The sequence below is a fragment of the Canis lupus genome, chromosome 13, assembly GCF_011100685.1.
Source record: "Canis lupus familiaris isolate Mischka breed German Shepherd chromosome 13, alternate assembly UU_Cfam_GSD_1.0, whole genome shotgun sequence".
Taxonomy (NCBI): domain Eukaryota; kingdom Metazoa; phylum Chordata; class Mammalia; order Carnivora; family Canidae; genus Canis; species Canis lupus.
The window spans coordinates 48042434-48114522 of record NC_049234.1 but is presented as its reverse complement, the minus strand read 5'-3'; the positions used below and the strand labels follow the sequence as shown (position 1 = coordinate 48114522).

Genomic DNA, 72089 nt, shown 5'->3' with positions numbered 1-72089 from the left:
AAGTCCCCACTCTATTGGGGCTCTGGCCCTTTGACACTCCTCTAGGGCCCCCTATTGGCAGGACATAACCAGTGAGCCAACAGTCAAAAGGGCTATAGCCCCCACATCACTGAGCAGAACATAGAAGGGCAGCTTCTGAGCACAGTTGACTTCGTTGGCTGCTCAGCTACTAAATACACTGTTTCTCACTGTATTTGAAATTCCATATAAAATAATAACTTTTTGCCTTGGCTATAGATGCTACCAATTTCCATTACCTTTTACTGTTGGGCACAGAGGTACTCAGAAATACCGTAGAGAATCCCTGGGATTTCAGAAACACTTCTTGTGTAATGGAAATCCGACATCCCTTAGTAATCAGGATCAGCCCATGCAGCAACCCCTCCTCCACCTGCTAGTTCAGCAGGGCTAGGAGCCCCAAGGCCAACTGGCAGTCTCAACTTCCAAACCAGTGGAGCAGTGTGTGTGTCACCTGGTGGAAGGTGGAGAAACCTCCATAACGGAACAGGTCATGGAATCAGTAGAGGCCAAAGTCACAGGACCAGAGAGCAAACGTTCCGTGAGTAGATACTAGTTGTAAGAGTGAGAGATGCCACTCCCACGTTTCCACCTTTGATTCCTGGACTCTGGTCACAATTTTTTTTTTTCCCTGTAAACTCAGTTCCTTAGTCAGAAGCAATGCTATGTGGAATTCTATGCATGTGAATAAGGCATTATGCAAATTTGATGGTGGAAAGCTTTGTTAAGCATGGGTTTTGTAATCGCCAATACTCATCTTGGCAGAGAAAAATCCGCTGGATGACAGTGTCCTAAAAATCGAGATTTGCCCTCTGTCTTAGCCTTCCCCCTTTCCCGGATTCTCTTCTTTGTTTCAAGGTGGAGTTTTCTGTGTATCTGAGGACAGATGTTGTACGGGCTAAGGGACTTAACTAGCAGTGAGTTAGGTTTTCACTATGCCTACATTTCAACTTGTGTGTCTGGAGGAAAATGACAAAGGACAATGGGGAGGAGAGGTCACATACACACATTTGGAGGCAAATGTTTGCCTGAAGTCAGCTTGACCTCAACCCCAGTATTTATTTTCCTAAGCAGTGTGATTTCATGAAGAATGGTTATTCCACACCTACACACGTTCAATTGTCATTTCCATTTATGTTTGCTCTGAGGAGGAAGTACGCAATGTAACTACATTGATTTTACTCAAAAGGGCCAAGAACATAAGCGATTTTCCCTCTATTTGCTTAACATTGTTATGGCAGCTTTGTTTATGTTTGATGTTAGTTTTCAAGATGGTGGTCACTTCTGATATTGGTTATCACCATCACTATCATCCAGCAGTAACCCTGTCTAGTGTTTTTACAAGCATTTAAAGAGCTATAAGCTCACTCCACCAGTGAGCATTTCAAGCTGAAATGACAAGGACCAAATTCCCAAGAGAAGGTAGACCTAGAAGACATAATCCCCAAGCATCAATCCAATTCCAGATGGTCGCTTTGTTTCCTACAGAACCAAAACTCATCTCCTCTCCCTCCACTTTGGTTGATTGACTTTACATTTCAATAGCTTGTTTTGTGGTCAAATCTCATCACCCTTCTTAACTAGGGAAAGAAGAAAGTTGAACTATTCTTTAAATACATGTCATCATGAATTTTTTTCCACAAAAATGTAATGGGGAACTACTTGATAGCAAGAATCGGGTTAGGCACTGAATGTACCCCTGTCATGGGTGTTCTCTCAGGCCAGGCCAGCATTAGTGGCCCAATTAGTGGCAGTAACTGGAACGGAAGGGCAAATCCCTGGTTCCTCTGCTCATGGGAATCCCAGTCTCATCCTAACCCCTCTTTCTGATCTGCAGTGTTCTGTGGGGTGTGTCAACATGCTTGCCGACAGTAGTCTTCCTCTCCTTGTCCTCTCTAGGGTTACATACCTTGCATGGCTGAGCATTTACCCTCTGTGACCTCACTCCTAGGGACTATATAAGCTATACACTGGTAAGCACCAAATGTTGAAACCAGAAAACCTGGGTCTGTTGTCAGATTCAAAGGGTGAAGGCAATGCCAGAAACAGGAAACCACACAAATGAGGTCAGGAGCCTGGTGAAATGAAGAGAAGTCCAAGACCTTGTCTTGCATTGGGCCTGGAGGCAGGGCTACTACCCAGAATTCTTCAAGTCATGCACTGCCAGCCCCCACATGCTCTCCTGACATAAACCACAATGTGATAGGTACACCCCCAAGCTGTGTATTGCTCAACCTGCACAACTGAGCTATGCACTCAGGTCTGTTTCTGTTTGTTTGGTTTATTTTTGTCTTGGGCAGTGGTGCCACCGTGGTACATGGAGGGCATTACTTACGGGCCAGGTTGGAGCTTCTTCCTCACCTCTCCGTTGTCTGCTCCATCAGAGTACTCACAGCTTCCCCTGTCAATGGTCTTATTCCCTCTTGGAACCACCTCTGTGCTTAACCTTTGATCTTCTACAGAATCTAGTGGTAACTACATTATACTTATTTCAGACTTATTAAAAAGGTCCATCTTCCTGGAGGAAGGCAGTCTGACTATCTCTCCCATGCTGGAGCACTCCATAGTCCTCAACACCTTTTGCAGCTCATAGCCCATTTCACCCCGGCCCTCAAAAATTGCCTTTCCTTGGTGAGCACTGTTCTCATCTGCTACACATCTAAAATATCAGATTAACATCTGCTTCTAGGGACTTCAGAATTTCCCCCTCCATATCAGCACTCAGCTTCTAGTTATGTGTCTCTCTCATGGGGATATTTGACTCCTCGTGCGAGCAGAGTCCCTTAACCCTTTATTTGGGTCCTATAGTAGTCGTTAGGCCTGCTCACAATTATGTCATCCTTCCAGGCACATGGTAGGATTCCACTTACCCATTCTCTTTGAAGTTCCATGTGGCATAGACCAGTTTGGTCAATGAAATGTGTGCTGATATGAGATTTCCAGGCAGAGAGTTTAGGGCATGATGTATCATGCCCCTTTCCCCTGATGGGATGGACCAAGAAAGCACATATCATAGTGGAACCACCATTATCTACATCCCTGAATGACTACAATGAGTACATCCTGCCAGAAAACCCTTGTTAGAAATGTAACATCAGCAAGAAATAAACGTGGGTTGTGTTAAGAAACTGAAATTTTGAGGTTGTTTGTTGTCCCAGCCTGAACTTACCTATCCTGGCTGATGCGAGGTCTTCAAATGTCTGGAATTGCAATGAGTACACACACTCAGGCCTTCATGCTCTCCCCTCTGCTAAACCGAGACGCCAGTCCAGAAAGCAGCTGGATTTAAGGTGACGGTGATTATCATTTCCTAAAATCAGTGCTGAGATTCACCATCGTGACTTCTACCGTCTTGAACAAGACCAACAGGCACATCTTGGATTCCATGATTGCCTCAGTGATGTGACTGTGGTGAGGGAGAAAAGAAAGCAAAGTGGAACACCGGATGGCAGAGCTGGCTGTTTGAGCAGCAGCTAACCCCCTTACCAAAGGGCTTCAGCAGTTTATCTGAGCCAGAGCACTAGGAAACTGGCTCGCTCTCTGCAATGACAAGAGCAAACATCATTCCTGAGTGCAGGAACGTTTCAACAGAGCCAAAGCTGGAGAGAGTGATTGTGCTCAGGGACCCTTGGTGTGTCACTGGTTGCCATTGCTCCCAGCCTTCCCTTTCTGCTGATCGCCGGATGGGGCATATGGTGATCCCAGCCCAGTGGTGGGATTTTGAGATTTATGACTGTAACTCATGGAATGTGTTTGATTAAAATTATAAAGTTGGCAAATTTGATTTCCATTCTTAGCCTCTGAATATAACCCTCCCTCCCCCATACTGAGGCTCCTTCTGGTAAAGTTGGCTATCAAACAGCTTCTCTTGAACTGTTGTCAGCTGATAAATACTTCAACAAACAGCATTTTGAATCTCTCCACTGTGTGTCTCATGTGAGAGGCTCTGGGGGTGGAGAGAGGGTAAAGAAATGTCACTGACTTACAGCCTAGTGCTGGGTTGGTGAATTACAGCTCATGGGCCAAATCCAGCCACTGCAACTTTCGTAAATAGTTTCCTGGGACGCAGCCATGCCTGTTTGCTTATGCACTGTTTGGGGCTGCTTTGGGGCTATACTTGCAGAGGTGAATAGTTGCAACAGAGCCTGTAGGGTCCACATGGTCTAAAGTATCCACTACCTGGCCCTTTGCAGAAAGTTTGCCAACCTCTGTCTAGCAGGTGATTAGCCCTTCTAGGGGAGTTTGCATTTTGTTGGCACTCCCTAAAGGCTGACTCTGAGACTCAAGGGGATGATGTTAATAGAGGAAGTTCAGGCAATAGAGAGCTATTTTGAAGGAGGAAGTCATGTCTAGCTGCTGTCAAAGCGTACCCTATAGGCAGCTGTCTTCTCTGTCAGTCCAGGATAGGGAACTGCCTTTTCCAAACAAGCACTGAGAAGGAGAGACAGTTCTCACAGCTGGGCTGGTCCCCATGGAGAAGATCTAAAGTGCACCTTTCATGTAGTTCCAGAAGCACCCTTGGTGTCAGGGTAACCAGCCCGGCTCTGTGCACAGACAGGAGCTGACTTTGGCTTCTTTACTCTTCTGGGTTTTCTGATGACAAGAGAGTGAATTTTTTGCAAGTCCCTGAGAGAGGCTTCACTACTCCCTATCTCTCCACAGGCGCCATTAAAGGAGTTTCAACAAGGAGCTTCGAAAGATTCCATCGATTTCTCAGCTAAGGGAAAATGGGAAAAACTGAGTCAGACTCAGGGCAGGAAGCCTCTTTGTCATGCTATATCCATTCCCCATGTGAGAGGATGACTGTCTGCCACTGAAATACCCAACCTGTTTCATTGGTGTAGAAGAATCCTCCCTATGGTACCAGCGCCCTTACTCTGTGAGCAGAACCAGAGTCTTGCAAGAAACTTGGGAACTTGGCCATACTCCTCAAATGGAGCCTGGGTTGGAACTTCTACCCACTGAATGGGGTGGGGGTGGGGTGTCACTCAGCAGAAGTTGCACTTCATGAGGAGCCAGCCAGCTCAGCACCAGGCATGCCTCCTCCCAAGGCCGCAAATGACACATGGGGCCAGAGTTGGGTTGAGAAGGAAACTTTCTCAGTCTGTGATGCTGACCTCAATGGAAAGAAGCTCTTACAGGGCCTCAGAGACCTTCTTCCTCATCTGGCATTTTCATGTCAACTTAGACCTCTCAGCGACATGGGGGCAGACTGTTTGGGGAGCAAGGCAGTGTCCCAATAGAAAGCTTCTGGAGATGTAGCAATTGTCTAGGATGTAGCCTAGAAAGCTTCCGGAGATGCAAAAATTGTCTAGGATGTGGCCACATTGCCTTCAGAGGCACGAAGCAGAGAGAGAGAGAGAGAGAGAGAGAGAGAGGAATCTATAAAAGGAATCAAATCCTGGAGTTTGGACAAAGACTCATCTAGGTTTAAATCTCAACTCTGCTACTTGCTACCTGTATGACTTTGGTTATATTTATTCATTCATCCAACAAAAAAATTAATTGGAAGCTATGCACCAGGTATCCTGCTAAATGCCAGGGATACACAGTGGCCCAACTTAGAGGAGACAACCTTTCTCACTCTCATAGAACTTACACATTCTAATGGAGGAAGACAGACAATAAGCCATGTAAGTAAATAAATAAAGAAAAAAAACATAAACTTCCAGAGACTGACAAGAGGCGCAAAAAACATAGAGTAATGTGAAAGAGTGACTCACAGCAGTGGCTCTTTAAAAATGAGCAGTTAGGGCGCCTTCTTGGAGGAAGTGGCATTTGAACTGAGACCTAAGAAAGGAGACAGCCAGGTGACCTTCTGGAGGAAGGGGATTCTAGAAAGAAGGAAGTATTGGTGCAAAGGTCTTCTCACATGAGTCTCTGAGTTTCGGTTTCTTTGTCTATAAATGGGAAATAATTTACCCAATGGGATTGTTGTAAAGGTTCAGTGCTACACACTGTATCTGAAGTACTTAGCTCAAAGCCTAGCACCAGGGGGGTAAGTGGTCTTTTCACATTACTAAGTACAGCAAAGCACAAAGGTGCAATTAATTCTGACCGGTGTGGGGTGAGTGCTGAGTCTTGAAGGGCTAACACTCGCCTCCCGCCTTGCAGAATGGGAAAGGTCTTGGTAAGTAGGTTAGATCTTTCAGCTGGTGGCTCCTTTCTTCCCTGGAGCTTCCCTTTCAGTTCCTGGCCACACTTTATTATAGTAACAGGAGTATGTTCCTTTCCTCCAATCTGACATAAAAGCAAGGATTTCTTTCTCCCCCCACCATTCTACTTCAGTGCTTAAATGAGATAATGCATGCCAAGCACTTAGAGTAGTCTTTCGTACTCAAATGAATGAATGAATGAATGAATGTTGGGAAGGACTTTGAGGTAGGAAGTACAGCATGAAGTTAGGCCTGTTTGGAAACTGGTAGTAGACCAGAAAGAATGAATCTGGAATGAAAAAAAAAAAAAAAAAAAGTGAACCTCCTAGTAAGAGAGTGTTCTTCCTTCCTGACTGCCTTTGAACTAGGACATCAGCTTTTCTCCTGCCATCAGATTCCAAGCAAAACATCAGCTCTTCCTGAGTCTCAAGCCCGCTAGCCTACCGCCGGAATGACACCATCATCTCTCCTGGGGCTCAGGCCTTCAGATCAGACCAGGACACTCCATCGGCTGTTCTGGGGCTCCACCTTGCTGGCTCACCTTGCTGATCTTGGGACTTGCCAGCCTGCATAATCATGGGAGCCAATTCCTTCTAAGAAATCTATATAGCCTATCGGTTCTGTTTCCCTGGAGAACCCTGGCTAACAGGAAAGCCATCCTAAGGGATCCATTTTAATTTAATCACCCATTTTAAAGACCCCATCTTCAAATACAGCCCCATTCTGAGGTATTAAAGATTAGAGCATCAACATCTTATGGGGGAAGAGGGACACGATCCAACCAGTAACAGTGAGCAAATAATCCTTTCTTTGTTCAAGCCATTGTTAACTGCAACCGAGAACATGTTTAACTGCTCACACCAGGGGTGGACCCACAGACCACATTTGATGACCCACGAGGTATCTTGTCGTATGGCTGTGGAAGCACGGTGAGTTGTTTAACTGTTAGACGTGGGCTTGGGAGAAAGCAAGTCTCCAAAGGGTGTCAGTTTGATGACTGACTTTTGGGGGCATCTGCCAACCATGCTTCGATTTGGCCATTGCCAGCTAACCCCAAAATAACACCACGCACCCTTGATGTGAAAGTCATTCCAAATACACAGTCACCATCTGAGCTTTGGGGTGAGGGAGGGGAGGCTCGGCAGAGGTAGCTCTCTCAGCCAGACTTATTGAAATATCCCGATGTATGCCTTCCAGCCAATGTCAGCTGCTAATCTGTATGAATTAATGCAGTAATAATTGGGCCGTATTCAGCAAGCACTAATTTCTTTCACTACATCAAATCAAGCCTCACGATTGTTTCGAAATAAACATGCCATCCCCAGAATGCTGAATCCCCGCACCGGCAGCTGGGTTCTGAGCGGATCTGGAAAGGCCCAGGGAGGAGGTTGGGTTGCCCAATGGTAGGACTCATTCCTGGGCGTGTAAGACCTGACTGAGCCCAACCACATTTTAAGGGATGAGAGGAAGTCAAGATTTGATTCTGGCCAGTGTCCAAGGAGAGTTCACTCAGGAGCACCCTTCAGGGTCTCTGTCTTCTTTTGAAGCCTCCAGCTCGACAGCACGCAGAGACCGCCTGGCTCCTATTACCTCCCTGCTGCTCCGTATGCCTTGCTAAGGGGGGGCCTCCCAGTGTCACAGGAGTGAGAGACCCCAAGAGAGACTGCTTCAAAGATTCTCAGGTCCGACTGCAGATGAACCTCAGAGGAAGTGTCTGACAGGCTCTTACAATGAGAAAACAGGAAAACCAAAGAGAGAGGGAGAGAGAGAGAGCCTTCAAGTCAGTGAACAGATGCTTTCCTTTGCTCTGCGTGCAGGAGGGAAAGAAGGAGAAAGAACAAGGTCTAGAAAGATGATAAGGAAGCAGGGCAAGCACTGGCGGGTTATGTTGGACAGAGGATGTGCTGCTTCTCCACCTGAGATATTTAATGATCGGTTGGTGGGAACCTTAGATGTTCTGCTCCGGTCGCTGGGCTGCGCTTGAAGTGAGGTCATGAAGGTCAACACTGCAGTCTCTCCTCCCTCCTCTCTCTCCCACACACTCTCGTGTAGGATGGTACCTCCTCCGTACCGGGCCCTGTGCTGGACCCTGGGGATGAAGCAAAGTTCCTGTCTTCCCTCCCTCCTTCCTTCCCCTCTCCCTCCTTCCTGGCCCCCCTTCCTCCCTCCTTTTCTCTCCCCCACCCCTCCTCCATGTTTGCTGCCCAGCACCCCCCGCTCCTGATGAGCCGCTTATCTATCCACAAGCTTAGAATGTCAGAGCCTATAAAGCTTCTTTAGATTTCTCTCCTCTTCCCGTCTGTCCTTATCCTGTCAGTCAGGATGAAAGAAATTAAGTTGTGTAAGTCTGTACATTTCTCTGTGATCCAGCTTCCAGGCCTTAGAGCTGCCTGCAAGCTGCTGCATCACCTGGGTCTGGATTCAGAAGCGACAAGCTATGGGGGTTCTGGGAACTAGGTGCCCCGGTGTTCCCAAAGCCCCAGCCTTCTAGGTCATAACTGAAAAGCAGAGAGGAAGCTGTGAATCAAAGCTCCAAGGATATTGCTTAGAGCAGTGGTGGTAGTGAACGGAGCCCAATACATGATGAGACTCTGGAGTCACCTTCCAGTTAGCTTCTGGAGCAGCACTGCTGCCTGTGGTGTGCAGGTCACGCACTACACCACGTGCCTGGCTAAGAGGGCAGCCCACCAAGGCGCCTAGCTGTGCGCTTTTGTGCAGAGCTGCGTCTGCCCCATGCCAAGGGGTCCCTTGTTATGTACTTGCCATGCTGATGGCTCTGGGGCTGCTCTGGCTTCGAGGGGCCTTCTTCTTGAAGTTCTCGTAGAGACATGGGCGTACGCCAGCGCAGGTCAGGCATACCAATGCAAGATAACAAATGGACTGGCTTTTTAAAGAAGGTATTTAAAAAAAAACAAAACAAAAAACATTACTCTTTAAAGAGTGTTTTAACTGTCTGAGTTAAAACACCCAGGCACCCAAGAGTGTTTTAGAATTATTGTAAATTTAATGCTATCTCTTATACCTTTCACATGTACAAAGTACATAAAGGTAACTCTATGTATGTATTTATATACATATACTTATTATATAATATAAATAAGTATAAGTACAATAACTCCCATGTATGTGAGCTTTCTAGGTACCTGGTACCATACTGGGTGCCTATGTATTTTGTTCGCCATTCGTCCTTCCCTGCCTACCTTTGCTGCAGTTCACCGTGGGTGGAATGCTCTTCCTGTGCCACTGACCTTGGCCTTGGCCATGTGATATTCTGGGCAGTAGAACTGAGCGGAAGTCACACTGTGCCCGTCATGGTGAGGCTCTGCCAGCCGTCTCGAGGTCCCCCCCTCCACCACGAGAGGACATGCCCCTGGGTAATTTTTGCTCTTTGACCCAAAACCAAGACATGTAGAGCACACCTGAATCTGAACCCAGAGCTTGGAGTCCAGCCAAGTTCAAATTCAGCTGAGTACAGCCAAGAGACAGAGAACAAACCCACGAACATGAAGTAGATGTACGTTGTTTCAAGTCATGAAGAATCGGGGGTTGTTTGTTACGTGGCATTATCGGTGATGGTGGATGCCTACAGGGCCTGGAATTTTTCTTTTCTTTTTTTTTAAACAAACTTGTAATCATTCTTTAAGGTACATGTTTCTATTTTACAAAAAAGAAAACTGAGGCCCTGAGAGATTGAATAAGTTATATAAGTTAATAACTATTAGTAATATATCAGCCAGTACTAATATCCAGCTCCGTTCCATTCCAAGTTCCTCATATGGGATCCAGAATATTGATGCTATGTTGCCTCTAGAGATCCTTAACCCGCAAGTGTGACACGATTATAGTCAATAAGTTTGTGTTCTATTTAGGAAGGCAGTAGAACCAATGGATTTTAGTTTTACAAGATTGTATTCAGAGTCTCTCTGTTCAACTGTCAATTCCGCACAACATTCTTTTAAACAGAATTCATCCTTCCCTTCTCCTCTATCTACTCCAAACTTCCTATTATTTAAATCTTTAAAAGCATTAAGGTTTTCAGTGTGATTCCTTTTTCTCCAGGCCTAGATGACTTGAGGAGGCTGAGGGAGAGTTTAACTTGGCATCATGTTTGTTGTCAGTATGGTAAGCCAGAACCAGATGTAGATCACTGAACTGAAGGATGACTTCTGTCTCCTGATAGCACTTTAGACAGAAAAAAAAAAAAAAAAAAAAAAAAAACCAAAACCAAAAAAACAAAGCCCTTTGATGTGTTTTTTAAGTGAAAAAAGCAAGATGTAGAACAATGTGTATTGTGCATTATTATTTGTGTAGTTGAGAAGCATATGCATGTATGAATGTTTATAGTCTACATAGGGTTTCTTCAGAAGAATACTCCAGAGGCTGGTAATAATGGTTCAACCTCTGATAAGAGAACTTAGTGGTTGGTAGGGGGCAGGGATGCAGGTGAGAATTATTTTTCACTGGATATTCCCTTAAAGCTTTCTAAATCAGTGTGCATGTTCACATCACTATTCAAAATAATGAATATACTTTTTAAAATATTTTATTTATTTATTCATGAGAGACACAGAAAGAGAGAGGCAGAGACATAGGCAGATGAAGAAGCAGGTTCCATGCAGGGAGCCCGATGTGGGACTCGATCCCAGGACCCCAGGATCACGCCCTGCACCAAAGGCAGATGCTCAGCCACTGAGCCACCCAGGTATCCCTAAAATAATGAATGAATTTTTAAAAGAAGAAAGCACACCTTCTTTGGTCTACCCCCACTTTTCACCACAGTCAAGCTGTATCTCTTAGGTTTCAGATCCCTTGCCTTTTTGAAAAGACTTGGGAGGAGGCGCTGGCCCAAGAGGAGGAGGCCCTTTCTAGCATGTTCTCCCTGTATAGTTGAGGTGGTGCTCTATAAACATCTTCAGTCTCCGGAGACGACAAAGACAAAACGAAGAGGCATAAACTAGAGCCCATTGGTTTCCACAAGTGAAAGTGATCAGCTGTTTTCTTATAAACAAGACTGCCCCCCACCCCCCCCCCCCAAATGTCCTCTGATCTTGCTCTGAGTTACATTACGAACATTCCAGAAGTCAAAGTCCTTAGATTTCCACCCGAAAGCCAAGGATGTTTTTCTGTTAAATACTAATCATATCAGTAGAGTTTATTAATTGTTTCAATAAGCAGACATCTTTGTCCATTCACTAAAACAAAAAACAAACAAACAAACAAACAAACAAACAACAACAGCAACCAACAAGGTAAATAAATCAACTTTCAAATCATGTCCTTCTGCAAACACCAGCTGCACCGGAAAAAGGAAAGCAGGCTGCTAGCAGGCTCTCTCAGTGAGGGCTGGGCTGGGGCTGTCCACATGCATGCCCAGAGCCTGTTAATGTGTCCTACAGCCCACAGGAAAGAACCTCAGCGGAAAACAAGAAGGCAGAACAATTGTGTGAACTTACCTCCCCTTCTTACTCTCTAAACATCTGGCTCCTACATGTGTCAGTTCTTTGATTCGAGCCCGCTCTGGGGTTATTGATAGGGAAAATCTCCACCTGGGTAAGGAGTGGGATGTGGACCAAAGACCTCTTCATTAGAGAACAATTAGCACAGACTCAGTTTTTGTCATAAAATAGTGGAACAGGTTGGTTATAAGCCATATTTCTGAAATGGCCCAGCTATGTCTCTGCCAACTCTTTATGGAGTGACTAAAACAAAAGCTGGAAGCCAAGAGACAGTAAGGAGAGCCCTTATGATTAGGGCTATAGAAAAAACAAAACACACAAGACGCCATCTTGGTATTGGCTAGCCATGGGGAAAATCTCTGCTGTTTAACATAATGCATTTATAAACACAGATGTCAGGGATGAAACAAGTTTATTTTTATAGTTCCGCATCTTACGTTTCCCCAGTTGATTCCTTTTCTTATCTTCTACGTCAGAACAGCCAAACAGGATTCAAGTGATGCATGTGGATGGCTTGCTTCCCAGAATTGTGTCTCTAGTCATTAATGGGACAGACACTTAATTCCACCGATGGATATGGCAGTTTTGTGATCGTCATGACTGTCCCCATTGTCATGCTCCTCGTTTCATTTCACTGGGGGACTTTGAATAGCAACCTCCTGGGCTTATTTCGATGGCAGCTAAAAATCAGTTTGGTGGTAGTATTGCCCAGAGATGGGTCAGCTATTAGGTTTCTACGTCTGTCAAATGTTAACTATCTGACTAATTTATAAGTCCTTAGAGCCACTTAAATTGGTGAGGCTGCAAACTTAAATTGCAAACAGAGTGTGATGACTGTAGACAGCATGCAGGGATTGCAGGGGACTTCTTCACCTTTTCTTTTGCATCTCTCTCATTAGCACCTGCCCTCACGGTTGGGTGGGTGAGCATCCAAGATGAGGGGCCATGAGAGTGCCCCTGAGCCAGCGCCACCGAAAGGAAATCCAACGCAGCTCAGTGCCAAGTCATGTGTTCAGGTAGCAAGAAGATTGGGAGACACTGAATCAGCAGCCACATGCCTGAAAGAGATTTGAGAGTTTAGTTAACTGCAAACTTTTTTTTTTTTTTAAATTGAACATCATGCAGGACTTACAGTATATCAATAAGCACTGCTCTAAATATTTTACAAATACTCTTTTCATTATCACAGAACTTTATAAGGTAAGTATGATCATTATGCCAAGTATAAAATGGGAAACAAAGGCACGTAGAGAATACGTAACTTGTGTTTAGTTACATAACTAGACAGGGCCGGAGCCATAATTCAGATTCAGGCAGTTTGGCTCCAGACTCTGTGCTCTTAATGCTCTACCTTGGTGTAAATCAGTAGTAGCTGGTAGAAAACAAATTTGGGGGCAGCCCTGGTGGCGCAGCGGTTTAGCGCCACCTGCAGCCTGGGGTGTGATCCTGGAGACCCTGGATCCCACATCAGGCTCTCTGTATGATGCCTGCTTCTCCCTCTGCTTGTGTCTCTGCCTCTCTCGCGCTCTCTCTGAATAAATAAATTAAAAAAAAAAAAAAAAGAGAAAACAAATTTGGAGTAGGTTTTGTTTAATGTTGTCACTGATTTAAGTTCATTAAATGATTATTGTGAAGATTAAAAGAAAAATAGAGGTCCAAAAATCTATGTCAATTATTTCAAATAACAGTGAACAAAGTGAAATTTTAGAATCTTAAAAATAATTAATATTATCTTTATAAATTTGATATGATGATATGATCACATAATTTTGTGATCATTTTGGTGGAAACTATCAACTAGAAATATCAGGGTAATATAGCAAGTCAAATTAACCTTCTGGGTCTTCGGTCTCATTTGTCCAACGTGTAGAATGAGCTCAATAATTTCCTAATCCTTTCACATTTTAAAAACTCTAATATTCCCCAAATGACCTTTCAGGCTTGTCATGAATTCATTTGTTCAGTCATGGAGTTGGCATTTTTCTGAGGATTTACTTTTTCAAAGGCCTCCTACTGACATTGTGGAGAATGGTAGGATGAGAAGATGAGCCTAGGGAGCTATACCGCAAACCCATCAAAGTTCTCGGACAATGTATTGGTTTGTGTTCTTAGTTGCAGATACCACTCTGCCTGCTCTGTATAAGGAGAGATTTGGTAGAGGAATTTTAAACATTTGCAGAATCTTTGGAAGAGCTAGAGGAATAATTTCTCGACTCATGCTCTTGGAACAATGCCTAAAGTCACCCTCAAGAAGTGGTCTGACATGGATGATGCCTTGCCCTAACTCTAGAACCAGCTGGATGTCTCTTACTGTCTACACTAGCAAAATGGGGGTTCCAAGCTCCTCTTGTTTCCATAACTTATTTCCAAATCAAATCCTGTCATGGGTACATAGGATTGGAAGAAACTCAATAATGGGTGGTGATTTGTGGAAAGAGGTGTCATGTGGGAAAAATAAACTTTGGCGGGGAGTCTATTTGTGATAGGCAGGATCCATAGTTTGGGGAACTATCAAAATGTAGAAAGAGTGTCCAAGAGGTTTTTTGGTAGCCATAAATAACAAATGTCTGCTCCAGATATTTCTCTCCATTCAGTACTGGGAAGGCTCTTATTCAAGAATATTGTCGAGTTCTGTTTGCTTGAGATATTCACAACTGAAACTTTAATTCCTATGATGATGGTGATAATAATGGTGGTGATTGTTCATTAAGGATTTTTAAATATTTTAGCCTTTTTTATATATTATAGTGGACATATTATTTTATGTTTGGTGGAGTAGCCCTTTTTTTTTTAGCTGTCAAGGAACCTTGACCAAGGCTTAAGTAAATCAGCATATTATACTCCCTGGCCAAGTAATAAGTTCAAGGATTACTTATTAATTTGACAATCTTTAGATCAATGAGTGTCAGGCTTAGGACTTTCATTTGACTGTTAGACTGAAATATAGGAGAATGGGGTCTGTGCTTCTTGGCTGCCATCTTGACACCATGTGGAGCCTTGAACAAAGCCAAAAAAGGGGAATAGAGCTAGAATTGGAGAAAGATCAAGTTCTGGTGACAGCATTTGAGCCCCTGGATCAAGCTACTGCTATAGTTGGCATACCTCCCCGAATTTTCATGTAAGTCAACAAATTCCCCCTTTCTCCTTAAACCACAGTAAGTCATGTTTTCTGTGACTTCTTTCCAAAGTTGTCTTAATTTCTACACATACATTAATCCTTTAATTCTCAAAAATACCCCATCGGGTTAATAATATTATTATATTTTATAGATGAGGACACAAAGGCTCAAAAAGATTAGTAACTTGCCCAAAGTAACAAAACTTGTCTGTATGACTTCAAAGCACAAGTCCTTACTTAACCTCTTATATTATGGACGGCGTTGGAGAGTGTTGGGTGGGTAGTAGCACTGTGATTTAAAGTTTGAAAAGCAGACCTTATGGACTGGTAGTAAGCCATTCTGGATGGCAGGGAAAAACTTTACATTTCCCTTTTTTCCCTGCAATGGCTAGATGCACACTCTGCTCAGTCTGGCTCTCAGAATGCACTGCTTTGAATCCGCAGAGGAGGGAACTGAATGCCTCTAATCTGGGAGGTTAAGAGAGACAGATTAGAAATATCCACCTGTATGAAGGGGCATCATAAAAATGACAAGAACAGTGAGTTTATTTAAGCCTTGGTTAGAGAACAAGGCTACGTGTGTCTGTATTACCGGAGGATGAACAAAGGTTTAACATCAAACAGAACCTCTACTCTCAATGCTATGCAATGCTACAGACTCATTTTCTGCAAATATTAAAGAAAGAACAATATAATGATCTTCAACAAAAAAAATATAATGATCTTCATAGCCTACTGATATTTCCCTAACCGCAGAAGCTCTTTCATGTTTTCACTGCATATACCATTCCTTCTGCTAAAAAAGAACTCCCCACCCCTTGTTTGTCTAGCAAACTCTTACTCATCCTTTAAGATTTAGCTCAGATGCCACCCCCTCAGGGAAGCCCTCACTGAATGATTATCTTTGGCTCAATCCCTACTTCCTCCATCTCCCCACAGCATCTTATGTGCATCTGTATTAGCCCTTAACACACTTTGTTTCAACACTTTGTCCTACTTTTCTGAATATAAATCAAGGGGCATGTTTTATTTCTCCTGGTATTCCCTGCTCCTTGCACGATGCCTGCAACTCTGTGTGATCTTGCAAATCCTGCTAAGAAAGCCCTTCCTCAACCTCTTTGTCTCAAACTCTATTCCTGTTTGCCTTTCGGGATGCTGCTTAGAAATCACCTCCTTGGGAAGCCTTCCTTGACCCCACAAAGCTGGGTTACAATGTTTCTCCTCTGTAGTCCCTAGAGTAACCAGTGCATATGCCATGATTAAGAGAGTGGGTGTCAGTGTCTGATTGCCTGAACTTGAATCCCAGCTCTGCCATTTTGCATCAGGTTCTTAACCCCACTGTGCTTTGGTTTGCTCATCTGTGAAACAGGAATAAAAATAAAAAGTATTATTATCTCATAGACTTGTTGCAAGAGGGAGGGTGAAATCTGGGAGGAAACAAGGTCCCCAGTACATGGCTGCAGTAAAACCACAAATATTAATTGAAGAGTGACTGTGTGGAAGACTCTGTTCGGGGCACATCAGCAGGGAATGAAGATTCCTGTATTATGATTCCTGTATTATGACATTTACCTTCTAATGTAAGAGAGTAATCAGCATAGAGGTGGTATGACATCCAATAAATAATCTAAATGAGTAAACACGTGGTATGTTAGACAGTGATAACTAAGAGGGAGGAAAATTAAGTGAAAAGGGAGAAGGCCCTGGGGGAGCACATGTGCCTTGCCAGTTTGGGAGAGAAGGTCTTACTGAAGAGATAACAAGTGATTAAAGACTGAAGGAGGTGAGTGAGAGAGCCATACATACATATGGGAACATAGAAGAGAATAGCGAATGCAAAAGCCCTGAGATAAGAGCATTTTGGGTGTTGAGGGGACAGCAAAGACAACAGAGTAGCAAACATGGAGTGAGTGAGGGTACTACAATGGAAGAGTTCTCTATGGCTCTAAACAAACCCACCATGAAACTAAACAGCTTAAAAAAACAGTCATCTAAAAAAAAAAACAAAAAAAAACAGTAATCTTTTTGTTTATGTATCTTCAATTTGAGCAGGGCTTGGCGGGGATGGCTTATCGCTGTTCCATGTGACATCCACTGGGGCACCCCTTTCATGATGGATCACTCACCTGGCTGGCAAGTAGGTGCTGGCTGTCAGCTCAGAGCTCTGCAGGGACTATTGGTCGGGGCCTCCGTTCTTCTCCACGTAGGATGTTCCACAGCTGCTGGATTACTGCAGGCATGGTGGCTGGGTTCAAAGAGCAAATGTTCCAAGAGGCATAAAATGGAGGCTGCCATAATCTATTGGTCCAGCAGCCACAGAGGCCAGATTCAATGGCAGGAGAGAGAAGACCCTTGGCCTCTCTCCAGGAGGAATGTCAAAGACTGAGAGCCATGTTTCAAAACTGCCACAAGAGAAGAGAAAATGATGTTAGAGAGGGCAGTCTGATCATCCAGGGCCTTAGAGGCCATTGTCATGGATTTGGCTTACCCTCAAGAGGAATGCAGAGCCATTGGGTGATTTTGATAAGGTATGACCTAATTTGACTAGGGTTTGGCAGGGCCACTTTGCTAAAGTAGATTAAGAATAGACTGAAGGTAGACAAAGCAAACCAGTTAAGAATTTACAAGTATCCAGGCAAGAGATTATGGTAGCTCACGCAAGGTAGTAATAGCAACACAGAAGATAAAAAGTGGTCAGATCCAAATCTATTTTGAAGGAAGAGCCAACAGGATATCTTAATGATTTGGATATGCAATATAAGAGAAGGAGAGGGACTGAGGGTGACAAATGGGTTTTTGTCCAGAGTAACTGGAAGGATAGAGTTGCTATTATTTGATGTGAAAGCTGAGGAGAAGCAGATTTGGCAGCTAAGAGGAAGAACTTGCTTTTCGATATGTTAAGTCAGACATTCAAGTAAATATGTTGAGTGGGTAGATAGAGCTATAAGTCTGGAATTCAGGGAGAAACTGGGGGGGGGGGTGTGTATAAATCTGGGAGGTATCAAGCATAGGGACAATATTAAAATCATGAGACTGAATGAGATCACCAAGAAAGTGAATGTAGATGGAAAAGGGGAAGAAGTCCAGCATTGTGAGGTCTTGGTCAGAAGATGAGGAGGAACCAGCAAAGGACACTGAGAAAGAGCAGTAAATGAGTAGGAGAAAAACCAGGAGAATGTAGTATACTAGAAGGCAGATAAAGGTAGTGTTTCAAGGAGAAGGAAGTAGTCACCTTGGCCAATTTGCTGATAGGGCAACTATGATGAGGGCTGAGAACTGACAACCAGACTTGGTAGAGATCACTGGGGGATCTTAATAGGCAAAAACCTTGAGTGGGTTCAGGAGAATGGAGAGAGAGGTGGTTGGAGACAGTGAAGACAAATTTTTTAAGGAGTTTTGTGATCAAAGGAAAAAAGAAATGAGATGGCAGCTGGAGGGAGAAATGGGATCAAGAGAGGTTTTATATGGGGGAAAAATAACATATATATGTTAGTGGGTAAAGTTAATAGAGAGAGAGAAAAAAATAATCCAGGTAAGGGAAGGAAGAACTGCTGTAGCTCTATGAACTTGAGTTAACAAGAGAGTTGGGATCCAGTGCTCAACTTGAAGGGTTGGCCTTATCTGGGAACATGGACTGTTCATCCACAACCAGAGAGCAGAAAAATATATGTGCACAGATGCTAGCAGGTTGATAGGTGTGGTAGTAGTGGAAGTTCTCTTCTGGATGCTTCTATTTGTTCAGTGAAATAGAAGTAGGGTCATTAGATGAAAATGAGGACAAAGAAGGAGGTTTAAGGAAAGAGTGATCAGTGCAAGTGATCACCTGATGTTCAAGATCGTGAATTTAAAATGAGATCATTCAACATAACTGTGGTTTTCTCTGGCCATAGTCAATGGGTGCAGGCACAGAATAAGCAGAGAATTGGATTTAACCAGGGTTGGAGTTTTGTCAAGTTAGGAAAATGGAATAAGAGAGAGAGGTGAAGGATTGAGTATCTGTACAAGGAAGTGACTACAATAATTGATCATTCAATTCAAGTTGGGTTGGGAGGGAAGTGAGGACATGGCAGGGGTGAAGAACAGTAAAAATGTGCTAAGATCAATGTATTTGGGATCCCTGAGTGTTGAAGGATTTGGGGGGAAGTACTAGAGAGAAAGAGCTAGAAAGATAGGAGGCTATAGTAGGAGAGTGGAAGGCTTGAACTGAAAGAACAAAAAGTAAAGAAAATAGAATATTTCAATTATTGGAGTGATAAGGTCTAGGGTATGATCACTCTTGTAGTGACCAGATAAAGTAGGTGGAGGACCATGTCATGGGAGGAGGAGAAGAGGTCAAGAAACTAAGAAGCCAAGGTAGGGTATGGTCCATCTCCCTGAATGTTGAACCCACAAATTATTATGCCCAGAGTAGTGCTGGAAAGAGTGACTGAACCAGGCTTCAAAGTCTTCAGGGAATAAAGGATGTGACCTGGGGTTTGTTCATGGACATGACAAGGAGGGGTAGTAAGATGATCTAATGACATAAAATTTAAAACCAAGTAGGCATGGGAGTTTGTGATCAGGAAAAGAGAAGGAGAATGGTCTGGAAGCAGCAGCAAGAGGGAAAAAGGACACTGCAGAAAGACCAAGGGCAGTACCCCATTTCCTCCCATCTTATGTGCAATATGCAGAAGATCCAGGTATAGCTCTAAGCCTGCTAAGGAACTGAGAAGCCTGTGGATTTGGTGTAAGAGAGAGGTCTGGATCAGTGTAGGGGCTACAGAGTATAGGGATTTCTTTCCTGGAGTCCATGTCAAGGCATGACACCCCAAAACACCAGGGGGGACCTGTGCCTGATATCTAGTGACTAGCTAGGACCAAGGACACCTCCATAGAGGCCAGTAAGCATAGAGACAACTACCTGTCAAACAGAGGCTCCTCCATAAGGATATGAAGCTGCACTTGGATGCCACCTTGTACAAGGGGGTGTTGGGCAGAGAAACCAACCCTAAAAGATCTTGGAGAAATTCTTGGAGGTGCACAAGTGCTCAGAGCAGTACTAGTTCTGTATCTTTCTAGCCCATATCAAGGGCTTTGTTTCCTTGCTTCATCTGCTGGTAAAATGGTACCAATAATAACAATTTTAAAAGGTGATTTTAATATCTGCTTATTCTCCTCCTCCCAATCCCCACCCTCACCCCCAGAGAACTGGGCAATCACCTACAAAGTGTTCAGGAATAGATGACTTTAAAAAAAACTCATTTTAAGCATAATTAAAACAATACATGTATATTGTGGAAAACTTAGAAATTAAAAAAATAGATATAAAGAAGAAAATGAAAGTCATACATTACCCCTCCATCTAGATATAACTACCCTTGATATTCAGGTGTGTATATTTCTATACACACATTGTACAAAAATGGGATCATACTAGATATGTAGTTTTACAACTTTTTTAAATTGAATGATATAGCATTGGCAGTTTCCCTGCTAAATAATATTCTCACACATCAACTTAATGACTGCATAGGGTTTCAGTTCACATATATAATAATCACTCGTCCAATCCCTATTATAGAAAATTTAAACTGTTTCCATTTTTCACTATATAACAGCAGAATTAATGCCATTTTAGTTTTTTCTTTGCATGAAGCCATGATTATTTATTTCCTATGAAAAAGATATTATAATTGGGTCAGTTATACTTTTGATGGATCAAAAAGTAAGCAAATTTTAAGGCTTCTATTAATTTTTTAAAAGACTTTATTTATTTTTTCATGAGAGACACACAGAGAGAGGCAGAGACATAGGCAGAGGGAGAAGCAGGCTCCCTGCGGGGAACCGATGGAGGACTCGATCCCAGGACCCTGGGATCACGACCTGAGCCAAAGGCAAATGCTCAACCATTGAGCCCCCCAGGTGCCCCAAATTTTAAGGCTTTTAGTACATATTACCAAAGTGTCCTCCAGAAATATTTATCAGCAGGATATGAAAATGCTGGTTTTCTGACACCATTTCTCTTACTACTACTAATTAAAAAGTCTTTGCCTTGGAGGACTTCTTGAGATATTCTGATCCTTGATTTGTGTTTCCATGGTAAGATTGAGATTGCTTCCATTTGGCTTTTTTTCTTACTTAAGTGGACTGATCAATCTCTGGCAAGAAGCTGTGAGCCACCATTTTTAAGCTATGGGAAGGCCTGGACCCCTAATAGCGTATGGAGGCCAAAATGATTTCAAGTCAAAAAGTACTGGCCCGGGGGCCATTTGTCTTATCCTTGGCATTACTCATATCCCTTGGCTCAAAGTACCTCATCTGTCTTCCTTCCATCCCTTAGTTTCTTTTGTCTTCCTGTTTTAGGGAACATTCTTGCCAGCTCATCCTCACTATCTGTGGACAGAAAGGTCAATCCAAAGTCAAATGTATTTGGACAAAATTCTCCTTATCCTTTCCTTGCAAATGTACATGCTTAATAGAAATTTGAGTTCTACCTTTGCCTTTGTTCAGGCTGATACAGATCTTTCAATTCAACTTGGATAATATTTATTGAGCAGCTCCATGGTTCACGGTGACATACCAGGCATAATAGAAACCCAAATCCACTCTTCTTTCCTGGTAGTGTCTTTTTATTTTCCTTCTCTGTAGCAAAATCTCATTCATCCATTGATGTTTCCTCTTTGGTCTCCTCTGTAGAGGATTCAGAATGTCATGGCTGTCGTCATCTTCCTGCAGCATGATTCACTGGTTAGTTCTGAGACCCAGTCGTTGTTGACTGTGAGATCACCATAAACAAAGCTCCTGATAACACGGGTGACAGGTTCCTTCTCTGACAGCCCCAGTTATACAAGATGCATTGTTCTGGCTATGAGCTCACCTTTAAAACAATGGCTTGTGGTTTAAAAAAATAATAATAAAAAATAAAAAAAGACTAAGAAGAATGGGCAACACCTGAATAAATGAGGCAATTTAGGGGAACTTTCTGGTTAACATAGCATTTTCAGGGGCTCCAAAGCATGCTTAGAGCTCATTTGAGACTCTCATTAATGGGACTACAATGAGTTTAAGCAGAGGGGCACAAATGTTTTGGCTTTCAAGCAGATTTTTAGCCCTTCACTGGGGATTGGGGAACAAAAGTCTGAGTCCTAATAATGGAAAACTGAATCTGTTGCTTAATGCGGCATTAAGACACAGTTTGTGGGAAAATAACCTGTATTTTTATATGCTGTTTATCCACAAAGACACGCATATGAGAATATGCTGACACATGCACAGATACATGCTCAAATAATGCCACAGTATTTTTCACAGAAACATATGGATCTATATCTACATCTATATCTATATATATAATGTGTACACACACATTATATATATATATATGTTTGTGGGTTTTTTTGAAATGTGAGTTGCATCTGCAAAAGTTGTGTAATCTTGTCCTAGAGAGAGGAGCTTGTGTGGCGCGTGGAGATTTTGGAGTAACTCTCTTCTCTCCTTACTTGCAGCACAAGCCAGTGATTGTCATTCGCACTGAGCAGAGGTGTCTGTGCCAAAGGGTAACAGAATAGATAAGTAATCCCCAGTGTCAGCTGTTGGGTGTGATACCACAGAGATGTACGCCCTCTGTGCCTGCCAGGCCCATCTCTCTCTGTTCTGGAAAGTGGAATCCGATGATAAATGTCAATACACTTACGTTGCCACATGGAAGTGAGCTGTGGCTGTCTGGATCACAAACAGAAGCGGCAAATCTCAAGATGTAAGTGCCAGATGGCACTTAGGAGTTGGGCACGGGGGATGGCTACTGAGGGAGATTTTATTAGCCGAGATGAGTGGCCTGGCACTGCTGAGTGCCATCTTGCCCCCTCTGGGGGTTCCCTCCAGAGAACATTATCCAGTTTGCTTTTAGACACCCATTAAACACACACACCACTCTCCTGCTCCTGCCATTTAATGGACTTACTGGGAGGTGCTTTGGGTTAGGATTGCCACCAAAATCTGTAAAAGGAAAGAGAGTAGTGTGGGAGTGAGGCCTCGTCATAGAGAAACTGTCCCACCAACAAGGCAAAAGGGATTATTGTAACGAATGGTGATCTTCCTTTCACGGTGTGGCCAGGCTTGAGGGGAAGTGAGTTGTTACCTGCGTCAACTTCCCACTCTACTCAAAGAGGTCTTTGGGAAAGTGTTTGGTGTCCCAAAGCCAGTCTCATTTTCCTTTTACTTTGGGGGTAGGGGAGGGATCCTTTCACAATATGAAAAGCTTATATTTGTGTTTTTGAGCTTCTGGTATACTAAGCATGTTCATGCATACTCATCTCTCCTCCCAACCTCCCTGCTGTCATCCCCGTATTATGGATGCAGAAATGGGGACTTAGAGAGGTAGTGACCTCCTTCTAGTCACACAGCCAGTGAGCCCCCTGCTCCTGCAGTCAAGCCTGGGCTTGACCCTTCAGCAGCAACTGGCACTCACTGGCGCCTACTGTCTTAGTCCAGTAATGCCACAGACTGGGGCCTTGTAAACAAAAATTTATTTCTCACGCTTCTGGGGGCTGGAAGTCTGAGATCAGGGTCCAGTGAGGGCCTGTCTTTGGAGTTGCAGACCACTCTTTGCGTCCTCACATGGTGGAAGGGGCCAGGGAGCTCAGTGGGGTCTCTTTTATGAAGACACTATTCCACCCATGATGGCTCTCCCCTCATGACTTAATCACATCCCAGTACCATCACAGTGGGAGTTAGGATTTCAACATATGAATTTTAGACAGACACGAACATTCAGATCATAGCACCTGCTATGTACCATGTGTTTTACACATATTATTTGGACCCTTTCAATAAGTCTGTAGAGAAGGCATCATTGCTGTGATACACAGATAACAAAATCAAGGCATAGAGTTGTTACGTGGCTAAGCTAGGATTTGAACCCATGACTGTCTTGACTCAAAACCCTACTTCTTTTCATTCTAATAATGACAATAGCTAATAATTAAGGAGAACTTACTGTTTTCCAGCCACGCTTCTAAGGGTTTTATTGTTATTGACTCATTTAATGTTTATAAGAAGACTATGAGGTAGCCATTGCAAACATCCCCGTTTTACAGATGGAGAAACTGAGGCATAAAAGGATAAGTGACTTACTAAAGATCACACAGCTGGAAGTGGGTAGAACCAGGGTTTGAATTCAAGCAATTTAACTCTGGGAGCCACATTCCTAAATACCACTATGTCCACCTCAGCACTATGCTAGCTCGCATACTTGAGGTCCATGGGTATGGCTTAAGAAGGTTCTTGTATAAACCCATTTCTTTATGACTTTGGTGCCATTCCACACTCTCTATAGAGTCAACCCCAACTCCCATATTAGTTTCAAAACTACCCCAAGCCTCTAGGGTCTATTTTGGATCAGACATGACTAGGCGCCTGCTACTGAAAATGTCATTGCTGACTAGCAGCCTCATAATCTACTTGAGAGCTTCCTAGAAATGTAGAATCTCAGCACCAGAGCTACTGAGCCAGAGTCTGCACCATTAGCAAGATCCTCAAGTGATGGAGGAATGCTGAAGCTTTAGAAGCACTGTTCTAAGCAGGAACTAAAGCCTTTAAGGGCGTAGTTCTGAATCTCAACCACATTTTGAAATCCCTGGGAAGCTTTAAAAAGAATTGACGCCTGGATCCCACCTCTGGAGATTCTGAATTATTTGCAACCTGGACATTGGGAATTTTAAAAGCTCTCCAGATGATCCCAAAGTGCAGCCAATGTTGAGAGCCACTGCTCTGGGAATGCCTGGTCCTCAGCAGTTCCTCAGGGTTTGCCCGCATCCCTACACCCAGACACCTGAATCTGCTTCTAGGCTTGGAGGATCAGAGAAATCATCACAAGGCTGTTTGCTACATAGTTTATGATCATTAGTATCATCAGTAGAGCAGTAATTGCCATAGAACTAGTACCATTCAGGCTAGACTGGCCTGGAAAGCTCTCTCTGATCCCATCTCAATGATTTTTTCCTCCTTTTCTTTCAGTCACACAAGAAATATCTTACCCTGAATGAAGAAGAGGAGGCGTCAGATGCGATGCTAATTACCCTGATCCTCCATATCTGCAAGATTTGTCATCCGATCACAAAGCCCAAGTGTTATTTCTACTGCGCGGATGCAAGGCCAGTGTGGCAAAGGATTTGATAGTTGAAGAAGAGCTGAGGTTTGAAGTAGACACCCGCCATGGCCTTGAGGCAATCCACTGTGCAAGAACTTCTGATTGCCCATGACACTGACCTTGTAGTAGAGCCATGGGTTGTAATAAAAATGTAGAAACTTCCTCTCCAGGGCAGAGAGCATCTTTATGGTCTTATTTTCACACAAGACAGTAAGTTCCAAGACGGCAGGTGTTTTGTTACACTCTGTGGTACCTTTGGTGTCCAGTACCCAACACAGTGTAGGTGCTTTGTAAGTATTTGCTGAATGAACAACTGGAGGAGATCACAATCATCAATACCATTTACTGACACTTTATAAATGTTTTCTTGCTTTGTCCTATGACAATCTTAAGGGAAAAATTCTTATTTGTTCATTTGCTTTCATTGGTCACTGCGGTTAAATAATTTATCCATTGGTTGTTACTTTCTAGTAAGTGGCAAAACCTGGATTAATTCATTCAACATGTATTTATTAAGTGCCAGACACTGTTCTAGGTATTTGGACTACATCAGTGAACAAAACAGAAAAGATTCCTTTCCCTATGTAAATTTAAGAGGGAGAGGCATACAATAAATTACATAATAAATAAGTAAATTGTATAAAATGTTAGAAGATGTTAAATGCTGTGGCAAAAATGATTAAAGAAATAAAGAAGATCAAGGTAAGCAATTAGGAGTATCAGAGGTCTAAAGTAGTGGTGGGCAGTCTCAATGGGTATTTTTATGTGTCTCCTTGGCTAGGTTATCATATCTAGTTATCTAACCAAACACTAATCCAGGTATGAGGTTATTTTGCAGGTGTGGTTAACATACAGAATCAATTGGCTAAGTAAAAGTGATCATAATTGATAATGAGAGTGGGTCTCACCCAACCAGTTGAAGGTCTTAAGAGCAGAAACTGAAGTTTCTAGAGAAGAAGAAATTCTGCTCAAGACTGCAGCCTTAACTCCTGCTTGAGTTCCCAGCCTGCTCGTCTGCACTGCACATTTTGGACTCAAGACAAGAAACAACACCAACTCCCAACTCCCGCTTGGGCTTCCAGCCCACGCTGGGTTTTAGATGTGCCAGCCCCCTAATTCCTTAAAATAAATCCCTGGAAAACCCTGACTGATACAGATTTTGGTAGTGAAAGAGGGGTGATGCTGTAATAAATGCCTAAAAATGTAGACGTGGCTTTGGAATTGGGTTATGGCAGAGGCTAGAAGAATTTTGAAGATATGTGATAGAAAAAGCCTAGATTGTCTTGATAAGATGATTGGTAGAAATATAGACATTAAAGATAATTTTGGTGAAGACTCAGGAAGAAATGGGGAGACTGCAGAGAAAGCTTCTATCATCTGAGAGAATGCATATGCTGTCATGAACAGAATGTTGCTGTAGATGTGAATGTTAAAGGTTCTTCTGGTGAGGTCTCAGCTGGAAGTGATGAACGTGTTATTGGATATTGGAGGAAAAGTGTTCCCTATCACAAAGTGGCAGGAAACTTGGCTCAGTTCTAGAGGCCCAAAAGACTCTGGGCTAACATATTATTTTAATGTAAAATAAGATTGCGTGCAAGCCTGTGCCAGTGGGTTCTGTATAACCAACACTTCTGTCCCTGCAATTAATAATTCATGAAAAAAGATAAGGGAAGGGAGGTAGGATGGGATAGTGGTTAAACATTATGATGGTTAATCTTATGTGTTATTTTGATTGGGCCACAAGGTGACCAAAGATTTGGTCAAACATCATTCTGGATGTGTCTGTGAGGGTGTTTTGGGGTAACGTTAACATTTATTTATTTATTTATTTATTTATTTATTTATTTATTTATTTATTTATTGACATTAACATTTAAATCAGTAGATCGGATAAAGCAGATTGCTCTCTTTAAAGTGTGGGCCCCATCCAATCAGTTGAGGGCATGAATAGACCAAAAAAGCTGACCCTCCCCTACCCCAGATAAGAGAGAATTCTTTCTGCCTGATTGCATTTGAACTGGGATATTTGTTTTTTTGTTTTTTTGTTTTTTTGTTTTTTTTTTTCCTGCTTTGACTTGGACTGAAATATTGGGTCTCAAGGCTGCCAGTCTTTGGATGGTAACTACTCCACTAGGTCTCCTGTTTCTCAGACCTTAGTCTTGGACTGGGACTCAACCATGGGCTCCTGGGCTGGAACTAAACCATGATTCTTCACTTGTTAACTTACCCTGCAAAACTTGGGACTTGCCTGTCTCCGTAATTGTATGAACCAATTCCCTATAATAGATCTCTTTACACACAGGCGTGTACACACACACACACACACACACACACACACCCTGTTGGTTCTATTTCTCTAAAGAGCTGTGAATAAAGACAACAACTGGCCCTTCACACAGATAGTTTGTGGATTCTCTTGGTTTAGTGCTTCTCCAAGTTGAATGTGCAAAGGAACCTCCGGAACCCCGTTAAATATACAAGTTCTGACCCAGTTGATCTGGGGTGGGGTTGGAAGTTCTGCATTTCTGACAAGTTCCTGGGTGGTGTTGATGTTGCTGATCCTCAGGTCACTATGAGTGGCAAGGTCCTAGGTAACTTCTATTACCAAAAGATTGATTAATTAATGTCCTATCTTTTTACAAAATGGAATTTGGGAGCATGAGAAAATTAAGGTGACCTCTGAGGTCTTCTAAAACTGTCATTTCTGTGGGATTTTTACACACTATGCTCAACTTTTTTTTTTGAAGAGTTTTAATACAATAATTCAGGTATGGTCACCATGCATATTGTTTTCCATTTTTATCTGGAAACATTGAGGCTAGATAACTCTACTTTAATCACTAAGTATTCCACATTGGGATTATAGGAATGCATTTCTATATAGTTTGATTCAGGCCAATGATTTTTTTTTTTAAGGGAGACAAGTTATCCAAACCAGATGACCTATTACTCCAGTTAAGGTATCTGTCCTTTCAAAGTCAGGGATTTCATTTAGCCATTGAAAAGGCCACATGCTAGACTCCTGAACAGTTAGCTAACAGACTTGACCTTACTTAAAGCATAGAATATAAAGATCCAGAAGGAAGTATAGACAAAAGGTGACCAATAAAATGCATTAAAGTGTATGTGTATGAGTAGGAGTGGAGGGGCTTGTCACTTTTCCTGCAGGTTCTAATTATGGAATTTGCAATAAAAAAAGACCAGAACCTGGCCTTCATAACATGAAGCGGCAGGAAGTGGGAATGGCACTGCTGGAGCTTGAGCTTCAGAGGAAGGGAAGTGCTTGACAGCAGCTGTAGCCACTGAACCTGGCCACTGCCAGAATCAGAGCAGGCCAGGTGAGGATGCAGAGAGAATAAACACGCTTACCTCTCTTCTACCTTTCATTCTCCGTACTGGTGCCTCCTGTTGAACCAACTGGCAGCCAGATGGCAAGTGACCCTGAGTTTTGCCATCTGTGGACACCACTCTCCTGGGGCACAGAACCAGGCAGGGAATGGTGCAGAATGGGTTTAGAAAGGCGCATGGAGAATAACCAGCACAGATCCCTTATTCTATAACCTGACCCCCTCACTCTTGGGTTTCTCATAAATTTCATACACATATACATATTTGAAACTCCTGCCAGACACTTAACACACCACATTGTTTTGGGGTCAAATAATACAAAACAGGGATCCCTGGGTGGCGCAGTGGTTTGGCGCCTGCCTTTGGCCCAGGGCACGATCCTGGAGACCCGGGATCGAATCCGACATCGGGCTCCCGGTGCATGGAGCCTGCTTCTCCCTCTGTCTGTGTCTCTGCCTCTCTCTCTCTTTCTCTCTCTCTCTCACTGTGTGCCTATCATAAATAAAATTAAAAAAAATTAAAAAGTAATACAAAACATTCTATGGAGGAGTTGTTACATTTGAGTGGGTTCAATCCAAGATAACTTTTTGGAGGTAGTGGCTTTGAGATGACCTCATATAGAGCCAAGAGATATGAGTTGGGGGAAAAGAGAGAAAGACACTCAAGACAGAGAATAATACTGTCAGTAGGTTTGTAGGTGTGAAGAGGGGTGCTAGGAAATGAATGCCAAACAAGCCCATCAGAAGGGGCTCCAGGTGCTGATGTGAAGCATATGGAGGGAGCAATGAATGGCCCTTGAATATAGGAGTGACGGGGGATCCCTGGATGGCTCAGCAGTTAAGCGTCTGCCTTTGGCTTAGGGCGTGATCCTGGAGTCCTGGGATGGAGTCCCACATCGGGCTCCCTGCAGGGAGCCTGCTTCTCTCTCTGCCTGTGTCTCTGCCTCTCTCTCTGTGTGTCCTTCATGAATAAATAAATAAAATCTTTAAAAAATATAGGAATGTCATATATATAGAGAGAAGATTAATAACTATCATCGTAGTAATAGCTGTGCATTGGGTAAATTAGAGATAAAGTCCTCTTCTAAAGAAATTTTCACATGTATCATGTCATTTGTCTCACAACACTCAGGGGATGGTAACATAATCATCTTCATCATTTTATAGAAGGAAAAAATGAGGGTTGGGGGAAACTGCTATGTCAAGTATGGTAGACCACGTTATTGTTCCCAACTATATTTTGTCATTCCCTGTGGAGCTTCTCCATATCAGGTCCTCTCTACCAGACAACTTTCTGATGGAACTTGTGCCATTGATATCAAGTCTGGTTATATGACTTACTTGGGCCAATAAAATGTGAGTGGAAGTGACCTTTGCCACTTCTAAGCAGAACCTTAAAGATCCATTGCTCTTTTTTCCTCTCAGTAGAGGCTAAATTGTCAGCCCAGGTCCTAGCATGAAGAGGGTCTGCTTGGAATACTCATTTTTAGTTTTCATTGTACTTGACCTCCCTGTCATATTCAATACTTGATCAGTCCTTCCTTTGTGAGATATTCATTCTCCTTTGTGGCTTCTACTGGTCTCTGCCTGTTACTTCTTGGATCCCTTTGAGGTATCTCTGCCTCTGCTCCCTGTGAATATTCACCAAAGTTCTGACTTTAGGTCCTCTAATCTAACATATATTCCCTGGGCAACTGATTTCATGATCCTGATTTCATCAGTAAATGGGTACATCATAGGAATTGGAGTAGTAAGTGGGAGCACATTTCACTTACAGCTTTGATACTAGAGTCATGGGGAATATCAGATTATGTTTAAGGGAAAGCATAAGAAGGGACTGAAGGGCATTTTAAGCCTAAGGTGAACTGAGTTGAGCTGTGGAACTGAGGGAGGATGGAGATTTGAGGAAGAGGACAGTGCCTTTCTGCATCCTCTCAGTATGCCTCAGGTTATGCTGAACCACAGCTCTTTTGAGTTTTGGAAAACTGGGATGTTGATACTTTCAGGAGATAGGAAATGTGGAGATGAAAATAGTAGGAAGAAAAACTGTAATTAAGTACGTCGAAAAAAATGTGTTCTGATTGGAGAAGTTGAATTCTGTAGTCTTTGGGCAAGGGCGCCCATCTGTGGTCTGCAAATGAGAGCAACACAGCTCCCACTGTGAGACATTGGCATCTCCACTTGCCTTTGTTCTGAAGGTGATGGGGCTGGTGGCACACAGGTGGATGCACACATGGAAGGCTGATTAGTTCCTCAAGTTGGGTGTGCCCCCAAACTGGCCTCAATTCTCCTCTGCAACTCCAATCCATCCTTCCTTCTGTATACTGGCTCTGAAGAGGTATTTGGAAATGTGGGAGTGGGTCACTTTTTGGCTGTCATAATGGCTGGGAAATGCCACTGGAATTTAGTGGATTGGGGCCAAAGATGTCAAACATTTAAAAATGCACAAGAGAGTCCCACACAGAAAGGCTCGTCCTGTCCAAAATGCCACTAGTACTCTATTAAGAAACACTATGTGAATGTCAGCATTGGATATCCAATTGCCCAAGAGAGAAACCTGGACGTCATCCAAGATCCCTTCCTCTCTCTTCCCCTCCCTTCACTCTCTTAACCTGCCACTGAGTCCTGTTAATTATACCTCCTAAATATTTCTCAAATCAACATCCTTCTCTTCATTCCCACTGACCTATATTGGCCTCTAAGTTTTCGTCTTGTCGCTACACTAGGCTTTAAGCCCTAGCTGACAGGAGCCCTGCCTGCCAAATGTGCACCAGGCACACAGAAGATGCCTAAATATTTGTTGAGTGAATGAATTTTAACTCCCTTCACTGTTTTCTGTTCCTTCATTAGAGTAGGCATTCTAAAATGCATATCTGATCAGGCTCCTCCTGTTTTTATTTTATTTTATTTTAAATATCATTTTTATTTTTTTTAATATTTATTTATTTGTTCTAGAGAGGCGATGAGGGACAGAGGGAGAGGGGGAGAGAGAGAGAGTCTTAAGTGATGCAGAGCCTTTATGAGGCTTGATCTTACAACCCTGAGATCACGACCTGAGTCGTTACGCTTAACTGACTACACCACCCAGGGGCCCCATAATCATGCTACACTTATTTTTAAATCCTTCATTTGCTTCCTATCATCTTCAGGGTAAAAATCATATACCTTACTATAGAATGAAGGCCCCTTGCCTCACCTTCCAGCACTAGCTCCTTGCATTCCTTCACAAGAACCTTTGCTCAGCTTTTTCAATCTGGCCTGTTTTGACCCTGTATATTCTGTTCTCTTCTGCCAGAAGTGCCCTTCTTTCCCTTTTCTGAATGCCTAACATAATTCCAATCTAGCCAAAGTGTTCCTGGATGCCCCTCCTACCAAGTGTTCTCTGGACTTGGCCCCCCGACATTCCCACCATGGCATCTCTCTCACATGCCTCCATCACTCTGTGCAAATTTTGCTTTCTCATGTCCTTCATCCCCACTAAGCTGTGGGAGACTTGCAGCCAGCAAGCAGGCACTGTGCATTTCATTTCTCCATCTATTGTGTCTTGCACAGTCCTTGACCCATAATCACTCCACCGGTGCTTCCTCCATCAGTGAAGAAACTAGCCAAGGTTATAGACAGTAAGTGGCAAAGTTGACCTCTATCAGAATTTCAGGCTCTGGGGTCCCTGGGTGGCTCAGTGGTTGAACCTCTGCCTTTGGCTTAGGTCGTGATCCTGGGGTCCTGGGATCGAGTCCCATGTCGGGCTCCCTGCATGGAGCCTGCTTCTCCCTCTGCCTGTGTCTCTGCCTCTCTCTGTGTCTCTCAGGAATAAATAAATAAAATCTTTTTTAAAAAAAGTACTTCAGGTTCCTGTGTACTCTACTATCTCTCATGGAACCCAGAAACAAGATGGCCAGTTACTGGATTGATGCATTAATTCTGGAATAAAGAGCTATTAGTAAAGCTGGAAAGAAGTAAGTAGAGTTCATTCAACTTTCAAAAATATCTATTGAGTACTTCCTATGTCCAAGAACAGAGATAAGAAATATCCTGATGGGATGTGCAAAAGATCTAAGAGAGAATTTATAGGGCTGTGGTGGATGAAGGAACACTGCTGGTGGAATCTGAGTCATATGGGCACCATCCTAAGACCAGCCATTCAGGGAGGGGAGGTGGCCTGGCCTCAGGGATTCAGTAAATTGGATGAGGTTAGGGTGAATGAAACCACCTCAGGGACTCCTGCAAAGCCAGCTTACCATTCTTTTTCTCCTGTCATTCTATGAGGCATGGAGATGAGCTATCAAAAGAAAAATCTCTAGAAGGCAGAGCCAAGTTTCCTCCCACCTCAGTCATCATCCAGAAGAAAAGGAGCCAGAGTTCCAGGAGGAAATCTTATATTAGAACTTGTTTATCAACAGCACCACCTGGCACAATTTTACCCACTGGTTTCTCTTGAAAGTAGGAAAGGGAGCTAAGTAAATAGTAACTTGTCATTTCAGACACCTGGATGGGAGGGAGGACCGGGGAAATCAGCCAGCTAGAGGCCCGGAGGTCATTGAGAATCCAAGAACTGGAGTCTGGCTAGCATCTGAGTGGTAGAAGCTGTATTCACTAGCTCATGGTTCCACCGGAACCCCTTCAAGGGCAAGTGGGCAGGAAGCAGGAGCACAGAAGCCAAGATGAGAGCATACTCTGACTGACAAACATCACGGGTCTTCCTGCCTACTGCTCAGGATCACCACAAGTGACCTTAGTGGCTTAAAAAACCACCTCTGGGTTTTGACAGGTGCCGGGAAATAGCGGTCTGATGACCAATGGTGGGAACACAAAGTCCAGTTCTGCTTAAGAATTGGATTTCGGAAAAGGGATGGATAGTTTTACAGGCAGTGACCAACACTGGCTAACATTTCCTTCTGGAAATGTGCAAATCAAGAGTTAAGGAAAGCCAGCCAGATCAGCAAAATATCATATTCCTCCTATTACACCATGTATTTTGACTTTCTCACTCAAGTTTTACTAGGACAATGGGACACACAATAAAATGAATTTCCGTGGAGAAAATAAACTTCATTAGTTACCAAACATGTTGCTTTTGGAAAATCTGTGTTTATACAATCTTTTTTTCTAAAAATTTAATGATCTTAGGTCAGTTTGCTTGCTCAAACCTGGACATATAAAATGGTATTTTAATTCTTTAGTGCAAGATAAACTTAGGGAAAACTTACTAAAACTTTAAACTCATTCACATAAAAATATTGTAAAATTAATTTATGCCTTATCATTTGTTTTGGAGGCTCTGGAGATTGGAACTCACATCTGATGCCCACATTCGACTTAGCCTGGCCTTTGGAATCCACTCTTGCAGGCTTTCTCTTTGTGCATTCCTCTTACCAGGGGTTAAACACTCCTCTGAGAGTCAAAATTAAGTCCAAAGCAAATCACACCATAAAGCCTTTTACTAGGGGCTGAGAACAGAATCCTTAATAGAAAATTGCAACAGGGGGGATAGTTACTAGTTAAGTGAGCATTGAGTTGGATCTTTTTGTTAGAGTCAGAAAAAAAATGAGGGCCTAGCACTGTTTGATGACCAAGTTTCATTGTGTTGTCAGTAGTAAGCAAATAGTCTTAAGCATTTTTAAGCGGAAGCTCAATTAAAAAGACAAACCTTGGAACAGGCTTTGTGGAAGGCCAAGAGATTTAGTCTCTGCCAGTCCAGGAAGGAAGGGATTCCAAAGATAAAGGGCATCCATCGAAAACATTTTGTTTCCAACTCCTGGGAGCTCCGCATCAGGAAATGAATGGGGGTATGCTGCTTCATAGACACACAGAGAGAGAGACAAGGAGAGACAGACAGACAGAGAGACAGAGAGAGACTGTCTCTAAGACAACCCTTAACACAAACCCCTGGAATTCAAGTATTTTGGTTTCCAACACCTCCAGAGAACATTTATGTCCACCAAATGCTAACTACGTTGAAGAGCTGAGAAACTAATAATTCTGTTGCACTTCGTTTTATCACCTTCTCCCTCTACTCCTTACTTAAAATTAAACTTCGTTTCATTCTCTGGTCCAGACTCGGCCATAGATGAGTGTTCCTGGTGTGTAGGCAGGACAATTTAATTGCCAGCGTAATGCAAATTCTTAGGTTAAGAACCAACCAACGATGAAGTTGTCTGTCCCTTGGCACATCAGTCCTAGTTGGGCAGGTCTGATGATGTATGGGGTCCAAAGAGTGCCCGGTGGTGAGCATGACCAAAGCCAGGCTGTTGGGTGAGGACCTTGATCCCGGTGTCGGAGAGGGAGGCAGACTTCCTTGTGTGTCTGGACTCGCCTTGGGAGCAGCTGCGCAGTGCACTCAGGAGGTGAATGTTGGAATGCTTGAATGAAACTGTTTGTGATCCACATAACCAACCAGCAGTGGTAGCAGTGGAAAGCCAGAAACAGGGAATCATGTCCGAGATGAAGTACACACAGCAGGAATAGAGCTAGAAGTTTCTCCAATACAGCCTACCTCATAGGGGTGCTCTGGCATCCACTGCCAGGCCTGATTCCCCTCATGTATCTATTAACAGTGCGGCTATAACAAGTTGCTTAGCCTCTTTCCTCTTGATTCTTATTAACTGTAAAATGGAAAGAAGTACTAGAACCTTCCTTGTAGGGTCCCTGAGGGATGATCTGAGATAATGTGTGCAATTGGGTACAACTCGCTCCCAGGGGGAAGGCCCTCTGCAGACAGCCAGAGCTTCACCACACGCACTTCACATGATACACCCTCCAGGCCACATCATCACACCTGCTCCGAATGGGGTGGTGCCACTTTCTAGTTGTGTGACCTCAGACAAGTCGTTTGACCTTCCTGGGCCCAGGTTGGTTCTCAGGTAAAAGCTTATTATCGGATCGTGGTGAGGATTAAATGAGTTAATGTGTGTGAAGTGCTTGGAACGGTGCCCGGCACGCAGTGAGGAGTATGTGCGTGTGCCTTGACCCGACTGAGAACTTGGGAAGTCAGGGAATAAGGGTGAGAGACAGTGCCTGTGTGCCTGGTGCCGGGGCGGTGGTGGGGAGAATGCTAAAACATCTCTTTGAAGAGCATCTTTCACGATGCATAATAATCCCCTTCTCAGTGTGGGAGAAGAATAAAATATAGGCCCAGGGCAATATTAATTAATATTACTTATAGCCAACGTCTTCATCGTGATTAAACAATTAATTTCTCTAACACCATTGCAAAGAATCGGGGATCCGCACTGCGGAATTACTGGACCTTTGAATATGATGGTGGCATTTCTGTAATGTTTCATCTGCTTTGATCCTTAAAACGTTTCCCTTTTTATTTGGTTTTAATGGAGCTCCTGCTGCTGATCAGGAAGCGTTTTATGTGAGGTTTGCCTTAGACAAAATTGAGTCACCGAAGCGTGCCTTTTGAAATACAAAGTTATTATTTAAAAAAAAAAATTACGAAGAAATGATTGGCCTGTACCAAAGGTAGAAGGGCAGTAAGGGCTTTTCCTTTCTTTGACTTTATCGCCATAGTGAGTCAGGGAAACAGAAGCCAGAAGGAGCCAGAAGGAGCCAGAAGGAGCCAGAAGGAGCCAGAGGGAACGTTATAGGATTCCTCCCTTATCTGTAGGTAGCATAAGCCTTCCATTCCAGGTTTCTACTATCGGGTTTGGACCTTTCATTTTATAACGTTCTAGAAGCATCCCCAGGTTCAGTGTTCCTACTGCAGGTGTGGTCAAGCAGGTCTGTCTCTGGGCTTCTTTCCAGGCAACCCTTGCCAAGCCCCAGCATGGGCTGCAGGAGGCCTCGGAAGCCTCGCCTGGGCTCTGCAGAGCTGTGTGCTGTGACCCACGAGCCATGCCTTTCACAGGTGGAGGCGATGGTGTCAGGGGTGTGATTTGCACATTTTATTCGGGCATCCTCATTCCAATCCCTCTGTTTGACTAAGGGGCAGGATTGCAGAGTTTCCAGCTGTGAGGTTTTGGGGTATATTCCTCAAACTTCCTAAGTCTCAATCCTCATCTTTAAAACGGAGGAGATAATAGTAGCAGCAATAATAATTAATGCATGCCAAGTCTGTTTCTAAGAGCTTTGCATATATTAATTTCACTTAATCCTCACGGCAACCTGTGAGGTAAGGCTCTCCTTACCCTTTTCTGCAAATGCAGCTGAGGCTCTGAATAATGGTCCCAGCCACGAAGAGGGATCTTCTCTTTCAGGGATGTGGCCTCTTCCATACGTACACAAAAAGCATGCAGTACCTGTCACCCTTTTGCTTTTACTTCTGCATTATCAGAGCTTCTAGAAAGCACAGGAGTATGCCAAGGGAACAAACAGGAAATGGGTTAGTGGATTCTGCTACGGTCTTCAGCCATCCTATTCTGTTTGATTCTCATGCCACTTGGAAAGAGGATATTAACACTCAGATGAAGTCCACAGACAAATCTCTTCAAACCATATTTCCTGTCTCCATAACCCCAGACTGTTTGCGGAGGTCAGGCTATAGAACCTGGCAACTGTGTGACACAGGCAAGGACTCTGGTTTTTACTGGGGACCTTTATATTTTATCGGAAGATAGCACAGCCAGCATGAGGACTCTTTCACCACCCTAGACATTTGGTTTCTCAAGCTCAGTGGTTCTCAGAGAGCAGGCCCTGGATGTCAGCCCCAGCAGCACTTGGGAGCTTGTTAAATAAGCAAATTCGCCCACCCTACCCCAGGCCTCCTGAATCACAGGAAACCCTGAGGAGGGGGCCTAAGAACCTATGTGGTAAGAAGTCCTCCAGCTGATGTACACTCGTTTGACGAGGAAAAGTTGAAGGAAGTAGAGGTAACCAACTAAAGAAATAGGTGACGTCTGCCGTGAAAGGCTTGAAAGGTGTGAATGTAGAAGATAGGTTTGTTCAGCGCTGCTTTAAGGGGTTTTCAATCAACTGAAGAAAGAATGTTTTAGGGGATCCCAGGGTAGCTCAGCAGTGAAGTGCCTGCCTTCGGCCCAGGGCGTGATTCTGGAGACCCGGGATCAAGTCCCATGTTGGGCTCCCCGCATGGAGCCTGCTTCTCCCTCTGCCTGTGTCTCTGCCTCTCTCTCTCTCTCTCTCTCTCTGTGTCTCTCATGAATAAATAAAATCTTTAAAAAAATGTTTTATGGAAGAGCCGTTCTAAGTTGAATGTTTACAGAGACATTTCAAGTCACTAGAGAGAATCAAGCAGAGGGGCCTGAGGCCCATCCAGACCCACAGAGAAGGGCAGAGAAATTCTTATATTGGGCAGATAAAGTTGGAGGGTTTAGGAGCCCCCTAAATACAAATTTTCCCTTCTGAGTTTGGAATCAACTTTTACTGAGAAATAAGAAAGAGGGGTCAAGTAAAGGGAGATCAAGTTTCATTATTAGTAAATTTAATTCTCTACTGGCATAGAAAATGGGTGTATTCCAGATTTCTTTTTTGATATTTAATAAATCACCCCTAATGAGTGACTTAGAATAATACTAACCACTAATTTGCTCATGATGTGGGAACTGGCTGGACTCCACCCAGTGACTTTTAGGAGGGTACCTCATGTGGTCGGAGTCAGGTGGTGGCAGGGAGTAGGAGCATTCATTCGCAGGTCTAGCACCTAGGCTGGAACAGCATCTCTCCCCTGTTCCCATACACTCTCACCTCATGGTCACCTCCGGGTACCTGGACTTCTTTCCTGGTGACTGAAGCGTCCCAATGTGAGTGTCTTAAGAGAGACCAACAAGAGCCACGTGGCTTTTTTAACTCAAAATTACACTGCTCCCCTTCTACAACTTTCTACTTATTAAGGCAATCACAAAATCCCAGCTAGTTCAAAAGATGGGGATATACACTCCACCTCTTGATGGAAAGAATGTTGAAGAACTTGCAGACATGCTTTAAAACTATCCTATTAAAAAAAATAATAAAATAAAATAAATAAATAAATAAAGCCACCCCATTGTGCAGTCACCTGGTTTCTCTACATCTTCTCCCCTGAACTGAAAGAACTCCGCTCCCAGCCACAAGAGCAGGGGCAAAGACTGGCACAAGAAGCTTGCTAAATGCCTCTCTGTGGGCAGGCCCAGCTACACGAGACACAGGATGCTCAGTTCCATTTTCAAATTCACCAATCAGGTAAATTGCTCCTGTGTTGGGAGAGGGGGTTCAGACAGGCCAGGACTGTTACACTGCAAGAAGTCCCCATGTGGAAACATGAGGCCAGGGAATGGGGGTTACCTCCCTCTAGGCAGTTGGACTGGAGAGAACTCCTTACATTTTTAAATTTTTGAGAAGTTGTGAAGTTTGATACCTAAATATCATTTGTATACTTGGTTGCAGAGTAACTTACAACTTTGGCATCTTTGCTTGTTTTCCTTTCCCTCAAACTGCCTTTAAAAAACATTTTAAGGCTCTGTTGAGATTTAATCCACATATCAGACATTTCACCCATTTAAAGAACATAGTAGAATGGTTTTTAGTATATGCACTGATAGGAGCAACCAGCAGCACAGTTAATTTTAGAGCGTTCTATCACCTTTAAAGAAATCCTATACACTTCAGCAATGACCTCCCTGTCCTTCCATCCCCTCTAGCCCTAAGCAACTGCTAATCTACTTTCTGTCCTTTTAGACTTGGTCGTTTCATCTAAATGAAATCACGTAATATGTGGTCTGTTGTGTCAAGCTTTTTTCACCTGGCATAAAGTTTTTGGGGTTCATCTTTATTGTAGCATGTGTCAGTGCTCCATTCCTTCTTATGAATATGTGAATAATATTCCATTGTGTAGATGGCAAAACACATTTTGTTTATTTATATATTCGTTGGACATTTGGGGCGTTTTCGCCTTTTGACTACAAATATTTGTGTACAAGTTTATAGGGACATAGGTTTTTATTTCTTTTATGTATATGCTTACGAGTGGAATTGCTGGGTCTTGGGCAGCCTGGGTGGCTCAGAGGTTTAGCGCCGCCTTCGGCCTTGGGTGTGATCCTGGAGACCAAGGATCGAGTCCCACGTCAGGCTCCCTGCATTGAGCCTGCTTCTCCCTCTGCCTGTGTTTCTGCTTCTCTCTGTCTCTGTGTCTCTCATGAATAAATAAATAAAATCTTAAAAAAAAAAAAAGGAATTGCTGGGTCTTGTGTTAAATCTACATTTAACCATTTGGGGAAGTTTACAACTGTTTCCCAAAGTGGCTGCGCCATTTTACATTCCCACTAGCAGTGTATGAGGGTTCTGGTTTCTCCACATTTTCAACAACACTCGTTCTTATCTGACTTTAATTCTAGCAATCCTAATGGTGTGAAGTCGTATCTCATTGCAGGCTTGATTTGCATTTCCCTGATGACTAATGATGCCAAGCATCTGCATATGCTTTCGGCTATTTGTATATCCATCTTATTTGGAGAAATATTTATTCAGTTCATTTTCCCATTTTTAATTTGGGTTATCTGTCTTGTTCCTATTGAGTTGTGTGAGCTCTTTATATATAGATACATGTCCCTCATCAGGTATTTGATTTCCAAATCTTTTTTTCCCATTCTGTGGGTTGTCTTTTCATTTTCTTGATAATATTCTTTGAAGCACAAAATTTTAAAATTTTGATGAGGTCTAATTTATCTGTGTTTTTTCTTTTTTTGCTTGTGTTTTCAGTGTCATATCTAAGAACCCATTGCCAAATCTGAGGTCATGAAGACTTACCCTAATATTTTCTTCTAAAAGTTTTAGTCTATTATTTGAGGCTTTTTGCATTTTAATTTTATGCCTCATGTGAGGTAAGGATCCAACTTCATTTTTTTTTGCATGTAGATATTCAGCTTTTCCTTAAAAAAATTATTCTTTTCCTATTAGATGGTTTTGGGACCCTTGTCCAAAATGAGTTGACTGTGACAATGGTTCATTTTTGGACTTCTAGTTCTCTTCCATGGTCTATATGTACATCTTTGTGCTAGTACTACTACTACAATTTGTATTGATTACCATTACTTTGCGGTAGGTTTTGAAATTGGGAAATTTGAGTCTTCTGTTTTTGTTCTTTTTCAAAATTGTTTGGTTATTCTTGATCCCTTGCAATTCCATGTGAATTTTAGAATCAGCTTATTGATTTCCAAAAAGAAGTCAGCTGGAGTTCTGATGGGGATTATGTTGCATCTGTAGATCAGTTTGGGGAGCATTGCCATCTTAACAATGTTAAATTTTCCAATTCATGAATATGGGATGCTTTTCCATTTATTTAGATCTTTTTTTTTCTTTCAATAATACTTTGTAGTTTTCAGAGTGTTAATTTTGCAATAATTCTGTCAAATTTATCTTAATTTTTTTTGATGCTGTTGTTAGTTATATTGTTTTCTTAATTTCATTTCTGGATTGTTAGTTAAAAGCATATAAAAATATAATTTAATTTTGTATATTCATCTTGCATTCTGCAAGCTTATTGAATTCATTTATTAGTTCTGATCATTTTATTGAATTATTTAAGATTTCCTTTACACAGGATCATGCCATCATTTATTTTTCTTACTTAATTCCCCAGGCTAGAACCTCCAGGACACACTGAATAGAGGTGGTGAGGGTGGACACCCTTGTCTTTTCCTAATCATAGAGGAAAAATGTCCAGTCCTAACCTTACGGGAAAGCATCTTTCATCATTAAGTATCATGTTAGCTGTGGATTTTTTGTAGATGCCCTTTGCCAGGTTGAGGAAGCTCCTTGCTATTCCTAGATGTGTGTGTGTGTGTGTGTGTGTGTTTATAGAATGAACAAGTGTTGGATTTTGCCAAATTTTGTGTTTATTAAAAGAATCATATGGATTTTGTTTTTTATTTTATCAATAATGAGGTAGGTAGGCAGGAAGAAGAAGGAATGAATTCCTTCTTTCTCTGCCTTTTGTTCTACTCACCCCCAAAGGATTGAATGATGCCCACCCACATTGGGGAGAGCCATCTCTTTACTGAGTCCATCAATTTAAATGCTAATCTCATCCTGAAACATCCTCACAGACACACACAGAAATAATGTTTATCTGGGCACCCTGTGGCACAGTCAATTTGACACATTAAAAAAACCATAACAGAAGAGTTCTCTCCTTTTCTATTTTGTGAAGGTTTATAAAGAATTGGTACTCGATATTCTTTAATGTTTGGAGAATTCAGCAGTGAAGCCATCTGGGCCTGGGATTTCCTTTGTGGGTAGTTTTTGATTATTAATTGAATCTCTTTACTTGTTATCAGTCTATTCAGATTGTCTATTTCTTCTTAGGTCAGCTTCAGGACTTTGTGTCTTTCTAGGAATTTGTCCATATCATCTGAGTTATCTAATTACTGGTATACAATTGCTCATAGTATTCCTTTATAATGCTTTTTATCTTATAAGGTTGGTAGTAATATTCCCTCTTTCATTTATGATTCTAGTTATTTGAGTCTTCTTTCTTCTCTCTTGGTAAATCCAAGCTAAAAGCTTGCCAATTTTGTTGATCTTTTCAATCAGCTTTTGGTTTCAATTGATTGTCTCTATTTTTCTCTTCTTTATTTTATTGATTTTTATTATTTCCTTCCCCAAAGGGGATATTGATTATTACTATCTCTCCAAAGGGACATTAGTAATTCACATGTATAGTGAAAACACAAGAAAATAATTTTTATCATAATATTATCTATACTCCTGTTTCTCTTCCTTTATTGTCCATTTTGTTATGACATTACAATCACCCAAGCTGCAAACTGGAGCCTTTATTCATTCTTTTTTGTTCTCATGCCTCACTCTAACTGTGGTTATTGAATCCTGTAAGGCCTACTTCAGAAATTTTTCTCAATCATTTGCTCCTCTCTGCTTCCACTCTTTTCCATTAAAATTCCCCACAGTTTTCTGGCTGACCTGATAGTGCATAACTCAGGCCCACCTCTGACATTTCCAGGTCCTCAAAGAAGAATTAAAATGGGTTTTTCAACCCATTCCCCAAACCCCTCCTTTTCTACCCCAATGCTCTATCCTACTATGAAGGGCCTCACGTACATACCTGTAAACAGCCCAGGTTCCATGTTTAAGCTCTTTCTCACATTCATAACAACTACATCTAAGGCCTAGAGAATGGATCTATGGAGGCCTGCACAACTTCCAAATCCTAAAAGCAGGCTTGGGATACTTTGAACAGAGAATTTTAGTTCCTGAACACCAGACTGTGATCTAGAAGTAGGAGTGATGAGTACAGGCTCTGGGTGGACACATCCCATTGGATGTGAACTGTAAACTCCTTGCCTTGAAGAGATTGGTGTGTCTAAAAGAGGGCTAGAGCTGTGCTCATAAAGTGTAGTGTTCCAGTGGAGGGCCTTTGTGTCTCAGTGTGAGGGTAGTATGACACAGCTCCCCTGAATAAAATTCTAAAGTCCCATCCTGTAACCCACTGAAGTTTGTCTAAACTCAACTTAGTACTCGAGGCCTAGCACAACCTGATTTCAGCCTATTTTCATATCTTTTTTCATTTGTCCATGAACTTGTCACCTCTTGTTATAGTTTTACCTAAACCACCGGGCAGAATTAATTGCTTTCTCATGCTTTGATGATCCTCCACCTTACTCTTGAACGTACTTCCATTAAAGCATGTATAACATTGCATTGTTATTACTTGCTTGCATGACTGCCTTTCCTATCAGCTAGTAAGCTCCTTAAAGTATGTTTTGGTCTTTCATCCACTTAGTAGCCAATCTTTATTCAGGGAATAGCGCCTCCATCTTTTTTTTTTTTTAAAGATTTATGTATTCATGATAGACTTAGAGAGAGTAAGAGAGAGAGAGAGATCGGCAGAGACTCAGGCAGAGGGAGAAGCAGGCTCCATGCCGGGAGCCCTACGTGGGACTCGATCCCGGGTCTCCAGGACTGCGCCCTAGGCCAAAGGCAGGCGCCAAACCACTGAGCCACCCAGGGATCCCCAGCGCTTCCATCTTTTTGAGAAACTATTCCTCTCTCTCCCCTGGCATATCCTTCTACTCTAATATGAGATACAAATGGTAGGTGATGTCCAAAGTCATCAAACTGTATACATTAAATACATGCAGTTCTTTGTATATCAATTATACCTTAGTAAAGCTGATGTTTAAAAAAAAAAAAAAAAATGAAGCTGGCCCTGCCCCTGTGGCCACAGTGACTGGCGGCATGTGACCCATGCTGGGCCAGTGAAGTTCTTTCCCAGGATTTTTAAGTCTACAACTGTGTGGAGGAGACTTCTCTTGGCCAGTGAATTCGGGAAGGTAGAACCTTGAGTTCTTGGAGTTCTGATTCTTTTTGTATCAACTTCATAGGAAGAGTTGCCAAAACAGAAAATGAGCTGAGATAATAGATGGGAAGAGAACATCTTGAAAGTGCTCAAGGCTCTGATTCCTGTTGTTTCAGCCATTTCTGAGTTTGAATATGTGAGTCAATGAATTATCTTTTTTTTTCTTTGCAACCCAAAGAGTCCCATAAGGTTTTCCTCCAGGGTGGAGGCCACGGTTTGCTCACTGATGTATCACAAAGTCTGGCATAGATCTTGGCTCAGAGTAGGCACTCGAGACATTTATTTATTGTTTTAAGGTGAAATATAAAGTAGCTGAACTGATCAATCTAAAGTGAAAAGAAAGCATCCAGTGTTACTTATTGGGAGAATAAGAACTTGATGGTTTGTATGACTAAGTGTGGGGAAAACAGTGAAAAAGTAAAACAATTGCAGAAAAAGAATAAATCTGCTGCCAACTTGGCAAACTGAACTATAGGAAGCCAGAAATATTTATTTCCCTTTGCTCTTCCCCAATAGTTTTTTTTTTTTTTTTTTTTTAAGATTCTATTCATTTATACATGAGAAACGAGAGAAAGGCAGAGACACAGGCAGAGGGAGTAGCAGGCAACATGCAGGGAGCCTGATGTGGGACTTGATCCCAGGACCCTGAGATCACGACCTGAGCTGAAGTCCAGTGCTCAACCCCTGCGCTACCCAGGTGCCCCTTCCCCAATAGTTTTTAAACTGAAACTTCTTTTTATAAAATATAACACTTCCTTTTATAAAATAATGTCATTGTGCTTTTGCTTATGAGATGGAAACTAGGGAGTGTAACTTTCCTCTCCTGAGCCTTGTTGTATCTCACCATCCCAGTCAGGCTTTAGAAAGTGAGGGAAAGGGGGAATGTAAGAATGGGAACCTGGGAGGGCCTTTACCACAAGTGGAATTACTCATCCCCAGATAAGAATAGGATCTTCATTGTACCTCCCCTCAGGCATTCAGTAAGAGGAAGGCTGGCTATAATAGTAGCAGAAAAATGCAACCGTATCTTCACCAAACAGGTCTGGCTGGTTTAGGACCATGTGTTTTGCCAACTCAAATGGTTGTACCAACAATAAGGTCATGAACAGTCCAAACCAAGTGCCATTTATTCCTGGAGCTGGATGGAAGCTCAGAGTTCATCTGTTTTCAACCACCATCTGCTGTCTGGTCACCTCCATACTGCCTTTGAATTAATTGCTGGTTCCTTCTTGATCCCACTCATGAAAAGAGACCCAGGTCTCCAGACAACCCATTCTGTATATGGACTGTTAGAAAATTATCTGGTAATTTCAGTGGGCTGAAAGCAATTTTATGACTCTTCCTGTCATGGATTCAGATGCTCTTCCTTAAGTTTTTGGAAAAGAAATCTAGTCCTTTTATAATCCTTTAGATACTTGAGGCAGTTACCACATATATGTCTATACAAAATATTCTAAAATCCTTCAGCAGTCCCTCATGGGACATTATGGCTTTAATCCTCATTAGGGCAGACACTGAGTCATGTAGCAATTAGATGCAAAGGGCACGAAGTCAGATAAAGCCAAGTCATAATCCTTGCTCCGTGATACACCTCAAGTCTGCTGTGTGACTTGTGTACATTACTTAACCTTTATTGACTTCAGGTCTATCATTTGTAAAAGAAAGATATGATCTCTCTGAACTTCAGTTATTTCATCTATAAAATGAAGCCAATAATAGCTACAAGCTATGCAATGAATTGTCTTGAAGATTATGTGAGGTAATCCATATAAAATGACTAACACAATGCCTGGAACACACAAAGTACCTTATTGTTGTTGTTGCTATTTTTTTTTTTACATCACTGTATTTTAATACTATAGATATTAGTCAACTCAGGCTGCAAACAACAAACATAACACAAACTGAGAGGCTTAAACAACAGAAATCTTTTTCTCACAGTTCTAGAGACCAGAAGTCCAGGATCAAGATGCCAGCAAGGTAGGTTTAATTTGGGGGCTGCTTCCCTTAGCTTGTAGGTAGACACCATTTATCTTGCTGTATGTTCAATGATCACTTATTTGTGCACATATGGAAAATAGAGAGAGAAAGAGAAGAAAAGAGAGTGAGTTATCAAGTTTCTCTTCTTAGAAGAACACTAATCCGATCAGATTAGGACCATATGCTTATGACCTCACTTAACCTTAATTATCTCCTAAAGGCCCCATTTCCACATACAGTCACATTGTGGGATTAGAATTTCAATAAATAGATTTGAAGAGGACACAATTCAGTCCCTAGAATATACTATTGTGTAATACTTCCAAAATTTAAAAGAAAAGTGTACATCCCAGCAAAGGGGTCAGGCATCTATAAAGGCTCTCAGGCAAAACACTGACTATAATTCAATATGGCTGAGGTAGAGAATAGAGGGGAAAGAAAAAATTTGTATAGCAGGTGTATGACTATAATGGGACCAGTAGTTCACATTAAGGAGTTTGCATTTTTCTCCTAAGAGCAACAGGAGACATGGAAGGGTCGTAAGTGGAAACATGACCTAATATGACTTGAGCTTTGTTAGGGTCATTCTGTCTGCTGTGCAGAAAATAGATAGAAGGGGATTTAATCCTGTTTGAAATCTAAATGCACATATGAAAGATTTGCCCTCAGCATGGTAGGCAGAGAAAAGAAGTATTAAGAATCTGGGCACAAATCCTAAGGATGGAATTTGAACTCAAACCTTAATGGCTATTATTCAGCCTTTCTAATAACTAGTAGCACCCCACCCCCTGCCTTTCACCCCCCTACCACAGCTTTTCTCCAATCTCCAATTTTCTCTGATAGTTGTGGAAGAGTGAATTTTGGGTGCTGTTACTAATTAGCATAGTGTAAGATAAGCAGCAATTTGGTTGGAACATTTTAATAATAGTTATTTTCTCTTTTGCCTGTATTTAAAAGTTCTAATCTAATGAATAAATTATCTTCAGAGATCTAAGTTATTTCTAGTTGTGTTGTTCCATCTGATATGTTAATTTCGTCAACAGATTTATTTTAATAATGGAAGAAGAAACGAAAAAACAAAAAGAGAAAAGCCTTCCACCTTGAAGTCTAAACCAACTTGTATGTTAATACCCCAAGGAAGTATGGCAAAGTAAAGAGGTCTTTGCAGAGAAGGGTTTGGATGATGAACTTCACAGACCATTTTTCATATCCAAAGATGGGGCATTCCTGACTCAGTTACCTGAACTTCTTTTGAACAATTGTTTAAAACTACCTGGATGAGGTTATGTTATCTTTGAATGAACAACCAGGGGGTATAACAGAAGTAGAGGTGGACCAGAAACTCCAAGACTGAGTCCGAGTTTTGGCTTTGCACTAACTTTCCATATGATGCAGAACAAGCCAATGGTTTTTCTGGATCTCAATTATTCTTAGAAACAAGAGAGGAGGAATAAATCATTTCTAAAGACTTTACAAGCATGTGCCTATTATGTCAGGTTCTTCTCAAGGAATGTGGGAGTGAACAAAACAGATAAGATCCTGATCCCATTTGAGCATTCATGTTTATGACAGCATAATTTGTAAAGCAGACATATTAATTAATAAACAATAGGAGATCCCATTCAGATGGGATAATAAGTATTTAAGAAAATGAAATAGGGTAATGATATATAGACAGATGTATGTTGTTGGGATCAACTATTTATACGGGATGGGTATGAAGATAACTTCTCTGATGAGGTTGCTTCTTTTCAGAGTCCTGAATGATGAGAGTTATTCCCCCCAAGGTCTCAGGTAAGAGCATTTTAAGCAATAAGAGTAGCTAGAGCAAGGTCCCAAATAGTGGACTATTCTAGGATAAGTGTGATCAGTGTGGCTGGAGCATAGTGAATGGCAAGGAAAGTGAAATGCAATGAAGTCTGAATAGTGGAAAGTGGCCAGGTTCTGTAAGGTATGGCTGGCTGTAGGAGGGGTTTAGGTTTTATTCTAGTAGTCATGAGCAATTTGACCCATTGAACAGTTTTAGTCAAGTGAGTACGTGATGCATTTTTGCCTTGTTTTGTTTTTAGAGATGACTCAAGGTGCTGAGTGGAGATGGGCTGTATTAATGGGTAAGAATGAAGCAAAGGCACTAGATATGCTGCAGCAATCCAGCTGAGAGATGATGGTAGTGGTGGAGGTCATGGGACAAAGAGAGTTGGGACATGTCACAGAGTTTAAGCCAAGAGTACTTGCTAAGGAGTGGATGTTTATGAATTTTTTATCTATTCGTCTATAAGATTCCATTCTTCCATACTCCCATCTGAGTTCCCCTCTCTCCCATCCTACACGTAGGAGGTGGTTGATTAGGGTGAGAAAAGTGGTTCACGGGTATGAGATCAACTTGAGTGGCTGCAGAGAAATCACAGACTGACCTTGCATCTGCTAGCATGATGCTTCATCTCACTGAAGCAAAGGATTGTCCGATGGGAGAAATATCTCTAATGGTTAAATAAGTAGAGAGTACCTCGCGGCATTGAGACAAACCTGAACCTTCTGACAAAGCAGACTCCTTTCCGCTTTCTTTCTCTCTCAAATTTGTTCCCAAGAACTTGCTACATTCAGACTGGCTGTAGTAGAGACAGCTGTTTCAAACAGAATTAAATCCAATTTCCATGGCATTTTGCACACATGCAGATCTTGGCATTCAAATGATTCACGAGTGCAATTAATAAATGGCAGCATTATTTTGGAATACTTAGTGTATTATGTTTTTAGGAAATGTAGCCTACCTAACTTTTGACTACTTTTACTCAGTCTTCATTTTTATATAGTCATGTCACTGTAGTGTTGGGCTACATATCTCTACAACATAACTATATTCCTTATCAAGCTGAATAGTAAGATATAATTCTCTCCTCACCATGACTCAAATAATGGGATGTGTCCATTTTTGAAGAACTAACATATGAGGCCCAAGATCTTTAAAATGCCATGTTCTTTTTAAACCTAAGAATGAAAATAGTAATAATAATAATAATAATAATATAAATAAATAAATAAATAAATAAATAAATAAATAAACAAACCTACTAAGAATGTTATTAGTATCATTGGATCTGGCTTCATCAACAATTTTCCTACACAGGTGGACTCTACCCAGGATGTCTGGGAAACCTAGAGATTGAATCCAGTCATTCAGCAGATATTTGAGCCTCTTCCTCCATACAACGTACTGTGCTGGACACTGGGGGAACCACAAGACATAAAAACATAATGATATCTCTGTCCTCCATTCAACTAACTGTCCGCTTGGGAAGGTTGTGCAGAAAAGATTAAATAATAGTGCAAGAACTAAAAAATATGCAAAATAGAAGACATCCCACAACCATAGGATAAGATCTGGTGACAAATAATGGTTTATAACTGTGCTTCTCAAGCTTTTACTGCATACAAATCTCTTAGGCATCTTGTTGAAGTGCGCATTCTTTTTTCTTTTTTCTTTTTTTTTTTTTAAAGATTCCATTTATTTATTCATGAGACACACACACACACACACACACACACACACACACAGAGAAAGAGAGAGAGAGAGGCAGAGACACAAGCAGAGAGAGAAGCAGGCTCCATACAGGGAGCCCGATGTGGGACTCGATCGCAGGTCTCCAGGATTAGGCCCTGGGCCGAAGGCGGATGCTCAACCGCTGAGCCACCCAGGAGTCCCAACTTTTTTTTTTTTTAAAACGCATATTCTGATTCAGTAATCTGGGCGGGGGGGTGGTGGTGGGAATGAGTTCTTTGCTGATGCCAACACTGATGGCTTATGACCAAATTTTGGGCAGCCAGAGATTAGGTCTGAGATCCCAAAACTGTATGATGAGGCACCCCAGGGTACCACAGTAAATTTACAGGGGCACTATGGGATTTTTTTTTTATAAAAAAACAAAACAAAACAGTAATGCTCATCATCTGCCATGTGAGCTACTATTAGTTCATAGTTTTGACATTAGGTCATGCTACATTGCTTTAATCTTGGATCTTTGCAAAGCTGGATTCTTGGCAGTTATTGTGATAAATATGCAAGTACTGTACAAAAAACTATGTGGAATAGGCAAGGAGGGTGGTGGTGTCTAATCTGATTTCTAAATTTGAGAAGTTGTGCAGTGCCCTATAGGCACATACATCCATTAGTAAGTAATTATAATTATATTAGAATAAAATTGTAAATAGCTGTTTTCTTTTAATTCACAGGCACTATTTCATCCAAACAGCTGCTAAGTTGCCAGAATGTGATTTATTGAGTTGTTTGGACATAACTACTAAATGATGAAGACTATTAGGGATGTCTTTTGGTCAATGGACACCATGAAGAAAAAAGGGAGACACTTAAGAGCCTGTGAACAGAGGAAGTTGGAGATTTCTGGGTTAGATAGTAGGTACTATGAATTCAGAGAGGTTTGGAGTGGCCAGGAAAGAACACATGGGGGTTGTATGACCTGAGTCAGATCTGTGAGAAGAACAATATGAATAACAATACTCCAATACTCCTCAGATTTTAAGAAATGCATGAACACATGCTTAGATTTACAAATTGATTCTATACCTACACTTCCCTCATTCTTTGGTGTCTCTTTGAATGCATAGAGATTTCTGCTCAAGACTCCCTTTGTGTAGAGCAGTACCACTAGCCGACAACCCCAAATCAGATTTATTTTCAATATCTCATGACATGTGATCTAATCTAGAGAGTTGTTTAGGGTACTGGGCTATGTGTTTAGTACCAGTGTAGTCCTTCCTTAGTGAATAATGCCAGTACTACGGCATTCTTCTCAATGTCTGCAAACCACAATATACTTCTGTGATTCAAATTTTTCAAAGAACCAGAATTTTCGTTTTCATTGTCTTGGCATCATAGGTTGTTGTTAAGTAGACTTATTTTTATTGTCCTCTTTAATTGGTTTTATGTTAAGAACAAGCTGGGATTTTTTTTCCCTCCACAGAATAAATCCATTTCTAAAAAGTACTTGAACATGAACATGTTACTAAAATTTGTGGTTGATTTCATTTTACTCCCAGACCCAAATGTTGAGTTCAGAGCAATAGGCAGTGTGGAGCTGATACAAAACAGGGGTGAGGTAGAGCAGTAAGTGTTATTTAGTATGGACTGAACGGAGGGACAACCAGAGAAGCTGGTGGCAAAGCTCTACTGTGAGGTGACAGTGGCAGCAGAAAGGAAAGAGATGGCTTTGAAGGACTTTAGTATCTGGTTGTATATGAAGTAAGGAAGAAGGAAGAAGCAGAGATCATGGCAAGTGTCCCGGAGGTCTGGGCGACTGGGAGACTGATCGAGAAATATTGGAAAGTCGAAATTGAAGAATATATTTTGGAGGGAAGAGGTGAGTTTGGCTTCTGATGGTAGGCTTCAGGTGATGGTGGAAATATGCCATTGCAGTAAGGCTGGAGATAGGAACACAGGGAGCAGAGATCGAGTCAGGTAAGAGGTGGGAACAGAAACATCCTCTGAGGAAGGATGGACAAGGCCAGTCAAGATTGAATCCTAAGAAGCATCTAAGCTGATAGGACAGCAGGATAAAATAGAGCCAATAAATTAAACAAAGAAGGAAGAGTCCGAATGCTTGGAAGAGAGATGTATAAGGCTATGGAAAGAAGAATGAAGAGTTTCATCCACCAAGTGCCTCACAGATATGAAATGCGATCTTAGGTCTTTCCCAAATGTTGTAACACATGGAATGTCCACCATAAATTCTGAGATGGACATTACCATCTTCACTTTACAGGTGAGGGAATTGATGGGCAGAGACACAATGCAATTTGGCCAAGGTCATTCAGTTCATAAGTGGAAGGATTTGAATCCAAGTTCTTGGTATGAATCCAAAGTGCTTGCTCCTCCCCTAAACCTTTCAAAAATGGAAATGAAGATGTGACTTGTTGGAGCAAAGGATTGTAATCTTTTGGTCCTTATGGGGCTCCCTGGATAAGCTTCAGGAAGTTTATTAATCTTTAAAGCTATGTGGAAATTTTTGTTGTAAAAAATTATCAAAAATTTTGTTTTGTTTTGATGAAGTAGTCTATAACTTCCACCAGATTGCCAAAGAGATTTTGAATTATCTTCCAAATTTAAGAACAGCTGTTCTAGACAGCTGTTTTATAAAGTAGTGAATTGTAGCGAGTTGTGGACTAAACAGGTAGTGAGGAAGACAAAAATAGTATGTGACATATTCAAGAAATGTGGCTTTGAAAGGAAAAAAATTCCATAGTAGTTTAAAGAGGCAAAAGAGGCAAGTAAAACGTTTTTTAAAAAATTATTGGGGGCTACAAGCTTGTTTGGCAACAGAGGAAAAGGATCCAGTGAAGAGATAGTAATGAGTTGAGGTGGGAGGGGGCAGGTGCTAACAAGGAGGAAGTTCACCAGAGACACGGGGGAGGCTGGCATTTTGTCCTAGGGATGTTGGTGGGCTTCACGCCTCCACTAATCATTGCTGTCATTCCATTAGCTGGTTCGATGATATTCTAGGAACATTTTCTTTCTGAAACACAATCTGGAAAAAAGAGGTGTGGGAGAAAGAAAGGAAAAATGGGAGAAAGAGAGAGAAGGAGGAAGGGAAAGATATAGGAAGGAAGGAAGGAAGGAAGGAAGGAAGGAAGGAAGGAAGGAAGGAACAGAGGGAGGGAAGAAGGAAGGAAGAAGAAAAGAAAGGAAACCTAGAATGTTTCTGTAACAGAAGTGAGGAGAAGGAAGGAAGGGAAAATTGGGGTTGGAAATGAAATATTCCTAAGCCTGTCTTTATTCCTAGGAGTCAAGGCCAATTCTGTGACAATGTCAACCTCACGCATCAAGAGGAGATGGAGGCTCCCAAAGACAAAAGCCATACTAAGCCTTCAGTGATGTTCTAAATGAAAAGCCCACTCTGTCTTCCAAGGACAGTAATTTTTGAACCTAGAAGGAGGGGGAAGGGATCCAGCTAGGCTGTTTTTATTACAAAATTCTTCATCTCTTTTTATCTCCTGGGTTTCAGATGCATTTAATTATCCTCCCTAAATGCCATATTCTGCTCTTAATGAAAATCCTTTTTTAAAAACTTCTTGATGCAAATGCAAATTAAATTTGATGTTTTGTTTCCATGAAGGAAAATATAGAGTACCATGGACTGGGAGCATTGTGTTTTGGAGCTTGTTTTTAAACAAAAATAGGATTTTATTATCATTATCAGTAGCTGCTCATGGGATCTAAAAAATTAAATTTGGCTCATATTTGTAACATCTGGGAATTATTAAAGAATTCACTAAGGAATCCATAGCCACAGAAGATTCTGATTTAAAAAATTATGCACACACACAATTTTCATTAGCTCTATCATATGCTAGGCGTTGTGGTGTCTTTAAGGCAAAGGCACTCAGAATCACATAAGCAAACAAAGAAGAGCAAATTCATAATTACAATAACATTTTTTGAGCACTTACTATACGCCAAGCACTGTTTTAAATGCTTTGTAAGTATCAACCATTTAATCCGTATGATAAACCTATTATTACAAGTGCTATTCCTGCCCTCATTGTACAAATGAAGAATCTGGGAGATAGAAGAGTGAAAAACTTGGCCAAGGTTACACAACTAGTGAGTGATGGCTCCAGGCAGCCCACACTGTCAGCCATACACGCAGTTAGTTTTGGAAACAGATGCCCAGGACAGAAGGGGCTGAGGGAAGGGACTAGTGGGGGATGGAAGATGCTTCTTGGTGTAGGTGACCTTTGAGTTGGGTTCTTCTGAATGATGGAGGTGGTGGGTTGTAGGCAGAGAAGTCTGAAAAAGCAGGGTGAGTTCTGGAACGTGGGCAGTTTGGTGTCACAGAGTATGTTGCAAGAGAGGTAAGGACTGGGTGGGAAGTGAAGTTGGAGAGATGCTCAGAAGGCAGATCATGAAAGAACTTCAATGCAGCCCCCAAGCAGCTTAGACTCTGTCCGGAGGCTTGTGAAACATATAAATAAAAGAGAGACACAGCCCTATCTGTAGGCAAACACTGAAGCTGGGTATATGAATGTCTTATTCTCTGAACTGCCCTGATTCTTAGTATTCTGTTTCTTTTCTTTTTTCTTTTTTTTTAAAATCATACTAAAAGAAGAAAAAGAAAAACACCCAAGGAATCACAAAGGTTTATTAAAAATAATACAAGTTTGGGAAATTTTTACTTACCTTGGACTCAGGTCCTTGATTAGTAAATAACACACCTCCTTTGTATCCCTTAAATTGATGAGATTCATAAGATTGATTAATTAATGATCAATAAGAGTAATCAAGATAAATCAGAACAAATAAAAAGAAAGCTAGTAAACATTTTTTATAACAAACCTATTGTACTCCATGTTTCAGGAAAGAGCATGTTCCTTGAGTGTTTACATAATAATTTACCCTTTCATTTTAGAGTCTGTCCTCAAACAATTCAAAGCTTTATTCTGGGGACAAATTTCAGTCCTGTACATATTGTGTGATCAATGTATTTCCTGTCCATGTGCCTCCAGGTTTTCTACCTTTCTAGGGACTTGGTTTCTTTGAATATATACATTAAATAGTAGGTAGCCCCATGTCACCAAACCACACCTTCTCCAAGATTACCAGAGTTTCTCAGAGGTCTTGCACCATCAGCGTTCACCTCCTGTTTTGAATTCCAGCCCCCACTGGATTCCTTTCATTTTCATAATCATACCTGCTGAGTTAGAATTTTTCCCCTCCTTGACAAAAGAGCTAGTTTCTTCATAAGAAGAATTTTGCCTTCCTTCTGGGCCAAGGTAAACTGCAAACAGCTTTTAAAGTAACAATGTTTTCTTCCCTATTACAATAATAGCTTACAATATTACATGTATTATAATTCTATAGTGCAGTTACAGCTTTCAAAACATTTCACAATAGAGCAGGTATGATTGTTCTCATTTTTGAGGAGAACGGAGGAGGGAACTAACATTTCAAGGCTGTCTTTTGGGAGCTAGGGATTTTGTGCTTCCTGTTTTATGCATTTTAGCTCATTAGCATATATAATCTAATTAAGCACATTTGCCCAATTATTCTTTGCAACAATTTTTACGAGGTAGGCATTTGTATTAGTATCTACTGCCATATACAAATTACACTAAGATTTAGCAGCTTAAAACAACAATATTCAGGATCTTACAATTCCTGTGGGTCCGTACCCTGGGTATGGCTTAGCTGGGTACCTTTGGGTCAAGGTCTCTCAGGAGGCTCCGGTTCTGAGGCTGGTCTGGCCTGTGGTCTCATCTGAAGGAAGGAGTGGATCCGATTCCAAGCTCATTCACATGACCCTTGGAAGGCTTCAGTACCTAGCCTAGCTGAGATAAGCCTCAATGTATTGCCACGATGGCCTCCCCACAAAGCATTTTGCAACAGCTAATTCCCCTTATAGTGATTAAGCAAGAAAGTAGAAAATGCTCTCAATTTGGAAGCCATAGTTTCTTTGTCACCTAAGCTAAGAAGTGACATCTCATCTTTCACCTCAGTCTGTAGAAGCAAACATGGTTCCAGCCCATACTCAAGGGGAATGGATCACACAAGGGCATGAATACCAGGAAATGGATGATCAGGGACCCTTAGAGGTTGCTTCCCGCAGCATTATGATCTCCGCTTTGCTATGGGAGAAAAAACTGTTAAAGAGATTAAGCAACTGGATCAAGGTTTTCCAACCACCACGTGGAAAAAACCAGCAGTAAACTCTGATTTTAAGGTTCTAAATAGCAAATACACCTCTATTGGCTCCAAAAATCTCTTTAAGAAAAAAAAAAAAAAGGACAAAGAGCTAAATCATGAGGAAATAAACTTACATCAGCAATTTGTTGAATAGAAAACAGAACAAAACAGAGAGCCCTTCCAATGACTTCCTGGGGCCAGTACACATTTAGCCACATTCTTTATGCCCTCGATTCCCAAATGCTGATCTATATCTAGGAAACAGTTTTGGCCAGGCTGCAGTAAAGTGAGAAAAATAAGAATCATGCAGAAGCTTTTCATAAAGGTAAATATTCAAATAAAAGTGCTTTTCTTTCTTTCATTTTCTTTTTTTACTGTGGTAAGAACACTTAACATGAGAGCTACCTTCTTAAAAATTTTAAGTGTGCCATACAATATTGTTAACTATAGGTACAATGTTGTATAGCAAAGATCTAGAACTTAATCATCTTGCATAACTGATATTTTAGACTCATTGAACAGTGACTTCCCATTCTCTGTCTCCCCAGACTCTGACAACTACCATTCTACTTTCTGTTTATATGGGTATGGCTATTCTAAATATCTCATACACGTGGAGTCATGTAGTACGTGATCCTCTGTGACTGGCTTATTTTCACTTACCGTAATGTCCTCAAATTTTGTCCATATTATCGTGTGTGGCAAGATGTAGGAAATCCTAAAGCAAAAAAGACTTTCCAAAAAAAAAAAAAAAGTAAGAGGGCTTTCTTTACTCTTATTTTGGGTTGTGAAAATGATCATTCTTTTATAATGTACTGGCAGCAATAGAATGGCAGTTTTCCCATAAAGCTATTGTTCTCATTTGACAAAATGAATAATATACAATACTCGGAGAGATTCTTAGATTTTATCTGAAATTTTACTGGTTTTTGAAATTCAAGAATTTCAAGGCATCTGCTTCACACTGTAGCTAAATGACCCTGTAAGTGGCCTGGATATTCAGACTGATGATCATGAGTTTGAGATAAGTTCTTCAAATGTTAAAGAATGTGTCAAGTGTGTTTAGAGCATTTAATAAGGCAAGAAAGTGGGATTTTGTTTATACAGAGTAAATAACATTGTTTTTCCCAAACTTTTTAAAAATAAACTTTTATTACTGTAGATTTCAGAATGTGAAGATGGTACCGAGGGTCCTCTATACCCCTTACCCAGCTCCTTTGTTGTTAGCATTCTACACTACTATGACTCCTTTGTCACAACTGAGGAACCAACGTTGGTACAATACTGTTAACTAAGCTCTACTGTTTGTTCAGATTTCACTGGTTTTTCCCTGATGTCACCATTTGTGAAATATATAAGGAACCTGAGTTCTAGAAGTTCTAGATCTTTAGGATGTATCTCCATAAATTCCAGACTTCTGCGACAGCGATCTTTCTAAAGCACAAATCTTCTTGTGTCTCCACTTTCAGACCCCTAAAATCTTTCAGTGGCTCCCAAAGATCACAAAATTAGTCATTATTCAATAAGTATGTACCATGATCCAGGGACTGTGGTATTCACTGGTGAATCAAAAAGATACGATGTGTGTGTTGGATCTCAAGGGGCTTTCAAATCTTTCCATCTTCCTTTTGACTTCTGGATGTATTATCTTCCTCTGAGAGTGGTTCATTCCATTTCTCATGTAAATCAAGTTAGCTGCCTCCTTTAGATTCTGTCAGCTGTGCCCATTACTTTGACCAGCACAAAATAGCTCCCAACACAAATATACATATCTTTGGGAGTAGGACAAAAAGGGGGAGAAAGGAAGCGAGAAGCTCTTAATATTGATGCTTAAACATTTTTTGATGATTGAATATTTTGAGCTAACAAATAGAGCTATAGGATATAGGTGGCAGAAAATTGAACAGAGCATCAGAGGGAACACACAAGAGAGTGGCCAATTCTACTTGGGAAGATTGGACCAGAGGTATTTTCTGTGAGGTACCGTTAAGCTAAGTCTTTTCGTTCTGTAAACAAAATTTAACATTTAACCATTTTAAGTGTACATTTCAATGTCATTAAATAATTCAGTTTGTTGCACAACTATCACTACTATCCATCTCCAGAACTTTTTCATCATCACAAACCAAAACTTCGTACCTATTTGACAGTAATTGACAGTAATTGCTCATTCCCCTCTTCATACATATATAAATAATTAGCTTTGAATTATATAATTATATACATAATTAGCTTTGAATTTGTGTATATAATATACCAGCTTTGAGTTTACGTATATATAAATAAATGTAGATTATAATAAAAAATATATATATATATCCAAAGCTAATTATTTAATTAAAATCTCAGAATGTTGGTGCTCAAAGCCTTCTGTCTTAACATGGAAGTATACTATAATCCCAGGTCCTTTTTGTACAATTACAGAAGACACAAAAATTCACTTTTGGAAACACAATTATAATAATTTTACTTGCTAAATAAAATAGTTTGAAAAGATAGACAGAAATATAATTCATTAATATATTATTTGATTCCCATTGTCATAATAGTTGATATTCTTGGGCATAATATATAAAAATTAAAGATATGTATACTGAGAACTAAAAGTATACAGATATGGTACTTATAAAATGTTTTATTCTTCTATTTTTCAAAAAATGCTGCCTTTATAATCAGTATTGAATATGTATCCCCTGGCACATTAGGTAAAATAAGAATTACTGAGGCTCAAGTTTGAATATAGATTGGTCATGAACCTATTCAGAATCTATAAAACCCTTCAATCTATATAGATCTCTTAAGTTAGTACATTGAAAATAGGAAAAGAAGTAACTGATTTGGCCATCAAGTTAGTGATATGAATGGAAAAAAACAGTTTCAGAACCCAGGAGACACAGCTATTTAAAAAAATTATGTTTGGGTCATAGTTTTGATATGAGTAAGCTGAGTCTTTCAGATAGCTAGGTGTCTGCTAAGTAGAGGTGATTGTGAGTTGAATTGTACTCCCCCAAAGATATGTTCAAGTCCTAACTTCCAGTATCTATGAACATGGTCTTACAGAGTCTTTGCAGATGAAATCAAGTTAAGATGAAGTCATTCTGGACTTAGGGTGGGCTTGAAAGCAATGATTGGTGTCCTTATAAGAAGAAGGAAACATGGACACAGATGTACAAGGAGAATGGATGTGACAACAGAGGCAGAGATGGGAATGATGTGTCTACAAGTCCAAGAAAACCAAGGATTTCTGGCAACCAGCAGAAACTAGGAAAGCTGCATAGAACAGACTCTCCCCCCAGTCCCCAGAAGGAGCCAACTCTGCTGGAAACTTGATTTTGGACTTTTAGGTTCCAGAACTGGTGAGGTGATTTCTGCGGTTTTCAAGCATGCAAGTTTTTGGTGGTCTGTTACTGCAACCCTACGAATCTAATACAGATGAAACATGGAAGAATGTGGAAGAAGAGTAAACAGGAGACTCAGAGTAGTAGAGGCCTGGGGTATGAGACATCCTGGGAAGCTTTTTATGGAAGATCCTCAGGAATATTCCATAGGTGGGGTTTTAGACTCCTGACTCTGCCATTAATGTCCTATTACTGCTATCTAGTGTTCTTTGGCAAGGTTCAGCTAGACCTTCTACAGCATGAGCTGCATATCTACAATGAGAAGGAACATTGAAGTTCTGAAAATACATTATCAAAATAATAGTTTTTTTTATAATACACATTCTATTTGCTCTATGCATTTCTCTAAAAATTAGGAAGAATTTGTCCTCTTATATTCCAAATATGGTAAAAAGAAAGCTGTCATTGGATATCTGCCCTAGGAAAAGTAATAAAAAGAACCATTCTCCTTGCTGGTCTTGCTGGAACATTAACGCTGACTTGGCTGCAAGCTGATGGTAAATTCCTCTGTATTTGTCCCTTGCCAAGGAACTCATATAGTACTGGGACCTAGGATGACTGGGCGGAGTGGGAAGGCAATGAGTGACTCCAGGGAGAAGTTGAATGCTGGTGATGACAAGCTGTCTTTTAAGGAGAGTGGACCTGATTAGCTTTTGATGAAAGAGATGTATTCAGGAGGGGAGCACCTGACATCTTCTGAGCAGGTCAACTCTCTTCAAATGAATATTTTTTAAAAGATTTTATTTATTTATTTATTTATTTATTTGACAGAAAGAGAGAGAGAGAGAGAGAGAGAGAGAGGACAAGCAGAGGAAGGTGCAGAGGGAGATAGAGAAGCAGACTCCACACTGAGCAGGGAGCCTGATGTGGGTGGGGCTTGATCCCAGGACCCCAGGATCATGATCTGAGCTGAAGGCAGACACTTAACTGACTGAGCCACCCAGGCACCCTCCAAATGAATCCTGAACAAGTATTTGAAGAATATAGGTTTTGAAGTGGCATCAAGCCATTCAGCGTTACTGGGGAAAAGTTGGGGGGACAGGCAGACATTTGAATTTCTCCATCTGTCCTCACAGAACCTCACCTATATGTCAAGCTCAGGGCTAAGTAATTTATGAACAAGATTACTTTTGATCTGTAAGTCAATCCTAGAAGATAGTTACCATTATTACTTTATATGATAGATGGGGAAGCTGAGACTTTGAGGGGCTAAGAAACATACCCAAAGACATATGGCCATATGGACGACTCAGCTAAAAATAACCAAACTTCAAAGAACGACTGGCTTTTGGAAGATGACTTAATCGGGAGAGTGATGATGGACATCACAGGAAAGGAAAATGGTATCAGATCTTAGACAGCCTTCCATGTCCCAGCAAGGACTTTGGACTTTATAAGTAACAAGAACTTTAAACAGGGGAATCAAAGAGTGGCTTGCATTTAAAGGGTCTTTGAGAAATATCCATTGAGTGGACACAATCAAACTTTGGTTTACAAGGTGTAGAGAATGGATTGTGGGGATGCAGGGCTGAAGCAAGAGAAGCCAACTAGAAGGCTGGTGAGTAATGAGGTGAAAGAGAGGTGAAATTTCTTAGCATGCCACAGAATCCCTAATGAGCTTCTTCCTGCTTTCTTTTATTTAAAGAAATCTTGCAAACTTGAGCAAGGTCGTCTATGAAATAATCCCATGCCCTCCTGCGTCTCACCCAACTCATCCTAGAGCATTTAAAACCCATCTTAACAGCATCAGCAACATGAGTCCTCGTTTGTGAAAAATTTACAGTCCACCTTGGAGCCAAAGAGATCTGGAGCTCAGATTTGTGCCTTATCTGGTGTTCTTCCTTCTATTCACTCTGTATCTAGTTCTTCCCATTGGGGGAGGGGCTGAACTTATCACCTGAGTGTTGGGTCTTTGCTTTGCCAAGCAAGCAGTAAACTCAGATGTTTCACATTGTGTTTGGTGGTTTTTATTTCCTTCCAAACTTCTCGAGCTTGGACTACTGCATATTGGACAACTACCTGCGTATTGGTCAGCCCTCTAAACCAGCCCTCTCAATGCCTTGCATGTCTCAGAATGTGGTATACTTACCCCACATGTATTCTTTTTCAGATGTTGTTTCTTTTACCTGGAAGGCTATCTCTTTCCTTGTTTAACTCATGGATTATCTGTTAATCCTCAGAGATTTAGCTCATGTTCTCACCTCTTTCCAGGGCCTTTTCTTTGGTCCTGTTCCCTCATTTTCCAAGACCAAGGTATCTTCTAAGATGTATTGTCGTGTTGGTGTTCACGTCAACATTTCTTTAATTACACTGGTGTGCATAGAACCTTTGCACAATATCATATTATTTCATCAGGGTCTTCACATGCCTGTTCATGCATTCAACAAATATTAATTAAAAATCTACTATGTGCCAGGCAATGGGTGCTGCAGGAACTTACACGTATGATATGGGAGCTCTCACCTCTATAAATCTATATGGCTTCATTACATGTTTGTTTTACTATTCTACAATGTTTTCATAAATATTAACAACTTCCTTACGTAGCCTTCTCTGGACCAAAGTAATGTCAGGAGCCTAGAAATGAAATCTTTGCTCATTGAAAAATGGGCTAAAATGGCTCCCTCATTCTACTTTTGTGGATTCTAGCTAAATACAAATTTCCCTTACAGCATCTTTATTTGTAAAATCAGCTTGTTTCTGATTATGAAAACAATATGGTGAGTGTGAATGAATGAAAAAAATAAAAAAAATGTAAAGAAACTAAAGTCATCTATAACCAAAACTGTCATAAATTGGGTAGCTTATAAGCAACAAACATTTATTTCTCATGGTTCTGGAGGCAGAGAAATGTAAGATCATGACGCTGGCAAATTCAGTGTTTGGTGAGAGCCCATTTCCTCATAGACAGCACCTTCTGTCTATGTCCTCACATGGTGGAAGTGGCAAGCAAGTCCTCTGGGGCCTCTTTTATAAGGGCAGTAATCCATTTCATGGTGGCTCTGTTCTCATGACCTCATTACCTCCACCAGTCCTACCTCTGAATACCATCACCTCAACATAGGAATTTGGGGAGGGAGGGACACATACATTTACATAATAGCAATGCAGATAGGCTATACCTTCATTGGCATGGTGTCTGCATGGATGTATACATTTTTCAAAATTCATTGAACTATACATTTTAAACTCATGTAGGGGTGCATGGGTGGCTCAGTTAGTTAAGCTTCTGCCTTTGGCTTAGGTCATGATCCCAGTGTCCTGGAATCGAGCCTCCCATAGGGCTCCCTGCTCAGTGGAGAGCCTTCTTCTCCCTCCTCCCCCTGCTTGTGCTCTCTCACTATCTCACTCTCTTGCTCTCCCTCAAGTAAATAAAATCTTTTTAAAAAATCTATGTGCTTTATTACATGCAAATTATTCCCTTTTTTAAGTTTTAAGTATTAGAATAAAAAAGAGATTGTAAGTAAGGAGAATTAAAAGACATAGAGAATAAATTTTAAAAAGCAGACAAAAGTATAATGTTTAGGGGTATACACTTAAGTGATACTACTATAGATAAATGCATGGAAATAATTTTTATAAAAGTCAGTTACGGTAGGAAGAGCAAAAACTTTCCAGGTATGGGGTCAATGGAAGGGTTTCTGAAATGGCTGTCAAAGTTCTATTTCTTGATGTGGGTAGTGTATGAAGATCTTTACCATGAAGCAGTACATGTGCTTTCTGCAGTTTTTTTGTGTGTCTGTGTTTTTTGGAAAATAAGAAGTAAAAACAAGTTTTTAAAAATTAAAAACGGAAACCCAGTGAATATCCATAGATAGTATATGTTCAAGGAAGGCCTGTTTGAGAATGTGACTTTAAGATGAAGCTTGAAGGATAAAAAGAATCCAGCTACATGAAGAATATGGAGAAGACCCATGACAGGGGGAAGATGGAATATACAGCTTGGACTTCATTCCAAGGGGGAAGCTTGGTTGGCCCTGCTCTATGCATGTATACACTAGTTGAGGACTCATGGGCAAAACTCGCAGAACATCTGGATTACCTCTGTGCACAGCTCTCTCTTTTCTGTTTCCTTCCTATTATGGGCTAAATGATTATGTCCCCCTAAAATTCATATGTTGAAGTCTTTCCCCCCCCAGAATGATGGAATTTGGAGGTGGGGTCTTTAGGAGGTAATTAGGCTTTGATGAAGTCATGAGGGTGGGCCTCCAGGATGAGATTAGTGTCCTTACAGAGAGAAGGAAACCAGAGCTTTCTCTATTCACCATATGAAGACACAGTGAAGCAGGTAGCTAGCTGTCTACAAACCAGGAAGGAAGAAAGAGGAGGGGGAAGTGAATTGACTGGCTCCTAGATCTTGTGCTTCTCAGCTCTGAGAACTATGAGAAATAAATTCCTGTTGTTTAAACCACTCTGGCTATGGCAATTTGTTATGACAACCTGAGCGGCTGAAGATAACTGTCCTGCAGATTCCAGCATCTTCATTCACCCCAAATTCTGATCTTTCTGCCTCTTCAACTCAGGGGAAACACCGTACTCTACTCTCACTCTTTAGGTGGGCCTCTGATCCCCTATGTGGCTCTTCTTAGTCCTTACTCCAGTCTTTGAGTCTCTGGCTGTAGTATTGCTCCCACTTGAATCACCCAGAATCCTAAACTATCCCTGATGTGGTGAGATAATCTAGGAAGATGTTTTCTCAAGGGAACAAATCAGATAGTAAGAACAGTTGAGCTCAAATAAAGAGAAAAACAGTGCATTGTGGCATCATTAATACCTGAGAGTCACATTCATGTAATACCTTACTCCAAATCCAGGTGTATATTAGAATCACCTAAGGAGCATCAAAAATATATATAGATTTCAAACAAAGGGTTGCGGGAAAGGAGGTGGGTGGGGGGATAGGGTAACTGGGTGAAGGACACTGAGGAGGGCACTTGATAGGATGGCCACTGGGTGTTATACTATATGTTGGCAAATTGAATTTAAATTAAAAAAAAAAGAAAGAAAAAATATATAGATTTCCACTGACTTTTGCTCTGGCATGTACATTTAAAGGTACTTTGAGGGGGCTCCTCACACAACCAGCCTAACCGCTAGTCCCAAACATATGCATTTAGGAACTCCTCTGGGTTATTCTCCACCTGCCACCATCCTTCAGATCCATTTTCTGCCTTTTACTGCTTGATCTTCAACTTGGGAGACTGACTCACAAAGACTGCATGCTGTCATGGGTGTAGAGTTTTCTTGGCTTCCTGATTAGGGATTGGAGGGTATGGTATCTTTTTTCCCCAGGATCCCTCCTGTATTGTATTACAACCAATAGTTCGCTGGTGGTGGCTTGTTAAGTTTTCAGTAATTTTATGAAGGTAGTTGCAAAACATAGCCAGTGTTTAAAAATAAAGTATATAAAATTACAAGTAAATACATTGAATAAAATAAATGCACAAACCAATCACTCCCTAAATAGTTTTCTGTATTTAATTTTGCTATCATGTATGATGCCAGTCCTAGAGAAAGGTAGGCCACTCTTCATCTCTTCCCAACTCCATGTGCACAACTTCACAGTGGTGGCATGAAATCAGCCATATGGGAAGATTTACTCCTTGAAAATCAGCAAATATTACATATTTAGGCTTTTTTTTTTTTTTCTCCCGGAAGAACAGATTGTTCAACACTCACCAGGAAGCAACCACTGAGCACAACCATTCAGGGTGGCTCTTCTTCCACCACTCCAATCATCGCCATGCTTTGGTAGACTGTGTCCTCCTCTTGGGTCTTCAGGCCAAGGGATGATGACAGCTTCTCCCCGCTAACACCTGCAATCTTGTTGGCTGTCCTACTTCTTTTTTTTTTTTTAGGTTATATTTATTTATGAGAGACACAGAGACAGAGAGAGAGGCAGAGACACAGGCAGAGGGAGAAGCAGTTTCCATGCAGGGAGCCGGACATGGGACTCAATCCCGGGTCTCCAGAATCAGGCCCTGGGCCGAAGGTGACGCTAAACCACTGAGCCACCCAGGCTGCCTGGCTCTCCTACTTCTGACCACTCCTTTCAGAATAGTCCCTTCATTAAACTCACTTTAGTTAAATTCTTTTGAATGTATCATCTCTTTTCCACTGGATGCCTCAACTGATGTGGGAACCATTGCTAGAGACTGATATTTCCACAAGTGCCGTTGATAGAAGATGGATAGAAGATGAATACTGTGAAGTAGAAACACTTTTTACATTGAAAAAGATTCATTGGTCAAGTAAGTCCAGGAAAGAAAGGGTTTGACAAAATTAGAATGTTTCTGTACTCAGAAACTTTAGTATAGCTAATATACATTGTGAATAAGACTTAAACCTTCATGGCCACGTTTTTCCCTGAAATATATCTTTTGAAGCAATGTTCCAATAAACACTCCCATTGAGCCATTGTAGAAATGAAGTGTTTGGATGTACTTTGGGAATTGACCTAGAAGGGAAGATTCTTTAACAGTCCTTACAGTAAGTTTTTATTTTTTAAACTAATTGAGCTGACGCTGCCATTTTTATAAATATAAGGTAACATTTCTTTTAGCTCTTTCACTGTAGAATAAATTCTGTACACCTCAGTACAAAATTTAAATGTCTAAAGATTATCCCTGTAAGCAATGGGAATCAATTTAAATGATGTTGAGAGGAAAGCAATTTTAAATGTACAACGACTTCGTGATGTATGTATGATAACTACTTGAAACATTTGTCAACACAATTTGGGGGTCAGTGGCTGTTGATATGACCCTACATTTAATGACTCCAAACTGCTGGTTTTGTGTTTTTATGTGTGTGCTTTAGATATTTCTTATTATTTCCCTCTCTGGCAGGTTGTCAACCATCATTGCTGATAATTGTCAATGTGTCTAATTCTAGCTTCCCTCTCACTTCTAATCTTCTCTAATGTGGGAATGCAGATATCCAAGCTGGTTAGAATTGTGTTTATAGTGATGGGGGACACTTATTCTCTGTACTCTGGTTTGATAAGGTTATCAGATAAATGGCTTCTGCAGAGGAGACATAATAGACCAAACTAGCCCAAATTGAAGCTAAATCAGAACTCAGCTGAGTCTGTTCAATTATCATAAATATGGATAGCAAATTTTAAATGTAAAAAGATAAAATCCAGTAACCGGGAGATAAGTCGTGGAAATTAACCCTTTAGACCAAAGTTTCTATTTTCGTAAGATACCTTTTAAAGCACAGACAACTCTTCATTTTCTGGTGAAACTAAGTCTATTTTCTTGACAACAGTTTTGTCAATTTCATGTCAGACAAATTAATTCTGAAGGGAAAAATAAATGTTCACTTTCTGCCTTTTTTTTTTTTTTTGGATTGGCTTTTCAATCCAGGATTGAAATCATCTCTGTGGGATGACAGCTCAGAGAACCCAAACATCTGAAGGAGAGAGAACACAAAAATCACAGCAGAAACCCCCAGGAGCTCTGCAAAGGCACCCGCCTAAGGCAACACACACTTACATAAGCTTCCATTATGCATGAAGTTACTGAGGATTTTTGCAATGGCTCATGGGAGACCTATTTACATGGATTTTGTTACAGAAGCTAACCACATTTTGAGTCAGACAGAGTGGTGTCTGATGTTAAATAAATAAATAAAAATGTCTTCATGAAAAAACATCTTTACCCGTCAGGAGCAGTGGTTGGTGTGACTCATGACCTTGAAGCTGTATTTGGACTTGAAGGGTAGTCATCAGTCCAGCTCAAGAGCTGATCATGCTCATTGATTTCTAGAAAGGTGTCATTTTTTGGTTAATGCTAGGAATGTGCACTGAGGCATAAATGCACACCCACACAACCACACACACAGAGAAATGTTTATTTTGTTTTATTTTTATAAACTATGTTTGGGAACAATTTTGAAAGGGCTTCAGTTGGTTGAAGGAGATTACTTTCTTAGAAGTTGATATTCACCCTCTCCATGAATAGAATCTAATTTAGACTAAACCCAAAGAAAACTGAGTGAAATCTGGCTAGGATGGTAATAATAATAATAATAATAATAATAATAATAACTACTATTTATCAAGTTTCTATTATGAGCAGTGCACTAGGTATTTTATTTTATTTATTTTTTTAAAGATTTTATTTATTTATTCATGAGAGACACAGAGAGAGGCAGAGACATAGACAGAGGGAGAAGCAGGCTCCATGCAGGGAGCCCGATGTGGGACTCGATCCCGGGTCTCCAGGATCACACCCTGGGCCAAAGGCAGGCACCAAACCACTGAGCCACCCAGGGATCACCTGTACTAGGTATTTTATATTCATTTATATTCATAAATCTCAGCAATATCCTGTATTCACCCCATTTTACAGATAAACTAACAATTAGACAAGTGAAGCAAGCTTACACATCAGTGAAGTGGCGGAGGTGGGATTAAAACCTTAAGTCCATTGGACTCATTTTCTCCTTTGCATAATGAGCCCCTCCTGTCTGTCACATTGTAGGCACATGGGTTCAAGCATTTAATACCTCAGATCTGGACTATTGCCATGGTCCCCCACCTGGCTTCCTTGATGCTGGCCTCCCCACCTATGGTATGATAGCCACATTGTGGCTCTCTTACCTCCCTAAAGTTCAATTCTCCTTCAGGGAAACCCCACCCTCTGCAGATGGAGGCTGATCTCTGTAACCTGCCGCTTAGAGACTTTCAGCACTCGACTCCAACCACTTTTCTGTTTTCATTTCCCATCTTTTCTTACCACATTCCTGTACTCCAGCCAACTTAAAGCATTTGACTTCCTTGCTCACCTTAGACTCATCCTATTGGTATTATTTTCTCCCCCTACAATGTCTTCTGCCATTGTCTACATATCTAAATTTTCATGGCCCAGTGGCAGTGCATGAAACCTCCCCTGATCCCTCAGATGGGAAAGATCCTTCCCTCCTCTGAACTCCTAGGACAGTTTGCATATGCATCTCTCCTGGGCTTTATCACTTACTACCCAGAGCATTAATTTTAAGTGGCCAGTTCTCATCTTGATATATTACAGGAGACTTTGCCTGTCTCAGCACAGAAACCTCATCTTCATATTAAGCATATACTAAGCACCTAATAAGTGTTAAATGGATGAAAAAAAAATTTTTTACTGCAAACAGTAAATATACATATATATGGAAAAAAGAGAAAGTGATGTGCAGAACAATTAATTATTACAAAGTACACATATCCACTAAATTATGACCCAGGTCAAGAAATTTAACATTATTTATTTTTTTATTTTTTAGAGAGAGAGAGACAGTAAGCATGAGTGGGGGGAAGAGACAGTGGGAGGGGGAGAGAGAGAGAAACTTAAGTAGATTCCACACTCAGCACAGAGCCCGTTGATGGGCTTCATCTCACAACCTTGAAATGATGACCTGAGTCAAAATCAAGAGTTGGACACTTAACTGAGCTACCCAGGTGCCCCAAGAAATTGAACATTAAATACATCCTCATAAGCTCTCCTTTCTCCTCCTAATTATTACCTCCTTTTCCCCAAAGTTAGCCACTTTTATAACTTCTAATACCGTGGATTAGTTTGGCTATTTTTAAGTTTTATATAATGTAATTACACATATGTGTTCTCTGGTGTCTGGCTTCTTTAGCTCCATACTATGTTTTGAGAGATTTATCCAAGTGGTTGCATTTGGCTCTATTTTGTTTGTTTATATTCATTTCTGAATAGTATTCTACTGTATAAATATACTTAGATTTATTTATTCATTCTATTTTTTAAAAAAACTTATTTATTTATTCATAAGAGACACAGAGAGAAAGGTAGAGATACAGGCAGAGGGAGAAGCAGGCTCCTCTTGGGGAGCCCAATGTGGGACTCGATCCCGGGACTCCGGGACCACACCCTGAGCTGAAGGCAGATGCTCAACCACTGAGCCACCCAGATGTCACTATTCATTCTATTCTTGATGGGCATGTGAATTGAGACATTGTGTCTTGATGGATATTCCAGTTTGGGACTATTACAAATAATGCTGCTGCGAACATTCTTCTACAGTGTTTGCATTTTAGTAATGATTATGGTATTGAGTTTAACACAATCCAAATTGATTTCAGAATAAATTGTAATATATATGAGTAGTTAAAATGTTTCCAATGTTGTGTTAGAAAATGAACGGTATTAGTATAAGCGAAAGGATTACTGAAATAGAAATTCAACACCCAATCAAAACGGTTTTAAATACCAAGGCATCTGGGAGTTAGCATAAGCCCATGCATGAATGCCTGCAAGGTAATGATGGTAATAAAGAGAACCTCAGAGCTGTCTGAAATCCATGTTCTGTGCAGCAAACTACACCTGCATGTCATTCAGCACACACATCAAACTAAAATTCCACTCAAAGACAAATCACATATCGTTTTAATTGTGTCTTAATCACCTCATTAGTGAGAGAAGGATTCCTGTCCTAGGGTTGTGGGAATGGTTGAACACAAAGCACCTAAAACTGGACAGATGAGACTGATAGGAGTTTAATTAAGCATATACACTCACAGCCTGGAGTAGGAGGACACCCATAACCTTGTAAAACCACACAGGGGTTGCACTTGGGAACAGTGTAAACCATCAGAGGCTGTGAGGTAGGCTTTATAGTATCAAGAGGGTGAGGTGACCCCCATTTCCCATGGGAGGATGTAATTGGCTTGTTTCAATAATTCTGTGAGCTCAGAGGAAACAGAACCCACTACTCAAAGAGGGAACTGTAACTGGTCCTTGGATAAGGAGGGAACCTTTGGCAGGGAACCTTATTCACAGGAGCAAAGACAGGAGGGACCTTGCACTTAAGCACTCAAAGCCCTCCTTTTTGCTCTAGATGTCAATGCAGAACGTAATAGTGGGCCTTAACATTAGGCCTTACACACATATATGCAAGAAGAATATTGAGGACAGGATGCAAGATGTGATCAAATTCAGTAGCAAAGCACAGTAGGAGAGTCCTCCTCTGGGGAGCCTAGAAAGGAGGTTTTCAAGAGTAATTTAAAATTTTAAAAACTTTCAATGCTTTACATTCCTGCCCTTCAAGATCTATCTGAATGGTTTGCTACCTCTCCTCCACCCTCCATCTAAATGGTCCAGGTAAGTGTTATAAATGCAAATTTCAACTTTGATTTCTAAGAATGAGAACATGAGAGAGAGTGTGTGTGAGAGAGAGAGAGAGAGAGAGCAAGAGAAAGAGAAAGAAAGAAGGAAAGAAAGAAAGAAAGAAAGAAAGAAAGAAAGAAAGAAAGAAAGAATTTAATATATATATTTATATATATATATATTTTTTTTTTGTTGTTGTTGTTGTTGTTGATTATCATGGATTTGGTATATGTCCCATGCCCTCATTATGAGGGCTTTTTCGCACAATAATTATAGTGCTATTTTGTGTCTTTGGCTTTGATCTTAGACATGTTTTGGTAAGCTTATTGAGGGCAAAAATAAAATCTTATTCACCTTCATGTTTTTCCCAGGACCTAGGAGAGTGGTTCTCATCTGAAAATGAATGTCAGTCCAGCAGTAGGCCAGAGCATGGTGTAGGTAGATGCTTAGCAAGTGCTGTGACATGCCACCAGGAATGATATAACCTTCTCATGCAGTCCACGGGTCAGCCTTGCTGGAGCTTGTTAGCAACACCAGCCCTCCAATGTGCCCCTAGTCCCCTGAATCAAAAGATCCTTAAGTGATTTATATTCTCATTAAAGTTCGAGAAGTACTGATATAGGAGACCATCCTCTCATGAGGATCCTCTCATGGCTGGCAGGACGGCTTCCACCATGACTCAGGAGATTCCTTGAAAACAAGAAAGTGCTGAGGAAGCTAACATGTCTTCTTACCCCAGCCACCCCACTCTGGTGTAATTGAAAATGAACTGAATAAGACCCAAGGATTTCATCAGTGTATGCATTGAATTTCTTCCTTTAAGCAAAAAAGAAAGGGAAAATGGCTTGGGAAAGGGAAGCAGGAGAAGGAGGAGACATGAAGAAACCTTGGGTCGCCTCGAGTTAGGATGCAATCCTGCCCTACGATGTCCCCATGCCTGGGATCTGATACTTGTAAAATGAAGAAATCTTGACAGACTTGCTTCTCGTTTCCACTTGCATTCTTCCTCAAGACTCACTTTTATTGTTTTGTTTTGATTTGCATAGTGTCTGGCTCCAAGATGTTTGGTGTCTAACCAGAAACTTGCTGAACAAAATTAGACAATGGGAAAGTAAGAAAACAAGAGCTTGGAGGCTTTCCCTCTGGGGTAGGGAGGATATGCCCATGGAGCTACTCAAAGGCTGCTTTTCCTTCTGCCCAAAACTTGGTCTCCCAAGGCAGAAGTGTATCTATAACTCATTTTGTCATGATAAGGTCAATCCTTACAAAAGCACCAGATCATAGCATGAAGATCCTAGGAAAAAACCTGAGGATCCTATGCTCCAGCAAACCCTCAACTTAAGCTATTTGAGAAATAGATATATATCTTTTTGGTCATATCAGCATTACATCTTTACTATCATTTACCCAATACTTTTCTTTAAAATAACTAACTTAAAAAAATAAGCCTAAATGAATTCATGCACATATTTGGAATTACTTATCAAAAAAATAATTTAAAAGGGCACCTTTATTAGATCCATAAATAGAAATTCAGTATCATTTCTTCTAAGTGGGAAAAAGAAATGTAAATGCAACCAAATATCATTAAATTCTAGCTGGATGGTGCTGCCTGACAAAGACCCGGAGCCTGAAGTCTGCTCCATCTTTGTTCAGAAAGTGGGGTGGTGGGCAGCCCCGGTGGCGCAGCGGTTTAGCGCCGCCTGCAGCCCGGGGTGTGATCCTGGAGACCCGGGATCGAGTCCCACGTCGGGCTCCCTGCATGGAGCCTGCTTCTCCCTCTGCCTATGTCTCTGCCTCTCTCTCTCTCTCTGTCTCTCTCATAAATAAATAAATAAAATCTTTAAAAAAAAAAAAAAAAAGAAAGTGGGGTGGTCCCTGCCCTCATAGATTTTACATTTTAGAGGGGAACAGGGGTAGGCAATAAGAAACAAACATAAATGTACAAGACAGTATGGAACAGTGGTAAGCGCCATGAAGGAGCACAAGAGACAAGACATGGGACTTACCCAGCACCATCCCTAGCTCACACAGATGCTCAGTAATGTTTCCTAAACTGTCCTCAAGGCGTTGTCTCCTGTGATCCCTAAGAATATCTGGGAATATGGGTATTATTATGCTAATTTTATAGATATTGAAATTGAGGGCCTAAGGAGTTAAGTAATTTGTGGAGTCCCGCTGCTAACAAGGGTCAAAGTTAGTATTTGAACCAGTACTTGAACCTTCTGTAGGATGCCCAACTTCTCCAAATATCCAGTTATTCGCAGTCACTTCCACCCCCAGTGGACCTCAGAGAAGCCTTAATCATGACTGTGGTACACATAGTTGAACCAGGCTTGAACTCACCCCATTTATTCTATTATCTTTGCTTTCAGTTTTCATGGGAACATTGAGAAATCATGGGGTATTTGCTTCAATGTATCATGA

The 72089-nt window shown here is 41.2% G+C and overlaps 1 long non-coding RNA gene across 1 annotated transcript; it reads left to right on the top strand.

The window, feature by feature from the left end:
- The first annotated feature begins 43484 nt into the window (after nt 1–43484).
- Nucleotides 43485–47562, top strand: LOC111098471. Its single transcript, XR_005368379.1, has 5 exons — nt 43485–43606; nt 45412–45450; nt 46494–46569; nt 47206–47244; nt 47520–47562. It is a non-coding gene; the product is annotated as an uncharacterized LOC111098471 (long non-coding RNA).
- The last annotated feature ends 24527 nt before the right edge of the window (nt 47563–72089 follow it).